This window comes from Myotis davidii, unplaced genomic scaffold (genome assembly GCF_000327345.1).
Source record: "Myotis davidii unplaced genomic scaffold, ASM32734v1 scaffold496, whole genome shotgun sequence".
Lineage (NCBI taxonomy): Eukaryota > Metazoa > Chordata > Mammalia > Chiroptera > Vespertilionidae > Myotis > Myotis davidii.
The window spans coordinates 2,390,170-2,446,415 of NW_006289398.1; the positions used below are offsets into that span (position 1 = coordinate 2,390,170).

Below are 56,246 nucleotides of genomic sequence, written 5' to 3' on the forward strand. Positions count from 1 at the left end.
CCGATGGGAGGCGGGGGCCAGCTCGCCCGCCAGGTGGGAGGCTGCGGGCATTGGCGTCACACCTGCTCTGCCCCCGCCGGGCAGCTGCGGCCCTTTGGGGACCGGGTCTGTGGCCAGATCCCGTCCTCGCTGGGGAAACAGGCGCTACGGCCGCCTGCCAGGCTCCGAGTGAGGGGCCGACCGGATAGAGCGCAGCTGGAAGGACGGGCGGTGGTTCAGGTGGAGGGGGGCGGGAGGCCACTGCCGGGTTCCCTCCCCGTGCAGCCGTGACCAGGCTCATGCGCGCAGCCCGGGACGGGTAAGGTGGCTGTGCTGGCTGTGCTGGCCGAGGGCTCCGTGGTGTGCCACGCCAGGGCCCCCAGCAGAGCCATTCGGTGGCGGTGGCTCTCCCCGCTGCCTCTGTTTGCATCGCCGCCCGGAAGGGAGCTGCTCTCAGCCGCGGTCCCCGAGAAGAGCGTGGAGGCGCTGGGAGCAGGGAGCGTGCCCTGCCCCCGGCTGCATGACCGGGCGAAATCCGCTGTGCGAGCGCCTCTGCCACAGTGACCCGGGAGACGTGCGGGGAGAGGGGGCGTGCGTTGCGGCCCTGATGGACACGGAGGGCATCCATTCAGTTGGCAAGCCAGCAGGCCGGCGTCATCGCCGAAATCACATGTGTGAGCCGCACGACACAGTGATTAACCTGATGCTGGCGCTCAGCCTCCCGGCCAGGTAGGCGTTTGGCTCAGGCTGGTCGCCCAGCTTGACAGAGACATGCATTCCCGAGCCTTTAGTTTGTTCCTGAAAGTAGGAGCCATCGGTGCAAACAGGGGATCTGTTCACACAATGATTTGGATGGAAAACTAGGCTAAGAATAGCCAGGCCGCATGTTCAGCATTCATTAAATTATGGTTTATATGGAAAATATTTTTTAAATGAAATATTCTGGATTGTTTTTTACACAAACTTACCTTTATGCTACTTTGGCTAAGGGGAAAGCAGTTGGCTTAGCTTGAAGTCTACATCCTTTCCCTTAAAAATTGCAAGTCATTAGAGAAAACATTTTTTTAAAAAACAAAAAATGATAGAAGCTAAAGGTGAACAAGACGGAACTTATAAGCTAAAGGTGGAGAAAGGATAAGCAAGAAAACACTTTAAAACGCCATGATGGGAATTAAGCAATGTTTTGACATATAAAGTAATTGGGAGAGGCCATTTTAGATATCGCCCTTATAGCTAGAGAGGTGTAGCAGATGGGATGATCCTAAATTGGAAGACGAGAAAGAGAAATAGGCTTGTGCTGTAAGTGCCTGAGAGCGAGGGAGCATTTCCAGTTCTCAGAGAACTTGTAAGGTCTGAATTGGTGGACATGAGATCCCACATAGGACTTCAGAGAGAGGCCGTCAACTCTGAAAATCAGTCTTCAAATTCTAGAGTAGATATTTCACTAGTATTTTGCCCCGGTAACAGAAATACTTCAGCTTGCTAAAAATGGGAATACTTTTTTTCCCCTCTGCATTCCTTCTAATCATGGCTATTCTCTATATATGTTAAATAAAAGCTTAAATTGGTACAGGTGATTCTATTTCGTAGAAGGAATTGTATCCATTGAAGACTTGAGATTACTACCTAGGCACAGATTGATGTCTGCTGGTTTCAAGATCTGCATTGTGATTGCAACTGCTGTAGGTTATTTTATTTTCCTGATTAATTTAATTTTATTTCTCTAATTTTATTTTTTTATTGATTTCCGAGAGGAAGGGAGAGGCAGAAAGAGATAGGAACATCAATGATAAGAGAATCATCAATTGGCTGCCTCCTGCATACCCCGCACTGGGGATGGAGCCCACAACCCGGGCATGTGCTCCTGACCAGAGTCGACCCCGGGACCCTTCAGTCCGCAGGCCGACGCTCCATCCACTGAGCCAAACCAGCCAGGGCTATTCCTCTAATCTTTTTTTTTAAAATATATTTTTATTGATTTCAAAGAGGAAGGAAGAAGGAGAGAGAGATAGAAACATCCATGATGAGAGAGAATCATGGATTGGCTGCCTCCTGCAAGTCCCCTACTAGGGATCGAGCACACAATCCGGGCATGTGCCCTTGACCGGAATCAAACCTGGGACCCCTCAGTTCGCAGGCTGACACTCCACCCACTGAGCCAAACCGGCCAGAGCTATTCCTCTAATCTTATTCAACACACCCGTTGTCCCACTTCAGTGAGACAGCTATACTATCTTTCCACAAGTAGAATTACTAGATCGGTATCTAGGACAAATGAATTATAATTTTGTCTTATATCTAAAAATGACATTAGAGTGAGTAACTTCTGGCCCTCTGTGGAAGCTTCCGATAGAATACAAAGTTACTTTGTAAATTGGTAATGTGTTTATCAGAGAAAGAGGGAAGAACATAGTTACAAGATCAGTGCACAGGAGGGGCCAACAAGGACTGGAAATTACTCTTGACCCTAAGGCAGCGGTTCTCAACCTGTGGGTCGCGACCCTTTGGGGTTCGAACCACCCTTTCACAGGGGTTGCCTAAGACCATCGGAAAACACATATATAATTACATATTGTTTTTGTGATTAATCATTATGCTTTAGTTATGTTCAATTTGTAACAATGAAATTGGGGGTCACCACAACATGAGGAACTGTATTAAAGGGTGGTGGCATTAGGAAGGCTGAGAACCACTGCTCTAAGGTGTACCTGTATTTAGTATTTAGTAGTGTATCGGTGTTCTTGAACATCAAATATGAAAAAAGATTCTATTGAAATAGAAGCCCGGTGTGCTTTTTTCCTTAGCTCCATCACAGCATGAGGTAAATCTTAAGATTCTTTTAGTTTTTTTTTTTAATGTTCTTTAGCTTAGAGGAAACAAAAGATTAAGAAGGGTTCTTTTCTGATTTAATTTGTTCTATGTTTTCTTTTCTACTTTTCCCATGTAGATTAGAGTCATGTCATCCTTAAGTAATGGCTCTATTACCTGTGAGGTGAAAAGGCTTAGTTGAATTCTATATTAAACATGGCTTTCTTAGCATCTACTTTGATATATCTAAGGGAATAACTCATAGGGAATGTCTGTAATTGATTCACTGTGAAAACTGTGCAAAATGAATTATTTAAACAGTTTAAGTTGCATTCAGAAGATATGTCTGGACTGGAGAAGAGAATGTGTAGTATCCTAATTGTGAGCGAGGCTCTGTAGTCAGGATGCCTGGGTTTGAATCCCGGCTCTGACCTCTCTGCCATTTTTTCTTCTTTATTAGACAAGGCTACTGACAATCCTTTCTTACTCAGCTATGAGGGTTCATTCAATTGTCTAAACACACTGAATGTTAACTCCTCCTTTTTTTAAAAAAATATATTTTGTTATTAGGGAGGATTCTAAGGCTCATTCTTTAATTATCAGAGTAAGTCCTCCGATCTCTTTACTTGAAGTCTTTAAGAATCCATTACAGTTCCTTTGTTTGCTTCTTACCTGCTCACAATGTTGCTGCTTCTCTCTCAGGCCTTGCGAAGGTGAAACAGTTGTTATGTGTCCATCTACCTTCAGATGGCTTGCATACTTTGGAATTCAATTCACCCGGTTGGTTTGCCAACTCAGTTACGACTCTTTCACATTTTAAAGTGGGGGTGACATTCTCTTATATTCTATCTGTATTCTAAGCTGAATTCTCCCCATACCTGGGATCTTTAAACATGAAAATAATGTTTACCTTTGGAAATGAAAACTTTGATTGGGGGTAGAGAATTGTTGACTTGCATTACTTGCACTTCTGGTTCTAGTTCCTTTTCATTATTAGGATCTTGAGGTGGCTCCTACTTAGTTCACATAGCTGAGTAGAGATACATATTTAAGGCTACGCAGTCCGATTTCTGATGAATCCTTGGTTCTAGTTGGAAAGTTTTCATTCAGTTTTAGGATCTTAGCTTTTGATAAAAGTTTTGTGTTCAATTGCTACCAATCCTCCCTTCCTCAGTCTCTCCTTCCTTCCTTCCCTCCCTCCTTCCTCCCTTCCTCCCTCCATTTCTCCCTTCCTCCCTCCCTCCCTCCCACCTCTTTCCCATCCTCCCTCCTTTCTTCCTTCCCTCGCTCCCTCCCTTCCTTCCTTCGCTCCCTCCCTTCCTTCCTTTCCTTCCTTATCTCTCTTTTTAAAAAATATTTGGAATGCTTCAAATTTTAAAATTGTCTTAACCTCTAAATGTTTCACTTAAAGTGTCTTTAGCCTGGAAAATCATCACCAACCATAAAGTACTTAGGGAACAGTACTCCAAGTCAGTAACATTAACATGCTAATTATGAAAGGCATTTGAAAGAAATATTGTACAGTATCTTGGTTGGTGAAAGACCTGTTTGGATTAAATGTTGAAGAATTTCAGAACTGGTATTTTGAAAGGTAGACTATGCATATATATCAGGAACTTAAATTTGATTGAATGAATGAAATAGCATTTTGAGTTTGAGTAAAATCTACTTTTGCTGCTGTGGTGTTAATGCCATCCAATGACGGCTTTAAGTCTCTCTCTCTTTTTTATTTCTAATCACATGGGACTGAATTTGGATTTGCCTTCAAATTTGAGCATTTTCTTTTCTTTTTGTCATTTTTATTATATTCATTAATATTAGAAGGACCAATTTGTGGTCAGAGACATATTTCGTCTTTTGCCTTTGAGTTTATTTTTGCACCTGCGTACAGTTCAGCAAATGATCCGTTGTGATCTACTCTATTTTGAGCATATTCCTAGAAGAATGGCATTGTCTTCCTATGTGACATTGGTATACAGTGCACCTGCTTGTCATGGCTCTGAGAGGCGTTCTGTCAGAGTCCACAGGGTCCCACCAAGGGGTGTTTGGGCTACCTTGCAGACCTACTGACATACTCCCAGTTTGTCACGTGAGGCAAGGGGAGCAATTTCTTGAGTGAAGATCAGTTTTCATTTGAGAGGAATGAGGATGGGCCCAGGCCGTGATGACCACAGCGAATGTGAAGCCAAAAAGCATAGTTTTTTGTGTGAGAGAAAGCACGTGGGGTCAAGCTTATGCTTTGAGACCTTTGAGGCAGCTAGGTAGGTTCTAGAAGCACTTGATATGAAGGAGGTGGAGATTAGTAACACGAATATATTGAAGACCTACCCTGTGTCTGGAACTCCTACTTGGTGTTTTATATCTCATTTGATCTTCATAGCAACTCTTATGAGATGATTATCCTCATTTGACAGTTTCTTTTTTCCTTTTAATTGTCACCTGGGAATATGTTTTTATTGATTTGAGAGAGAGAGAGAGAGAGAGAGAGAGAGAGAGAGAGAGAGAGAGAGAGAGAAACATCGGTCAGTTGCCTCCCATTCGCACCCGACCGGGGATTGAACCGGCAACCTAGGTATGTGTCTGACCGGAAATCGAACCTGAAACCTTTTGGTGTAAAGCACGATGCTCCAACCAACTGAGCCACCTGATCACAGCTTACAGTTTCATTTGCATAAAGTTACACAGTTATTAATTAGAGTTGGTTTACCATGGTATAATAAAACATTTGTATTTTAAAGTAGTTGTAATTTTAGGCACCTAATAGTGCTGCAGCAAAATTTTTTATTTTCTAGTTGCCATATGTTTTATCTTCATGTTACTATATCGATTTTTAAATGATTTTGAAATGTTAAAATAATACATATTCATGATGTAAAATTAAAAACCCCTAAGAAAGCACAAAGAATACAGTAGAAGTCATCTCTTTACTACTTTGTGACAACTACTGTTAGCATTTCGATGTATATTTGTCCATGCATATATGTGTGTTTCTGGTATATATTCTCCCTCAGATCCCACCCAGGTCCCTTTTGGCATCTCTGCAGTGTCTCTCTGAGTCTCCTTTTCTTCTAGTCTGTGGAATCTGGTGGGCTCCTTTAGTCACTGTCTGCAGTGGAGTGGTTCTGTTAGGCAGTCCTTGATTCAGGCACAGACCTCTGCTCCAATCAATCATGCCAAGTTAGCAGGGTTAATGATTTATGAAACCCTTCCTGTTTTTCTCAAAAAGGCAATGGACCACGATGAGGCTAATGGATATTTTTAAGACTTCCTGGACTATTTAGTACAAACACTTAAATTGTTTCTATGTTTTAATTTTTATTAATTAAAAAACATTTTTATTGATGTAGAGAGGAAGGGAGAGGGGATCAAGCCAGACATGTGCCTTGACTGGGAATTGAACCCTGACCTCCTGGTTCACAGGTCGATGCTCAACCATTGAGCCACACTGGCAGGGCTATGTTTTCACTGCTGTAGAAAGTAACATTGTATATACGTTTTTGTTCCCATTTGGTTTTTCTTTAAGTTATTCGAAGAGGAATTGCTAGAATGAAGGGTATGTTCCTTTTTTAAGGTCTTTGATACATATTGCCAAATTGCTGCCCTTCCTGGCAATGAGGGTTTTTTTTTTAATAAGCCAAACTGGAGTTGACCAATCTGTTTATTAGATTTTAATGAAGTTATTTTATGAGATTAATATGCAAATAACTATATCAGGTGGAGAATAAGGAGGTATCCCTAGCTTTGAGCCGGAAGTTAGTCAGCTGAAATAAAGACAGGCTACAGGAATTCATAAGGAACCTTAGAAAGTGCTATAATTCTGGACTGCAAAAAATGATTCCTCACTTGAATTTAGGCACAAGGTCAAGATATAGACTTTAAAACTAGTATTTTCCTCATCACAGGTTAGGGAAAACCCAGTTCCTACCTCCAATTTTATGGGTCCAGGCCGAACCTTGTGTCATAACAAGGCAACAGGAGTTCACCCTGAACAGGAAGATGCTGTGGTAAACAGTAATAGACCCCGAAGGATAGCGCTACCGAAGTCCCTGGAAGTAGGCGAGCCCAGTGAGGTCAGAGGAGCCTTTAAAAGCAGAACTTTCTCCCAGCTGAGGGCGGAAGAGGAAGTCAGATTCCTAGAGTGAGAAGGACTTGAGGAGTGTTTTTTGCTGGCTCTCAGATACGGGCCACATGCAAAGGCTGGAATGAGATCTCGAGAGCTCAAGGCAGATGCCAGCTGACAGCCCGAAAGAATCTCAGTTCTGTAACCATAAATGGAATTTGCCAGCAGCCTGAATGAACTGAGGAATGGATTCTTCCCTAGTCTCCCGAGAGGAACACAAACCTGCTGACACCTTCATTTCAAGTTGGAGAACTCAGTTGAGCCACATTGTGCCTAGATATCTGACCCACATAAACTGTGAGGCAGGTGTGTTGTGCAAGCCACCAAGTCACAGCGATTGTTTACAGCAGCAGTAGGAGACTCAGATAATGACTATGGGAAGAGATGAAACAGATCCTTTCTTTATTACTAGAATAAAAGACTCGTAATTCTGTGTATTCCTCCATAACATAAAGTGCTGGTGATGAAACAGACTAAAAAAGCAGTCATCGTAAAAAAATATTAGCAAGCTCTGTGTTTATAACTGTGGTTTTGTTGTTTGTTTATGCCCTTAATCTTACCACCTATTATTGAAATCTGCATATATTTCATTGCCTTATTTTTATGCATGTTATGTAAAAATGTGTGGATCTAGTTTCTCAGTTAATGTTATGGTAATTTTCTAAGGTTATTAGATAATCTTAACAAGCATTTCTTATACTTCAGTAATATTCTATTTGATTCTGCCATACTTTAGTTAGCATTTCCTTGATAATCTCTGATAGTGAGTCTTTTTTACTATGATTGTTATATTCCTTGCACTGGACAATTTCAGGCAAATAAATATCTATGTCAAACCCTAAGGAAATTTTCAGGTAATAATTATGTTAAATTAACATTGAATTACAATTTTTTGAAAGCTGGATCTTGAAGATGGTTATGGTTTCATCAGCACAGCCTACGTTGAGATATTGCCTAACCAACAATTTAATCTATTCTTGGCTTAAAAATAAGATCTGACTTATTTTTATTGTACTGGTGTACATTTTTTGATTTTGAAATTTTGAATAGTAGTAATGAATAGATTTTTAAGCCTTTTGAGTTGTAATAAGTATTTATAAAATCAATTTTGGAGACCAAAACAAGTTTTACATTGCCTTTGAAGTCAGCAGTAATAAAAAGTGTATATACTAAAGTAAATAGTGATGTGTGATTTTTTGAAAATATATTTTATTGATTTTTTACAGAGAGGAAAGGAGAGTGACAGAGAGTTGGAAACATCGATGAGAGAGAAACATCGATCAGCTGCCTCCTGCACACCTCCCACTGGGGATGTGTCCGCAACCAAGGTACATGCCCTTGACCGGAATCGAACCCGGGACCCTTCAATCCGCAGGCCGATGCTCTATCCACTGAGCCAAACCGGTCAGGCCTAGTGATGTTTTTTATTCATTTATTCATTCAACAAATATTTTTTAATATTTACTGCATGCCAGACACTATATTAGAGACTTGGGATATAGTACTGAATAAAATTGTCAAAGTCTGTGCTCTCATAGAATCTGTGTATGAGTGGGGAGGGGAAGAAGGAGGGCTTTTAAGGAGACAATAAATTAAAGAATATATGTTCCATCAGGTGGATAAGTGCTTAGTATAAAAATATAGCAGGATATGATGATAGTGACAAAAGAGTTACAATTTGCCGAAACCGGTTTGGCTCAGTGGATAGAGCGTCAGCCTGCGGCCTGAAGGGTTCCAGGTTCGATACCGGTCAAGGGCATGTACCTGGGTTGCGGGCACATCCTCAGTGGGAGATGTGCAGGAGGCAGCTGGTCGATGTTTCTCCCTCATCGAGGTTTCTAACTCTCTATCTCCCTTCCTCTCTGTAAAAAATCAATAAAATATATTTAAAAAAAAAAAAAAGAGTTACAATTTTAGATACTTAAGAAAAATGAAAATTTGGTTGAAATGCACAGAGGAATAGAAAGAAACTACTTCAACAATATAAAGAAATAAGAAAATAGTTTATTAAATATCACTTTTATGTTTTTATGATTTTTTCACATAGATTTAAGTTTAGCTTGTAAAGTAACCAAACGTTCTTTGTTCTTTTTATAACTAGTTTTGGTTGGAGATGTTTGTTGATTAGAAGTATTTTATTAATTCTGCCTTATTTTCTTTTGGTGGGTGACATCACAATCTTTTTTCTATGTTAATTAATGAATTAATCAATTCCTTGGAATATTTAGTTAATCCATAGACAAACAAAAATTCCTAGCATTGATTTTACAAAGGTGAAAAGTACATATTGCCTTCAGTTAGTAAAGGTAAATTATTTTATTATTTTTAAAAAATATTTTTTTATTGATTTCAGAAAGGAAGGGAGAGGGAGAGATAGAAACATTAATGATGAGAGAGAATCATTGATTGGCTGCTTCCTGCACACCCCCTACTGGGGATCCAGCCCAGAACCCTGGCACGTGCCCTGACCAGGAATGTGACCTCTTGTTTGATGGGTTGATGCTCAACCATTGAGCAACACTGGCCGGGCAAGGTAAATTATTTTATAAGAGTAAATAGATAGCAGATAAACTATTTGCTTATCTCTATTAACTAAACTATTTGCTTATTATCATCAGCATTTATAATAAAAATAATTTTAATATATGACTGTTCAATAGTCATTGATAAGTTTTTAAGCATATAAAATAGGTAAACTAACTTTTAAAAAGAAAATAAGATTTATATAGATATGGAAAGTGGTAAGTATATTTTGTGAAGCAGTAAAGGAATTAAGAATTTCAAGTTCTGAAAGTTTTTAGATAAGATTAGCAATAAAGAAAAATACTGTTTCAAATAAAAGAAATGTTACTTTCAAATAGTCTCTCTTCATCTCTCTTTCTGTCTCTCCCTCTTTTAGGAAATGGGTTTGGATGACTTGGAAAACTTTATTTTATAAAATATCTAACTCCCTAGGATCTATCTAGTGCTAGTCAGTAGTAAATTCGTATAAGATTTTCTTTTAGGACTTACAACATTAAGCAGTAAGCTCCAAATGACACTGAATTGAAACTTCACAGCTAGTATTCTTAGTTTGTAATGTTTTTAGAACTAATGCAAATTTTGTTAAAATATCTTTTTTTCTTGAAGATATAACTTATGTGAAATTTCAAGATATGCTTTAAAAGTAAGATATAAGAACTTGAGAGTAGGAATTATCCTTTCTACCTTATTCGTAGTCCATTGTAAAGCCTGGCAGTTTTCCAGAGAATTTACTCATGCATTAATAAACAATATTTAGGAAATTCCCAAGTGGTTGTGCCCTATGTTAATACTGCATTTTTTTTTTCAGTTTACAGATATGATCCAGCCCTGTACTGAGTTACTTCGGTCAGTCCGAGTGAGCGTTCAATAATGAGTGGTGCGGCTCTGGGACTCGAGATTGTTTTTGTTTTTTTTCTGGCATTATTTCTACTTCATCGATACGGAGACTTTAAGAAGCAGCACAGACTTGTAATTGTCGGGACACTGCTAGCTTGGTATCTCTGCTTCCTTATCGTCTTCATTCTGCCTCTGGACGTCAGTACGGTAAGGGGTGAAACTGATTTTCACAATTTAAAAGACAATTGTAACCATACAGCCTGTTGGAGAGATGTTAGAGCCAAGACTACTAAATTATGTAAGGTTATACTTATTTTCAATTTAAATGTTATATGAATTTGATCACTAAAAAGCCTAGCCAGGAAGATCATTTGGGTCGATAGGTTAGTACACTCCAATATCCCGAAAGTTCTTGGTAACCTTTTGATTTTCATTTTTAAACCATGTATTTGTTGCTTTAGACAATATACAACCGATGCAAGCATGCTGCTGCCAACTCAAGCCCTCCTGAGAACAGCAACATCACAGGCTTGTACGCGACGGCCACCCCAGCTCCAAGGTATTCTTCCCTCCTTTCCTCCCTCCTTCGGTTCCTCCCTCCCTCCCTCCCTCCCTTCTTTCCTTCCTTTCTTCCTTACATATTGTAGAAGGCAAATTGTTCAAAAATTGTCAGTTTACCATCTGGATTTTATATTTATAAAAGTTTATTCTCATTCTTTACTCACCCCCTCCTCCCACCTCCATCCTTTGCTGGTAGACTTTTATTTACGTCGTATTTTGCTTAAAATTAAATGTCACATCAATTTTAAATATTTATTGTTGTGCACAAGGCCTTTCCGTAGATGCTGATGAGACACTTAGAGAAGGCCTGACTTTTTAATCCTGCTTCAACCCCTTTTACAATGTGATTTCCAAAAGCTATTTTTCATCTCAGCTGCTCTCGGATCTAAAAAATGGGGCATGCATTTTCTCTTTTGCCTAATATGCAAGGTCGAGTATTAAAGGACAAGAAGGTAATTCTATATGTGGGATATTTCTTTCATACAGCACATCATTTGAAATCATTGGAGTTTTAGACTGAAAATGAATAAAGTTCAAATTATCAAAAGGTTTTATTGAATTCATATTAATTTTCCAAGCAAAAAAACTAGTGTTTTTTTGTGTATGTGTATGTTTGTTTACCTTCAACTCTAAGATGAATTTTTTATTTCAAAAAATGTTAAACATGTTTTTACAAATGGGTCTTATTGAGAAAATGATGTGGAAGGTAGGAGAGAAGTATATGTTTATGTCTCTATTGCATACTTTTTGCAGCCCACAAGATCCACTATTGAAGAGAATCTAAAACCATGTGGCCAGTAGTAAAGTAGATGGTGGCTCACAGGACAAAAGCACATTTAATTGTAAAAGAGAAAATCCAGCAGAGAAATCGCATAATACAAAAGACAATGAATGGCAGGTTTTCTTAAGAAAACATTTTAGCGTAAATTAGTTTCTCATCATTGATTTCAATGCTGCCTTCTAATTTTTGCACTGAAAATTGTCAGCTCTCTTCTGCTCGTAGCAGTTACCTTCCCGAAAGAATTACACAACTGGCTAAACATGGCTAACTCCCAGCAGCATGGGTAGTTTACTGTTCCAGTGCACGCTGGCTCAGAGTGAAAGCTAATAAACGTTGACTGTGTTTTTTGTCAATGCTTTAAGGAGTGTTTGCATGCTTCTTTGTGTGACTTTTATCTTATTTTTTAAATCTAACTCGAATAAGGGTAAATTTAAAATGTAGGCACTTGCCTTTGAAGCATCATGAAAAATTGGACATAGAGAAGCAGCAGTTGTGCATGTGGAAAGCCCTGGCACTAAAGGGTACCCTTACAGTCTACTCTAGAAAGGCTGTTAATGGAAGGATCTATGGCAGTGATGGCGAACCTTTTGAGCTCGGCGTGCCAGCATTTTGAAAAACCCTAACTTAACTCTGGTGCCGTGTCACATATAGAAATTTTTTGATATTTGCAACCATAGTAAAACAAAGACTTATATTTTTGATATTTATTTTATATATTTAAATGCCATTTAACAAAGAAAAATCAACCAAAAAAATGAGTTCGCGTGTCACCTCTGACACGTGTGTCATAGGTTCGCCATCACTGATCTATGGTCAGATACACGTATCGTCAGAAAATTCTAATTGAATTGTGTATAGATGCTGGCATATGTCTCCATAGGAGTTATGCCAGAGTAACTGATTAGTTAGCATTTCAGTTTCCAGGAATTAAACACCCAATGTCTTTCTCTTCCCCGCTCCCCTTCCCCAAAATAACCAACCCCACAAATGGAGTGAGTGTGTATTTTAAAGGTAATCATCAGTATTTAAAGGAATCATACCAGAGATTTAATTTCACAATGCATTTGTTTTGAAATACAGTTGCATTATTAGCCTATTGGGTGAACATTGTGTCCCAAACTGTTTTGTTCCTGTTGTGTGTGTCTGTTTAGTTTGACAATTAGCTTTGAATTTTATATAAAAATCTACAAGTTAGTGTCAATAATTTAAAATCTGAATGCAAATAAACTTTCCCATATACAAATTAATTGTATAATTCATTTAATGAGTCATCATTTATGATTAATTTGCTTTAAATTGTTATCAAACAGTCCACATCCGTGTTTCAAGCCATGGAGTTACATTCCTGATGGAATCATGCCAATTTTCTGGAGGGTAGTGTACTGGACATCGCAGTTTTTAACATGGTAAGTGGTAGTGAAGGATAAAATTTTAAGATATTGGCTAGAGTAAAATGAAAAGTGATTATTTTTCATTGAACCTTCATATTTTAGGATTTACTCATGTTACTTATTTTTCCTTAATTTTTTTCCTTTCCCTTTCTGCTTGTTTAAGTCTTTCCCATCTGAAAAGAAAAGAAATGAAAAGAAAAACACAAACAATAAATAGGAACTAGAAAGAATAATTTCCCTTGTCACTCTTCCCTTCTAGTTACTGCTTTCTGTCTTGGCCTTCTCTGTCCACGTCGGTCTGTTTCTAGCCCCATTGTTGTGTGAACCTGCTCTTGCGGAGGCCGTCACCACCCTCTGCTTAGCCCAGCCTTCTGCACTTCCTTCCTGGGCTCCACTTCTGTGTCCGTTTCCTACTGTCCCCTAGGGTCCGCATGTGGTCATCATGTTACCTGACTTTGCATAGCTCTAATTATAGCCGTGGTCTCATTGACCTGTGATGCGTTCCAAATCTTTCTTTTCTACCTGCTAGAGCTTTGTCCTTCGGCTCTGCTGCAGACTCACACTTCACTGCCTACTGAACATTTAAAAAAGTCGGCAGGCAACTGAGCTCTAAAACGAGAGGTCTTAACGTAGCAAGAGCAAACCCACGCGGCAGGGGAGAGTCGTGCCCCTGTAAACTGATGCTCAGTGAACTCCGCCGGCCCTCCGTGTTGCCAGGCTTTGTTCCTTTTTTCTCCAGTCTGCTTGCTCTTCTCACAACAGAGCTTTCCAGTCATTTCCAGCCTCTGCTGTTCCCCTGTGACTCTCTCATATCCTAGAAACATTGCCTTCTCTCCTTGACCATCTTTACTGTCAACCTCACAGTAAAGATAAAAGCCATCAGATGGCAGCTCTTTTAGCTTCTCACCCACAAATGTACCCACCCCTCTCCCCATCCTTCCTTCCCCACTCTTAACATTAATCCCTCTTCCTGAAATATGGACCCATTCCCTCCAGCTCCTGTTACCTGTACTCACCTGTGCTTGGCAAAGCATGCACAATTCTCTCACCTTTAACAAATAAAAAATAAACAAAAAAAGTTTGTCAAACCCTCTCCAACTTTCTAACTTCCACCTTAATGATTTATTCCTTACAACAGTTACATTTTTCTTGGAGACTGTGTAATTGAAGTATAAATTAGTGTAGAAAACTGCACAGGTTTTGTTTAGTTTGACTTTTTTTCAAAGTGAACACTCCCGTGTAGCCAGCACTCAGATGACAATGAAGAACATTGACCAAGTCCCCAGAAGCTTCCCGCATACCTGCCCCTCCCCAGGCTCACCCTCCCGAAGAGAACCATGATTCTGACGTCCCTCACCAGGGATGAGTTCTGCCTGGTTTTGAACTTAGAAACAGAAGTATACAGTATACATTTGCCTCTCATTTTGCTTATATATTTGGAAGATTCTTTTCTGTTGTGTGATGTGTACTAGTATTCTTCATTTCTATAAAATATTCCATTTTATGAATGTATCATAGTTTATCCTACCCAGACAAACTTCTTAAAGGAATTGTCTGATTGAGTGCCTCCATTTGCTCACTGCTTGCTCTTTCCTCAATTCACTGAGCTCCTTTCTGCCCCCATTTTTCTACTCACACACACATTTCTTAATTTTCCTGACCTCTCGGCAGCATTTGATTCTGTTGTTTTCTCTCCCCTTTAAAACGTGCTTCTCCTGGTTTCTGCCCATACATACTCCTTGGTTTTCTTTCATGCCTTTCTGCTGTTCTGGCTGAGTCTCCTTTGCTGGCCCCCCTCTTCTTGCCTTTCTACCTCTCCTTTAAAACTAGGTATTGCTCAGGGGTCAGCTTCAGTCCTTTGCTCCTCAGTCTCCATACTCGCCCTTCCAGAACTCATGTACTGATGTTACTTCGGTACCGTTGATATGGTGAGGACTCTGAGTCTATTTGTATTTCTAATCCTGGCTCCTGAATTAAGAAGCTGGATAGCCAACTACTTCCTGTGCAGCTCCTTGGGGATGTGTCCTAGGAACTTCAAAATCAGCGTATTGACAACGAGTCTTCTCCTCTCCTGTCTTTACCACAAAAATAGTTCCAATTTTGTTTCTCTCAAGTGCATTCTGCATGTTGAAGCCTTATCAGTCTTTAGGAAACTAAATTTGATCATGTCTGCTTTCGGTTCAAGAAAATGGTTACTCTTTACTCTTTGGATGTAGTCCAAGCTCTTCATAAAGGCTTTCAAGCCTTTGTATTAGACTCATCATAAATCACTCACTGTTATATCTTCTGCTGGTTACTGTGGCCTCTGTTGTTGCCAGGAATGTGCTCTGTTCTCCCCTGTATTTAATATTACAAAAATATTCAAGTTTGTTTGGTATTAATAATTACTCAAAATCATATTTGTGAAAAGAACTATACACTAAAATTAAGATTCACATATTTCTGGTATTTGAAATTACAAAGACATATCAAGTGTTTTTAATCATGTTTTTTCCAACTGTCTAGGATTCTCTTACCTTTTATGCAGTCATATGCACGATCAGGAGGGTTCTCCATCACTGGGAAGATCAAAACCGCACTGATTGAGAATGCGATCTATTATGGCACCTACTTGCTGATTTTTGGAGCATTTCTAATTTATGTAGCTGTAAACCCACACTTGCACTTAGAATGGTAAGAAACATTGTTTCTGTGTGTACTTCCATTTTATAAAATTTTTATCTCATATTTGTAGCTGTAAACACATTCCATCAAGAAACATAACAAATTATGTGCTTTATAGATTCCTCAAAAAGAATATCTGAATAATCCATTGTTACTAAGAAGAAAAATATGGAATAACATCCACTATTAGTTGAGGATTTGAAGGTCTTAATTTTTTCATATGAAATGTTAGCCATCCTTTAGGGTAATGGTTCCCTGAAAAACTATTTAACACCAGTTAGTTTAATTCTACTGTTTTGTTGGAAAATTGATCACAGCTCTCTGCTTCTGTCCTCTTAGGAACCAGCTTCAGACGATTGGGATCGCTGCTGCAAACACATGGGGTCTCTTTCTTCTTGTGTTACTGTTGGGGTATGGCTTGGTGGAAATCCCTCGGTCATACTGGAATGGAGCAAAAAGAGGTTATCTACTGATGAAAACGTATTTTAAGGCAGCCAAATTGATGACAGAGAAAGCAGATGCAGAAGAGACTTTAGAAGATGTCATGGAGGTAAGAAGTTGAAACCTTGCAATCCACAGCACGCTGCATCTCCTTTTGGATACACCGTTAGTTTGTTGTTCTTGTTGTTAGCACACAGATGGATGTTAGACTTAAATTTTGCTCTTTATTTTTTAGAATATATTTTTATTGATTTCAGAGAGTAAAGGAGAGGGAGAGATAGAAACATCAATGATGAGAGAGAATCATTGACTGGCTGCCTCCTGCACGTCCCTTACCGGAGATTGAGCCCACAACCTGGGCATGTGCCCTGACAGGGAATCAAACCATGACCTCCTGGTTCATAGGTTGACACTCAACCACTGAGGTATGCCAGCCAGGCCTCTGACCCCTACTCTTAACCACTGCATTCATTGCCTCTTTTCTCTTTGAGCACATTATTCCCAAACTCTTGCAATGCTCTTTTCTTCACTCTCTTTAGCTAATTCCTACTTCATTCTCCATTAGAATACTAACTATCTAGCGTTGGAGAACTGTACAGTCTTTTATATTATACTAGAGGCCCAATGCACGAAATTCGTGCAAGAGTAGGCCTTCCTTCCCCCGGCTGCTAGCACCAGCTTCCGTCCGTCCATGGGCAGGCACCCAGGACCCGGGCTTCCCTCACAGCCCTGGCTTTATCGGAAGGTCATCTGGAAGGATGTGCGGTCTAATTAGTGTATTATGCTTTTATTATTATAGATGGTGAATGTGATGTGAATTATACAAAGGAAATGCTCAAGTATAGAGAGGTCTTACTTCTGAATAGTGATCAGAGGAGGCATGAAATATGAGCTGGGCCAGGAAGGATGGGTATAATATTCTATAACTGGCAGCATCCTGGTTAGATATCAGGAGGTTTTAAAACCACATTAATTGAGCGTAAGGTTTGTGTTGGAAAGATCAAGCTTGTAAGGTTTGAAAAACACGTTGTTGCCAGGTAGCGGGGCCTTGACTGTCACGCTGAAAAGTCCAGACCATATTTTGAAAGCAGTGAGGAATCGTTGCACCTTGCAAGCAGGGAGGAGACATGATCCTGCGGTGTAGGGTGGTCAGTCTGGCGGAGGTGTGCAGAGTAGAGCATGGAAAAGCATGTGAATATGTGTAGTGTACTTGGAGGGAAAGCACACTGGTTTCAATACATGTTATAACAGACCACAAAGTTCAGTCACCTATGTTTTTTATAATTAGTGATTGTGTTTTTCAGCTACCTATAAAATCTTCCAAATGCAGTTTTATAAAGACCAGTTTAGTGTTTTTATGTTTCTCTCTGAAGTGAATGTATACTACATCCGTGTGTGTATTATTCTCTTTGAAGCATTAATAAAATTTATAAGCCATGTCAAACTCTTCAAAGGGTATTTGCTACCTGGCCAAAGAAGTCACTTCTACCTTTTGTCATTTTTCAAGGAAGCGGATTTGGGAGAGGGAACAATAGCTGCTTATTTCTGCTGAAAATTGCCTGTTAGCCTGACTTCATGCATGTTGTCTGGCCTGTGTAGTAAAGAATCGATTAGGCACAGTAATGACAGAGCTCAAAGTTATGTTATTTTATGTGAAGAAAATAAGCTAATATTTCAAATACCTTCCACACTTTGTAAAAACTATAAACTTTTGAAGGAAACTTACTTCTGTAACAAATATAGGAAATATCCATAGTTAACTGTTTCAGTACTTACTTTGGTTTAATATGATGAAAGAATGTAAAGGAAATATGTAATATTTCAGATGTAAATATATAACTAGTTCATATTCAAGTTTTACTAACAAGTCAAGAAAACTTTAAGGTAGTGTAGTAATGAATAATTGTAATATAATGATGCTTCCAGCACCTTTTAAAAACCCAAGTCTCACCTCATTACCCCCGTGTTTAGCCCTTACTCATTCATCTCAAAATAAAGTGTCATTGAGGACAGCAGAAGTGCTTTGCTGGAGTCGCTCTTCAGCTGGCCCAGTGCTTCTCAGGCCCTCACTCTTCCTGTCCTCGAGGCCACACTGGACTCCTGGTTCCTTGAAACTGTTCCTTTCTGCTTCAAGGCCTCCGTACATGCTGCCCCTCTGTGTGGAATATCCTTGCCCTTCCTTTGATGGGCTGACTCCTACTCATGCTTCTTATGTAATAATCAGTCCATCATAAATTATACAGCAGTCTCCTCCCCATTCCTGTTTGAATAATGTGTTTTCAAGCTCATTTAGCTTGACAGGAGCAGTGTCCTTCGATACGGATTATTCATAGGGTCTGCATGTGTAAAGTTTTGATGGGTGTTTCTAAATTACCTCCCACATTTTACTGTGTATAGGGAGGCTGGTTTCCCCACATTTTTTTATGATTTTGTGAGAAAATCATTCTCATTTTAAAATTCATAATTGTTTTTAGTGAGCTTGAATATCTTTTCCGGCATTTATCAGCCTATTGCATTTCTTCTGCATTCTTCCATTTTCCTGTTGATTTGCAAGAGCTCTCCCTATATTAATGATAGTACTTTTTGTCATATAAGTCACAGATATTTTTTCATAACTTTATATGCCAGATGGTTTTCCTGCTTCCGGTATTATATCCCTTAAGACCATTCTCTACCCAACAATCAGAATGTTCTTTTTAATTTTCTGCTTGGTTCCTCCTTGATTCCCAGCCTTTGTACATGCTGTTTATTCTATCTAGAACAGTGGTTCCAACTTTTACAAAATGTTATTAAAATTATAGAATATTATGATTCTCTTAGAACTATTGGCTCTAAAGATTCCTTTCCCCAACCCCTTTATGCCTTTCATACTCATAAAATTGCTTATTTAATTATTTTATCACTAGACTCTGATCTTAGTCAAACAGCTATGACGCCATGTCTTCCCACCCTACTCTCTGGTGTGGGATGTGATGACCTTACACATTGCACAGTGCTGGCCTGTAGTGTGCTCTTGATAGACAGACATGGGGTGAATAATGAGCTGTGTGCTCTCCCACTGGAAAGGAGTGGGTGCTCTGTGACATCGGGACCTGTTCTGCTGCCTCTGGTTTCTTCACTGTATTTTAGATAATGAGATAATTAAGTTGATAAGCAAGGTAAAGGAGCATAGTCCTGTTGTTTTGGGACTCAAAGTTTGTTTAATCCTTCGTGACTTTTTTATGATGTTTATCCATCTTTGTGTGCCAAGTAAGAAAATGATAAGAGAGTAAACCTAGAAGATAATAGGAAGTGTGAGGATATACAGAGAACTATTATACCAGGTGGAGCAAAAGTAGGTTTACAGTTGTGAGTATGTGAAACAGTTTTTGTATTATTATTAATTAATTATTGTATTAAACTCACAGCTGAAACCTACTTTTGCCCCACTTTGTGTAACTTCGTATGTATTTTTACTTGTGTTCTTAAGAACTTTTATTCAGTGCATGCAACTTCATGTAAATGCTAAATACTTTGAGTTGAAGTTAAACTTATGAGAATATATATATTTATATGGTACCTAGAGCATTCTGATTTGAAACAGCCAATGTATAAAAATGGAAATATTTTTATTTTTCTCACTATTTGTACAGGAGGTTCGTAAAGTGAGTGAAAGCATCAAGTATAACCACCCATTGAGAAAATGTGTTGACACAATACTTAAAAAGGTAATTAATCATATAGGCATCTATTTTCCTTTGAAATATAACTTTTTATAATAAAAACATCAGGAAAGTATGAAAACAGCGTATGACTGAAGTCTTTGCAACTGCTTTTCATTTTCATGGAAATACTGACCATAAATCAGTAGTAATGTGTACACAGAATTTGTTCCTTTGCATTACAACTTTAACATTAATTATTGGCAATGTTTTGCTTTGAAATGTGGATATAGAGGCTACATTTAGTAATGTATGAGAAACAACTGCCACAGCACAGTGATGAAGTGTCATTGAATGTGGCCACTAAAGGCATATCTCCTGTAAGAAAATAAGTGAGGGTCTTAATAATCTCTTTTGGTCAGCTTCCTAAAATAAATGACATTATGAGATATTTAACATGATATTTATATAAGAAGCCACACAATTAAGATTTTACTGTGTTGTTATTGCACTAAGAGTACTCATGTACTTTCAAAAATGATTATTCAACACATAAGTTCCCCAAATATCTTCTCTACAGCTACAGAACCACGGAACTATCTCTTTTCCTATAGGTTAAATTCATTATATTGAGTATTAGCTAGTGTTCTGTTGGCTAAGATAATAGTCTTGATAATCAATTCTCTAATCATTTCTCTCATATTTGATACTTTTTGGGACCTATTCAGAGAAGTTAACTAGCTTGTTCAAGTTCGTATAGATAATAGGTGACTAATAGCAGGGCAGATAACTCTAAGGCATGTATTTGTTTCTCTCTACCATTCTTTTAAAAAATTCAACATCTTGGATTATTTGTGATTTTTCTTCATTATTTAGCTGGGAAAATAACTGACAGTTTCATTAGGTGCTTACCTAGAAAGATCCTTTTAAATACTAGGTGCTTCATGTAGGCAATGTTCCTCTGTCTTACTCATCCCCAGCTAGTTTTTCTGAGCACAAAGATTAATATTAATAGAGGTAAGAATAAACTCAGTGCATCTTCTTTTTTTTTTTAAAGAGAGAGAGAAAAACAACAATGCGAGAGAGAAACATTGATCAGTTGCCTCCTGTATGCACCCCGACTGGAGATGGAACCTGCAATCCAGGCACATGCCCTGACTGGGAAGTGAACCCATAGCCTTTTGGTGTATGGGACAACACTCCAACCAGCTGAGCCACTGTCTAGGGCTCAATGCATCTTTTAAAGCATTTTCAAAAAAATGTTATCAACAAAACCTCCAACTATTTAGAGATGACGATTAAGGAAGATATTCTTGAGAAAATTAAAATTAGAAATGCTTCAGAATAAAAGATTTTTAACAAAATAAAATTTTTATCTTTTTGCAAATAAGGTTTTTAAAAATCTACTTTTTCCCTTTAGTGCCCTACAGAGTATCAGGAAAAAATGGGTAGGAACATGGATGATTATGAAGATTTTGATGAAAAGCATAATACCTATCCAAGTGAAAAAAGTCTGGTGAAATTACATAAACAGGTAACTTTATTAATTAAAGCTATATTACTTAATGATATTTCAGTCAATTTTATAATTACTGCCCACAGAAAATAAGGGAGAATTATTCACTGAACATAACTGTTACCTATACTACCGAATGTTAACTTCCTTGGCCCCATCCAGGAAATGCCACTAGCACTTCTCATTGTTGTAACAACCAAAACGTGCTCCTTAACGGGGAGTCGAACACCGTTGGATCAGAACACTGACAGATATACCCCTATTCTCTCTCTTAGGTTATTTACTCAGTTCAGAGGCACCGTCGAACTCAAGTACAATGGCAGATCCTTCTGGAACAAGCATTTTATCTAGAGGATGTAGCAAAGAATGAAACTAGTGCTACTCATCAGTTTGTTCACACCTTTCAGTCGCCAGAACCGGAAAATAGATTTGTCCAGTATTTTTATAGTCCTGCAGTTGGTATGTAATTGGATATAAATTTCAAAGTTTAATGATGATAATTTTTCTGAAGAAAAAAATATATATATTTTCACCAATGTGAAGTTGAATTATATTTGTATTATTTGACTTACGCCAAGTGGTAATATTATGTATCTGGTAAACTTTCCCCCCAAAGAAAACTATTTTACTTTTCATTTGACATATAATCTATCATTTTGCACTGTTACTTCACAGACAGCCAAAATTGTAGCGAAAATATGTGTGCTATATCAAGCATATTTTGAATATATAATATATACTTAAAGTAATTAGAATTCTAAGTAATTTCACATCACAAACTTGGGTCACTCCTTCAATCTTGACATACTACAAAAAATATTCCTGTAAGAAGTACTCTTTAATTATTTACATTTATTAATCTATTTTCAAAACCTATACTCAATTATTCTATCCTCCTTTATGATTATTTATGATACTTCCTTCAGTGTTATGGAATTTAATATGAAGAATTTAATGAAAATACCGGTGTCATGGTATTAAAACTTCTGTTTACCTTAGATATTCAAATAAATGCTTATGTTCACGTGATTCTCTTTTGTATGTTTGGTTTTCAGTATGAACACATAATGGTGGTCATAATGAATCTCTCAGACATCATCTTCAATGAGGATCTTTCCTAATTAAATGAGGGAATGATGTGACACTTGTTTTCATTCATTTGACAAATATTTGAACTCATATATGCTATGTATTGTTGGGTGCTTGATATATATCAAAGGAATAGAAAAGATAAAAATTTCTGCCCTTGTGGCAGGAGAAAAACAGTCAATACACACATAAAGATAGGAATACAATGCTGAATAGGTGGTTGGCTGTAGAAATCAGGGTTCAGAGCAGAAGTCTGGTCTGAAAATGTAAATGAGAGGGTCACTAATGGGTAGGTGGACCATGGGTGGGGATAAACCAGTGAAGAAGTGATGGGAGAGAAAAGAGATAGTCTGAGGCCCAAGCCTGAGGCATTCCAGACTTTAGGCATCAGGTTGATGAGGAGCCCACAGAACAGACTAGAAACGGAGGGGCCGATGAGATAGGAAAACTAGGACAGTGAAGTCTTGAGGAAAAGGGTATATAAAGCACCTCTTCAAATGCTGCAGGTAGGTCGAGTATCATGAATACTAAGACTTGCCCATTGTATTCAGAGAGGTGAGGTCGGATAAGGGTATAAAAAGCCAGATTGGAGTTTAAAAATAAAAATAAAAATAAAAAGGAGAGCAGGTAGGAGCAGTAAGAATAGAAAACTCTCAAAATGTTTTCCTCATAAAGGGAATAGAAACAAGAGGTAGTAGCCAGGGGAGGATGGCAGGGTCACGAGATACTATAGACGCCGTTTGTGAATGGCATCGAAGAGGGAATTGAGGAGACAGAAGAGAATGCTGGGGGCAGTGTTCATGTGCAGGGAGATGAAATGGAAACAGTGAGCAATGAAGAGAAGGGCCTTAGGAGGTAAGGCACAGATGTACCTGAGCAGATGAGAAGATGTAACGGTGGAAGCTGGGGAGGTCTTCTTTGGCCAGCTTCTATTTTTCCAGTGAAGTTCTGGGAGTAAGAGATTTTGGAGGAAAGAAGAGAAGGTGCAGAATATTTGCTTAGGAGACTGTGCATGGAGAAACTTGGTGGATTGCAGTAGGCTTGCCAGGCAGTGTTCAGAGTCCACTTGAAGCTGGTGATTAAGAATTTAAAGTGAGGCGAGCCAACAAAGTTGTGTGACTTCCTCCTTCAGTGACCTGCTCCACAGGTGCCGGCTCAGGGTAGCCACCGGATTGGTAGCCAGGGCATGACCTAGTTCAGCAAGTATAAGGAAGTAAGAGGAAGCAAAAGGATTGGGACATTGGGGAATGGTTTGCCTCAAAGACTGGAGTCTGAGCTGGTAAAGAAAGCAATAAAGGACATCAGGTGTTAGTGGCAATGAAAAGGTGGTAGAATAAATGGACTGTTGGTTCAGGCAGAGACAGTCAATAGAGTTGGAATACTAGATGAAGGTGTTGCTTGGACACAGGGATGCTGTAATGAGATTACAAGGGAGGGTTGGGGTTATTGGCAGTCAAAGGCTTGGAGAAAGAGCAGTTGTTATAGGGTGGAGGACAGAATCATTGGAGGAGAGGAGGTGAAGGAAGTGGAAGACCAGAGTTTTGAAGGGAGTATCACCAGTGTGGCTGTGGAAATCACCAGGAATTAATTATGCTGGAAACAGGGTTGAAAAGATCTAGAGTGAGCCAGGAATTCAATGTGCAATGAATGAAGTAAAATGCAGCCTTCTCAGTTTTGTGAGCTTTCTTCTTCTTCTTTTTTTAAACTTTTATTTTTACCTAAAGGCAGATTTAACAAAAAGTTGCCAGAATATTAACAAAGAATTTCCATATACCCTCCACCCAGATTCTCCACTTGTTAACATCTGACCATAATTATTTTCTTTTCTCTTTCTCTCTGTGTACATATTTTTCCTTAATCTTTTCAAGGTTGAATCCAGACATGATGCCTTTTAACCCAGAAATGTTTCTGTGTGTATTTTTTTTTATATATAAATAAAGACATTTTCTAACATAACCAAGTACAATGGTCAAAATCAGGGCGGGCATTGTAGTCAGTTGTCTTGTCCTCCATCTCCTTTCCTCAGGAGCAGGTTCTGTCTGTGTTTTGTGACATTGATGTTTTTGAGAACACAGGCCAGTTTTGTTTTTTCCAGCCCCTGGATTTGAGTTTGAAGTTTTCTCATGATTAGATGCGGTTCTGTAATGTTGGCAGGAACCCTGCAGCATTGATACTGTCTTCTCATCGTGCATTGTAGCAGGAGGCACCTGAGATGTTGGTCCCATTATTGGTGATCATTCGGTTGGGTGGTGTCTGCCTGCTCCCTCCACTGTAAAACTACTGTTTTCTCCTCTGCAATTGTGTATCTTATATGGAGATATTTTGAAGCAATGCAAATACCCCATTACTCCTTTATGGTTTCCATAATAATTTTCTTCTTTTCTCTTCCAGAGTGGTACTGGGAGTGTCTTTTGCGACCATGGTTTTACAGAATACTGGCTGTGGTTTTGTCTGTCTTCTCTGTGATTGTCGTGTGGTCAGAGTGCACGTTCTTTAGCACGACACCTGTCTTATCCCTCTTTGCAGTCTTCATACAGCTGGCTGAAAAAACATACAATTATATTTATATCGAGGTCAGTTTGTATCTGCTATTAATAATTGTCCATTCATAGTATAACCCTTAACTGTAGTATCTTTTCTCCATCTATTTCTTCTAGCAATAATGCAAATAGTGAAGTTATTAATTTACATTTCAAAAAAAAGCTTCATTAATTTACCCAGACTATAAAAACTAAGAACTGTATCTCAGGACAGATGACAAGATACAAACTAGTGCAAAATACCCTTTTGGGAATACTTGCATTCTTTTTATGCCAGCGAAGCCACATAGCGTATAGTCGTCATATGGGGGAGTTGCCCAGGGAATGGGAGAGCAGGCTCACTTCAGGAGATAGTTTTGAAATTTTGGGATAAAATGTGAAAATGGTTAAGATGTAGAATTTTTCGCATACTTTCGTTTTATTAAATAGCTAAAAAATAATCTGTTACAGTAGCCCTAGCTGGTTTGGCTCAAGTGGATAGAGCGTTGGCCTGCGGACTGAAAGGTCCCTAGTTCAACTTCCGGTCGGGGCGCGTGCCTGGGTTGCAGGCTAGATCCCCAGTAGCGGGTGTGTAGGAGGCAGCTGATGAGTGATTCTCTCTCATCATTGATATTTCTATCTCTCTCCCTCTCCCTTTCTGTAATCAATAAAAATATATTTTAAAAAATTTGTTACAGTATTTAAATTTTAGAATGTCAAATGTTAGCCAGAAATAAAGGATAAGGCTGTGAAAGGGTATAGAGTCCATTGTCTTAATCTGTTTTTGTTTTTTGTTTTCAGATTGCTTGCTTCCTTTCCATCTTCTTCCTAAGTATCTGTGTTTATTCTACTGTGTTCAGGATTCGTGTGTTTAACTATTACTACTTGGCTTCACATCACCAGACAGATGCGTACAGCCTTCTTTTCAGTGGCATGTAAGTAGATTGTATTTAGAAACAAGGGAAGTGTCTTCATGGCATACATCCTTATTGAGTTCTCTTTTATTTCTTGTTTATCGGTTTTCCACTAACATCTGTATTTCTCTGAGCTAATTGATTAAGTGTAAATATTAATTAGATATTTGTTGATTGCTAGCTAAATACTGCTTGAAGGTTCAGGTTAAAATGGGGATGTTAGATTAGGATGAAAAAGAAAGACATAGTGAACTTGGATTACCAATTAGAGATTGCATAAGTAGATTAGTAAAATATAGAACATGAGAGAGGTTAGAGACTAAATCAGACCTAGGGAGTATTCTGAGATTCAGTGGCCTCAAACTGAAGTGTAGAGGACTGAGAAAAACAACAGGAATAATTTTTGCCAAGAAATTTAGCAAGAGTTTTGAGAGAGAACTTTAGCTTGGGCTAGGCTGCACCATCTATTATTCGTCCATGTTGTTAAATTAGTTATATTGGATATTCATAAGGGCTGGACTAGGCAGGTTTGCAGAGGAATCAATAAGGAAAGTATCTCTAAGGCTTTTTTGTTAACCTTTTTACCCAAATAATTATAAATTCATAGGAACTTGCAAATGTAATACAAAGAGTTCTCCTATCAACCTTCCCCCAGTTTTCCCCAGTGGGGACACTTTCTCTAGCTGTTCTACAATATCAGAAACAGGAAATTTACATTTATACATTACTACTAACTAGACAACAGACCTTATTTAATTCTCACTATTTTTATCCTTTATTCGTGTGTGTTTGTGTAGATTCCTATAACCACAACTACAGGGTGACACCACCCCCCCCCCAAAAAAAAAGTATATACATTTTAACAGCTGATAGCTCAATTTTGAAAATAAAATGTATTTTAATAAACACTGCCTTTATAATTCTGAAAGTGTGTGTATACATTTTTGGGGAAACTATATTTTATCACCACATCCCTCATATTACCTCTCTTTTTTTCAATTACAGTTGACATTCAATATTATTCTGTATTCGTTTTAGATATATAGCATCCTGGTTAGATAATCGTGTACTCTACAGAGTAGTCCCCAAATACAACCTGGCCCACACATGTAGTCATTACAACATTGACCATATCCCCCATGCTGTACTTTACTTCGCTGTGACTGTTCTGTAATTATCAATCTGCACTTCTTTTTTTAAAAAATATATTTTATTGATTTTTACAGAGAGGATGGGAGAGAGAGATAGAGAGGTAGAAACATCAATGAGAGAGAAACACCGATCAGCTGCCTCCTGCACATCCCCTTCTGGGGATGTGTCCGCAACCCAGGTACATGCCCTTGACCGGAATCGAACCTGGGACCTTTCAGTCCGCAGGCCAACGCTCTATCCACTGAGCCAAACCGGTTTCGGCTCAATCTGCACTTCTTAATCCCTTCACTCTCTCTCTCTTCATGTTCCTCTCTCCTCTCTTCAACTCTGTAGTTCTGTAAGGTTCTCTTTTTATCTGGACAGCTTGAACTCTAACAGTTCTTTATGCCTAAGTTACCAGATTGCGTACTTTGATACAGCTTCAGATCTTTCATATATGAGCACGTTCACCTTGAGGATGTTACCGTCCTCGTCATGCTGCTGAGAGATGGCACAGATGGTAGACTTGGAAGAGGTGCATCCAAAGGCACTTCACCAGTTCTTGGGATAAAGCAGCAGCAAACATTACCAAAGTGGGCAGCCTGAGACTGGAGTTTTGCCTTGTAGGTGTTGATATTTTTAAGGAAGATGTGATTAATAGTATGTTCAGAATATCTTCCAAGTAAGTAAGGGAGTTTCACTTTAATAATTCAAAAGATATATAATACAGATAGATGAAAGTAATAGTTACAATGATCTGAAATGTTCTCAGTACATTTCAATATAATATAAAATGTATTTTGCTGCTTTCTTTTTACATATTCTGTTTATAAATTCTTATTGCAGGTTATTTTGCCGTTTGACTCCTCCTTTATGTCTTAATTTCTTGGGGTTGACCCATATGGATTCCTCCATCTCTCACCAAAATACGCAACCAACTGCTTATACTTCTGTAAGTATGGTCAGCAAGCAGAGTTCTTTAGATTCATAGTCTATATGGGATGTTATTACTGATAAAAATTTTTTTAAAATATGTTTTATTGATTTTTTACAGAGAGGAAGGGAGAGGGATAGAGAGTTGGAAACATCAATGAGACAGATCCATCAATCAGCTGCCTCCTGCACACCCCCTACCAGGGATGTGCCTGCAACCAAGGTACATGCCCTTGACCGGAATTGAACATGGGACCCCCCAGTCCGCAGGCCGACGCTCCATCCACCGAGCCAAGCTGGTCAGGGCACTGATAAAATTTTTAATTCAGAAAAGTTCTAAAGCATTATTTGGATCTTTTTAAAATAACTAAAACTGGCTTTTAAATGTTATATATATAATTGCTGATGACTGGATGAAAGTGATTTTGCTTTCTTTTATTACAAAAAAGTGTGTTTTCTGGTTTACATAGATCATCTGGTAGTATTAATAGACTTGACCTATAATAATAGGGACTTTTATATCTCTAGTCTTAATGTATATGATAATGTTCAGTAATGCTTATAAAATATTAACTTTCTTTAGGGGAAAACCTTTTAAAGTAAGCAAATTAAGATATAATCAGTACATGACATTGTATTAGCTTAAGTTGTACATCATCATGGTTTGAAATATACACATATTGAGAAATGATTACACAGTCAATTTAGTTAACATTCATCACCTCAGTAACAATTTCTTTTCTTGTGATAAGAATTTAAAAATCAGTTCATTTAGTGCTTTATTTATACTTTTTCAAAAGCCCGTATTTATTTATATAACTGGCTATGTGTGAATTCTCTAATGACGGAAAAAATAAAATATCAGGGGGACTACTCTGTACTAATTTAACTTATTTTTTTCTACTTTTGCCTTTCTTTTCAGATTATGGGTTCCATGAAAGTTTTATCCTTTATTGCAGATGGATTCTATATATATTATCCTATGCTGGTAGTAATTCTCTGCATTGCTACTTATTTTAGGTAAGAAAATTAGCATCGTTTATTTTCCCACATACTCTTAGCCTTATTTGGGTATCCTTCTTATAACTCTTTTAAATATTCATTGCTTGGGTTCTGGTTGTTTGTTTTATTGTGGCTTTGGGGATGTTGGGGATAGTTTAAAGGGATTGCTTGAGTGATGAAGTAAGGCTTTTTCTATGAAGATATTCTCAGGAAAAGAGAGGTAGAGTTATTCATTACAAATACTTAGTTACAGAGTGTTAACTTGAAGCCCTGGCCTTCAACACTGACAGCCAAGTATCCTATATTATAAAAGCCCAGCGACCATAATGGCAGAATGACCGCTGGACCAGTCACTATGAGGTGCACTCTCCACCGCTTGGTCCCTTTCCCCGGCTGGCAGGCTCCCATCGCCCAATGGTGAACGAGGACTCGGGGATGAATGGTGGGGATGTGGGTGGCACCAGGCCAAGGTCCCTGCCCCACCAGTCACCCCACACACAGAGGACGACCCACGGGGTGGGGGTGGGACTGGCGAGCGGGCGGAACAGCCAACCTCTTGGCCCCTCCACCCAGCCGGCAGGCTCCCATCGCTGATGGCGAACGGGGAACCAAAGTGGTTGGCAGCGGGGGCACAGGGCCGGCTGCCAGCAGCCGGGGAAGATGGCCCTGATTACAGGCTAGGCCTAGGGACCGTACTCGCACACAATTTTGTACACCAGGCCTCTAGTCTATATATATAAAAAGCTAATATGCTAAGGGCCCGTCCAGGTAATGACATCATGTAGTAACGCCCGGCTTCCTCTCCCTAGTGACTAGCCTCCTTGCAGTTTCTTCCGCCCAGGAACACAACTGGCTTTATAGCCAGGTGAAAACATTTCTCTATAAAAGGCTAAGTTGACTCATGCATGTGTGATACATATAAAGCTCTCGCTGGCACCAATCGCACACATGTGTTTCCATCTGTTATTGTCAATTGTGAATTTGGTTGACACTTCTATTATAGAGAAAGGGTGAATAGCAATATTAAAATATCTCTTCTAATTAATTTCCTTTCAGTGTGCACAAATTCGTGCACCGGGCCACTCGTAGCTTATAAAACACCCCATGCTCGGCTTCTGACCAGTAACGTAAATTGGGCTTAGGGCTTTCCCCACAATCATTCCTGGGTTTCTAGATGCTTCAGATCATAGCCAGCCCAGAAGGTCAGATGAAGAGTGATTGCAATCAGGCAGCACATGTAAGGCTGGGAAGTACACGGGCTCCTCTTTTCATAAGATTAGCAGAATTGATAGACTCTTAGAGGTAAGACCTAGACTCAAAGGACAGATGTGCTTGGCTTTTAGCACTGTCTGCCCTGCTTCCACATGTTAGGTGCTCTCCTCCTGTACTCTGTCTACCCTCTTCACTGCTTGAATGCTCCATGACATATCACGAGTGCTGCTTTTTAAAAAATGTTTGATTGATGTTAATCAGTTTGCTTTTCTAACAAAAATAAGTTGCATCCCATGATTTTTTACTTAAATCTTCTAATACCATTATAAGGTTATTACAGGTAATACGTATGTACTAACATTAGGATAATGAGTACATAGACAATATTGTGTGAAATAAATTGTCTATTGGATTTTAAAAATATCTATATTGTACCTTTCTATAATTTAAGATAACACTGTTAATATGAACTGACAATAAATCTATTGTTTTGAGTTTTTGCTGTTAGGTAGAAAAGACTTAGGTTTATACTGTGAAAAGCGTGTATTAAAGGAAGAAAACAGTCATCCTTTGGCTGTCCAGAACTAAGTTGATTATATGCTTAGTCACTTAAAAAGTTTCTAAAACTATTAATGGAACATTAGAGCTTGTGATGTACAAATTATTTCTTTTCATGTTAGTAGCTGTTTTGGTAAGAGTAGCCTCTCTTCTTACCTTATTAGGTTATGATATGTATCAAGTAATAGATGGGTGGCATAGTGCTTTTTCAACTATAAAATCTTAAATATAAGGAAGCAGTAGTATTAAAGTTGCTGTTTGAATATAAGAAAATAATAAATTGCTTTTATATTATAGTTATTATTTAGCATCCTTCTATAATACTTTTCTTAACATATGCTAATGGTCTAAGTGGCTTTGTTTTCTTAAGAAATCTGGGTATGTGGCATACCCTAGTCAGTGAACTACGTGACATATAAGCTCCTTAGAAAGGGATTAAGTACTTCTTAAAGACAAATGAAACTCTATGTAACTTGCTATGATGATTAATAATAAAACATAGGCTTCTTTGAGGGTGACAGCACTAAAAAATAGCTATCTAAACAGTTACACTGTGAAATAATGCTTTTTAAAAAATCTCCTTTTTTTGCTAGTTTGGGAACTCGTTGTTTGAATCTACTTGGTTTCCAGCAGTTCATGGGAGATAATGATATGACCTCAGACTTAGTTGATGAAGGAAAAGAATTAATCAGGCGAGGTAAGATTTGTCTTTTTAAATAAATGAAGGAAGAGTGTAAGACTCCAAATACAGAATTAGAATTAATGTTTGTTAATTTATAATATTTATTCTATCTTGGGAAATTACAAATTAATATTTTTAGCTAAAAACCTACATAAAGTCTTCATAGTAAAAATAACTAGAAAACAAATGATTTCTCATCTGTCTTCAGGAAATTTTGCAGTAGAAATTATGTAGTATGTCTGCAGCTAAAAAATGCCCTTGTACAGTGTTGGACTCATTTTCAGGTTTGCTTTGAGACAGATATGCAAGTTTAGTACATCTGTAAAGCTTATTAATTTAAAAAATCATCAGCTTAAGACTGAATAGGGATATTCAGTCCAAGGGTGGTTTTTAGAATATATGGCCCTCTCCTAGAAGCTAATCTCAAAACTGAATGCATCAAGTTCCCTGATGTTCAAGGGATGGTAGGATAGGAAAAAAGGAAAAGTAAAACTTAAGTTTTGGACAACGTTACTCTCCCTACTTGGGTCTGGGCTTCTATGTGATCACTAGTTGAATGTAAGCCAAAATTGGTTATGGCTCTAAAATAAGCTAGGGTAGCCTTCCATGCTCTTATAGGGAGGGGTGTCTAGTTAATGTAATAGCTCTGTTGCTTTTTGCATTAATTAGACCACATCTGGAGGATCATATCCAGTCTGGGTAAGACTTTCAAGAGTAAAAATGGTAAATCAGAAGGTATTTAGAGGACAGAATTAGTAGTCTGTAAAGCATGTCTTATGGGAAAAAGAAAAACAACAACAAGCAACCACTGAATATATAGCCATCTATATATATAAAAGCCATATATCTATGTAATAAAAGCCTAAGCGGCTATTACGGTGGAACAATTGGTTGCTATGATGTGCACTGACCACCAGGGGGGCAGATGCTTAATGCAGGAGCTGCTCCCTGGTGGTCAGTGCACTCCCACAGGGGGAGCACCACTCAGCCAGAAGCTGGGCTCATGGCTGGCAAGCACAGTGGAGGTGGCGGAAGCCTCTCCCACCTCTGCGACAGCGCTAAGGGGCAGCGAGCCAAGTGGTAAAGAGCAGTGAGCAGGCAAAAGGTAAGGAGTGAGGGGTCCTGGACTATGAGAGGCCTGCAGCCCCGCCCCCCTTGCTGGCCCGGCCCCAATTGGGCCTTGATTGAGGGTGGGGCCGGCACCACTCCCTGTGGCCCCTTCCCCTGGCTGGCCCAGTCCCAAACGGCCCTAATCGGGCAGGCCGGCCAGACCCCACCCATGCACAAATTCGTGCACCAGGCCTCTAGTGAGAAAGTAAGATTAAAGACTCTTATGCAGGAAGAAATATGAACTTAATTTAGAAGATAGGACATAAAGAAAAGAGAAGTTACAGAGGAGCAAATTTCCAGTCACCATGGAGAAGAACTTTAGGCTGTCACTGAAACTGGACAGCCTAAAGGGCCATCTCCAGCAAGAGTAGAGAAGGTGCTCTCTGTGGAGTTAGGTGATCTCTAAGGCCCTTTCCTTCATAACCTTTTACCTTTGACTTTGTAGTAATTTAAAGGAAATTGGTCATAACCTGATACCTTTACTTAGTTACTCTGCTTCTAATTAAGTCATGTTATACCAAATTTGAAATGACTTTTCTTCTCTAGAGAAGAGAAAAAGGCAAAGGCAAGAAGAAGGTGAAAATCGAAGAAGAGTGAGTACAGTACTTACTAAATTGCTGTATCCTAACCACTGATGTCAAATATCAAAAAAATCATACTGATTTAGAATAATTGGCTAGAGACCAGAAAATAGTTAGAAAAGACGTGAGATACATTTTTAAAGAAAGATAATTTTACTAGTTTCAGATATACATGCTAGGTGCCCTGTCAGACATGTTTTAACAAGTTATCAGTGATAATTTCATGTCCAACATCTAGCAGTGTCTTGAATAAGGTAGATGCTCAGTAAATAATTTTTTATTAAATGAATGAATACATTCATGCAGTCTTACTATGAAAGTAACTTTGATCGATTTAAAATTATACATTTCATAATATGACACTAATTTTATCCATCTCTAATTTTTCTTCAGTCTTCTGTTTGCTGAGGCTAATTAGCCTCCTAGAGAGTGAAAAGGCAAAAAATGAGAAAAGCTAGTCCCAGTCACGACAGATTTTCAGCACGTAGGTGTGCTGAGCTGGAGGGGTGAAGGCGCGGTGACATGCTGTTGTCTTCACGTGCCGAGTGTGTGTTGTGGGAAAGGAGACTTGGGCTTTATTTCGGAGTCATGCCTAGAACCAAGGAGTGGAAGCTACTGGAGATGGAGTTCACTTCTGAGAATGGTCATGTGTACCAGGAGTGATCGTGCACAGACATCTCATGTCACCTAGGAAGAGAGCCGAAAAGCATCTTCATGGCTACTTTAGAAGGAAACCCTGCACTGCATGGGAGGTGAATTAGGTGACCTCCCACGTCCCTTTCCAGTCTAAGAATTTAAAGGGTTGATTCCTAGTTACTATGGTTTTAGTGACGTTCAGACCACACACAATGCCATGTGAGTCATTATCTAATTATCTTTGCTTATAGCTTTAATTTTGCTATCAAACATGTGTTTAGAGGCTCTAAATTCATAGTTAATTCAGGGGGAAGAAAATTTTGTTAACATCTCATTAGTTATCAGGAGTTCTCATAACATCTACATTGTCAAGGTAAGTTTATTGTAGGTGTAATATTGTTTTGACATTTTAGATAGAAGAATTAAATAACACAATAATCATAACTAGCAAATCCATTTGTAAAAGTTAAGTTTGGAAACTTAAAGTCATGTAGCGATAAGAAAAATTATTGACCTATGATTTTTAAAGGCACTATGCTAGTTACACTGATTATGTGATGAATTTCTGATGAAAATAATTAAATTACATTTTCTGCCTGTGAGTTCTTTTGTTATATATTCATCTGTGTTTCTTTCCTAGGAATGGAAAGAACGATATGGACACAATAGAGAAGATTCCACTAGAAACAGAAATGTTCATGTTGACCCAAAAGAGTCAAATTTTTCAGAAATGAGTACGACCCGATGTGAGTAGTTTATTGTCTGTGTGTTTTTTCTTGTTCTTGCCTGTGTAGACTGAGGATGGTGACGTCTGTTCAGAAATGTGCTTCTCCAGTGACTTTCTGTTTCCATCCTCTAGTGCAGTGATTCTCAACCTTCCTAATGCTGCGACCCTTTAATACAGTTCCTCATGTTGTGGAGACCCCCAATTTCATTGTTACAAATTGAACATAATTAAAGCATAGTGATTAATCACAAAAACAATATGTAGTTATATATGTGTTTTCCGATGGTCTTAGGGGACCCCTGTGAAAGGGTCGTTCGACCCCCAAAGGGGTTGCGACCCACAGGTTGAGAACCGCTGCTCTGGTGTACTAGAGGGAGGGAATCTCAATGTGCATTCCGGCAGGAAAAGGGGACATCTGGAATACAGATGAGCAGTTGTAATTGTACTACCCTAAATAATAGTACTTATCCCAGGCATAGTGTAGGCAGGTATGGATTTCCATTATTTACCTAGATTATTTTGTTTGTTTTTATTTTCAAAATATTTTTTATTGATTTCAGAGAGGAAGGAAGAGGGAAGAGATAGAAACATCAATGATGAGAGAGAATCTTTGATTGGCTGCCTCCTGCACACCCCACACTAGGAATCAAGCCCACAACCCAGGCATGTGCCCTGACTGGGAATCAAACCATGACCTCCTGGTTCATAGGTTGATGCTCAACCACTGAGCCAGACAGCCAGGCTTGATGTTTTTCTTTTCTTTTCTATTAGTAGACTTAAGCCTCAATTCAATCATCTATAATAATAATAATAAAAGCATAATGTGCTAATTAGACTGAATGTCCTTTTGGACAAAGCCATGGTGGGCGGGGCTGAGGCCCTAGCACAAATTTTGTGCATCGGGCCTCTAGTGTTTATAGTAGTTGACTGGCCCCTGTATGTCGGGCACTTTCCCAGGTGCTCACAGCGTATTGAGGGACTGATGCCAGGCCAGAGACATTTGTCAGTAGGTTGAGTTAAGAAACCTCCCTACGTCCTTAATCCTACCATCTGCCCCTGGAAAGGTGGCGGGAAGCCTGTGTTTGTGCAGAACCAGCACCGTTTTTAAGGGAGATGCTGAGGGAACTCAGCTCAGGTGGTGGGAGAAATTCTCTATTGAGGAAGGATTTCTGTCATAAAGAAGTACTTAACTGAGTGTTCACAAATGAATAGTACTCTAGCCAGGTAAAGGTGCAGAAGGACTAATGAGGGACAGGAGAGAACCTTTGGGGAAATGCAAGTTTTTCTCTGATTAGAGCCTAAGTATGAGGAGCCTGACAAGAGGGAAGGCTACAGAGATTGGGACCCTAATGAGCAGAGACCCTGGAGATAAAGAGGAAAGGATGGATTTGAAGGACACTTAGGGCAGAAGGAAGAGGGAAGAGCTAAAGTTTAGTTAAAGCTAGGAATAGAGGGAGGATTTTACAAAAAGATTTGGAAGCTTGCCTACCATCGAATAGGAGTCAGCGGTGCAAGGATCTGAGAGTGTGGAAGAATGGTTAGAGGTTAAGGTGACGAGTTAGAGAGACCCTGGCATGTGGTAGGCAACCAGTATTTGCTGAATGAATGAGAGAAAAGATGACAGGTTGAGTCCAAGATGACAAAAATGAAAGATATGATCAAAAAGAACTCTATCGTAGCTCTTGGGCTGCTCAGAGCTACACTGTGACAGTTTATTGTTAGTGAAGAAAACCCCTTCAGTACGCAGGACAGAGAGTTAGTGCTCGAGGGTCCGTGCCGACCAGGATGGAGCCAGTAGTCACGTGTGACTGTCGAGCATTTGCAGTGTGGCTGGTGCTCCATGATGAATGATAATATTTTGGATATATTTGGTTAAATTAAATATATTAAACTTAATTTCCCCTGTTTCATTTTACTTCTTTAATGTAGCTACTAGAATAATTAAAAGCCAATATGGGGCTGGCATTTCATTTTGGTTGGACATTGCTGCCCTATTGGGGAAAAGATTCAGGCCTGCCTATTACTTCTTCTTTTTTTATTGAATTTACTGGGGTGACATTAGTTAATAAAATTACATAGTTCAGGCCTTTCTTAAAGAGCTGGAGTTGAGTGTGTTTTTACCACCCCAAGTCAAGTAACACATAATACAATATAAGATGATGTTTTATAGAATTGTATACCTGAAACCTGTATAATTTTAGTAACCAATGTTATCCCAGTAAATTCAATAAAAAAAAAAGCTGGAGTTGAGTATATCTTAAAGAAAATTTTAGCCAAGAAATGAGGTGTAGCAGCCCCTATAAAACCAACTGTAAAACCAACTGAAACTTGATTTGATTATGAGTAATTTTATTGTTATGATACTATTGTTAAATATTAACTCCTTCATAGTAATTAAGTCTTTGCACTGTAGCTGCTTCTGAGCTTAGACTAGCGATAAGGGTGGATTTTTCCTTGTTTCCTATCATATTATTTATCATTTTAATCTGATTATAAGGAACCATGTAGTTATCATTTTCTAATACTGTTGTCACAATCAAAATCAAGATCTTTTATAATTTTGACTTTTCTTTCTGTGAGTTCATAGACTGTGACCCATAAAGACAATAGAAAAATAAACATATTATTTTTTCTTCTTTTGCAGCAGCATCTAAATATACGAGAGCCAATAATAGGACTGAAAGGGATCGAATAGAACTCTTACAAGATGTAGAACCTTTGGATTTTAATGCAGAAGCATTTACTGATGATCCTCTTGAATCTGAATCAGGAAGGTAAGTTCTAGCTGTGTCATGTTGGCTCCAGCATGCCACTGAAATCTTAGTAACATACTGGCCTGATGAGATAAATAAACATAAGGAAAATGTTCATCTTTACTACTAAAAAAAGCATATTCATTCCATCCAGTGTTGCTCAGTGGTTGAGAGTTGACCTATGAAGCAGGAGGTCATGGTTTGATTCCCGGTCAACATGCCCAGGGTTGTGAGCTTGATCCCCAGTATAGGGCATGCAGGAAACAGCTGATGAATGATCAACATCATTTTTACCTCTCTCCCTCTTCTTTCCTCTCTGAAACCAATAAAGATATATACTTTTAAAATATATCTTTATTGGTTTTTTACAGAGAGGAAGGGAGAGGGATAGAGAGAGAAACATCGATGAGAGAGAAACATCGATCAGCTGCCTCCTGCACACCCCCTACTGGGGATGTGCCCACAACCAAGGTACATGACTCTCACTGGAATCGAACCTGGACCCTTCAGTCCGCAGGCCGACGCTCTGTCCACTGAGCCAAACAGGTTAGGGCAATAAAAATATTTTTAAAAGCATATTAAGCAAACTTTGATGCCTTTTTATACTTTCTAATGTTTTCCTATTTTTAAAATTATAGCATTCAGTGATGGTAACTGAAATCTTAGTAAACTGCTAATGACATTACACATTGATAGTAAGAGTCTTAACAATGTCTATTTCTGACAATCTCATTTATGAAATTTATCATATTTAACAACAGCCTCCTCGCTATGACTGGGTCTTAGACAGTATTCTAAGCACTTTTACAATTATATTGTATTTTATGGTTGTAAATCCAATTGGATTTGTACCTAGAGAGGCTCAGTAACTTACCCAGCATCACACAGTTTGTAAATGGCAAAGTCAGGTATTCAAACCCGAGGACTCTGGCTACAGACTCTGTGCTTTTAGCCGTGATACTATGTGGGGAATAGATAAAAACAAAATATCATATACATGAAGATATTCTATTTACATTTAACACTCAAGAGTGGTTATTAAATGCTTTAAGTTCCACAATGTGTTTTACATCTCTCCACCCCTTTCCTTTTACATCTCTCAGCCTGTGATTCATGCATTCTAGGCTCTAAACAGATAGTTGTTAATTGATGTTAATTGGGATAATATCCTTGGAAAATAGGTTTCTACTTTCAGCTACTGAGTAGATATTACGGTGCTTACAGATTATTTAGTCACTTCCTTTGAATGTGTCCTCGTTTTTCTCTCCTCTATTATTTTGATCTTAGATCATATTTTTATCCACCTTTCAGGTATCAACCCGGTGGACGATACCTCTCGATGTCTCGCAGCAGAATATTTGATGATGTTTAAAGTCTGAAAGAATTCATGGAATAACTAACCCAAGCCAGTCAGTTCAGTCTTTATGAATATCTGTATACCCTAAAATGTACACTGTACTCTCAGTGATAAACAAAAGGCACTGAAAATCAGTCACATCTTAGTAATAGTTCATGCTCCATTGAATAGAGGATCATCTTTTCTAATAGAATTTATCACATACCATTCCTGAAGTGTCTGCCTTAGTTTGGAGTACAGTTAATTCATGGAGGGATTTCATTCATGATAAAGATCAGTGTGTGTTGAGAACATGTAGTTCAATTTGTTTCATATTATTTTTTTCAGGAAAGTTGATTTAAAGCTCCAAGGAAGCCCTAAGTCAAACTATAATATTATACCGCTTTATTTTGATTAACATTTTTGCTATTTCTAAAGAATGTGTTAATCTTGTATTTCCCAAGGAATTGAAGACCACGATAACCATATTTACAAAACCCATGTTGTAAAACAAGGCTTTTTTACCAGACATACGTAGGTGTAAAAAGTTCTTTTCCAGCTCTGTATGCGTGTTGGTGGGGTCTTTGCATGTACAGTTCAGACTATACTTCAGTGACAGTGCTGGTGTCTGCAGCACGTGTGTGGTAACTGGGCGAAGTGTAACTCTTAGTCTTTGGTAGTAACTGGAAGCTGCCAGTGCTTTGTTATACCTTGTAAAAGATGTTCATTTCAGAGAGAAGTGTCCACCTTTCTCATTGAGCATGTTGATTTAAGTCTTTATTATTCCATTTAAGGAGAATCATACACATAATGGTAAATAGTGTTGTTGTTTTTTGATAACCAAAGAGTCCCACAAAATTCTCTAATATTTAAAGGTGCATATTTATGCTTTTTGAAAAAGAATATCTGGCTCTTCATAGGCAAAAAGTTAATCCATTTTCTGTTATTACTACTAATAACACTTAAATTGTGGTTTATAGCAAACAGAAAACTACAGGCATACCTTGGAGATATAGTGGATTCGGTTCCAGACCACAGCAATAAAGTGAGTCTAATGTTTTTGCTGGTGGAGGGTATTGCCTTTAATTTGTAAAAAAAAAAATAAAATAAAACAACAACAAAAAAACCCCCAAACCGTAACATCTCTAGGATGCAATAAGGCATAGCGCAATAAAATGAGTTATGTTTATATATTAGAATGGAAATCCTATCTAATAAAGAGGGAATATGCTAATTGACCCTCATGCTGTTGCAAAGATGGTGGTGCCCACAGCCAATAAGGAGGGAATATGCTAATTGACTGCCCAACCCTCAAAGGTGGTGGCACCACAGCCACAAGTTGTCGGTGCCCAGTCCCCTCAGCCCCCCAGCCGCCCAGGGCCAACCCAAGGAATAAGCAAGCCTTGGATGGCGGCTGCCCAGCCACCCAGGGCCGCCCGAGGCTCAGGTAACCAGGACCGGCCGAGGCTTGCGCTGCCAGCAGTGGCAGCTGCAGAGGTGTGATGGGGTATCGCCTTCCCCCAATCACCAGGTGGCCTCCCGCCCCTGAGGGCTCCTGGACCGTGAGAGGGGGCAGGCCGGACTGAGGAACCCCCACTCCAGTACATGAATTTTCATGCACTGGACCTCTAGTATGTAATAACTTGTTGGTTTAAACATGCTAATTATTTTTAATTGATTTTTTTAACTTTTGTGGTTAAGTTAGAGTTAGGTGTTATATTTTAAATCATCACATTACTCACTGAATATAAAGGAGCAAAACATGTTTACAGAGAGGTTTTTATGTCCCTGAAATGTTCGCACATCTTCGAGGACCCATGCTCAGGTTCACCCAGTGGTGACTGTACTTGAACTTGCCCACGCAGTCTCAGTTACAAACCTCTTTTCCAGGAGAACTTGTCCTGTGCTCACATTCACTCTTAAGCATTCCAGTTTGAGGATGAATTATATAGTCACTCTAACAATATGATTATATGTTCCTTGAAAGTAATCCTTCCTGAATCATAATTTTTTATTTTAATTTTCCTCTTTACTTAGTGTTATCATGTGAATTTGTAAAGACACAGTTCTATGCAGATACTGAAAGTATATCATCCTATTTATCTAATTTTCTTAAATTTTTATGATTTTTTTGAGATTAGCTGCCCTTTAACATAATTATCAATGGATAGATTTTACTCTCAGTCGAAGGTCATATAGAGTGTCCATTTGAGATCACACATACACAGCCTTTTATTGTGAAGTGTGGTTAGAGCAAAATTGGCCAGGAGCAGAGATAATTTAATACTGCTTGTAATTTCATGATTGACCATGGAATACCTTGGGAAGTCATGTAACCTTTTGCTGCCTCAGTTTCTTCATTTGCAAAATGAGGATGATACTTGTATTTATTGACTAATCTACCTCACAAAGCTATTGTGAGGGTGTTGAGTTGATGTTGATATGGTGGAGTTTAAAAAGAAAACAAAATCAGTCGTTCGCTGTCCTGTCTTTCCTAGTCTATTTGAAGGTGTTGGATGGGAAATGATCATCCCACAAAGGGATCCAGTTTCTTATTATTACAAAGAACCCCACAAGTTCCCTAAGTGGAAACTTTTGGGAAATTCACCAAAAGTCCTCTGAAAATAGTACTGTTTTATTATTTAGTTTTAGGGTTTCTTTGGAATATTTCTCTTAAGTATAACGTTGTTTCTTGTCAGGTTTTGTCATAAAACTCAGATGTGATTGTAGAAGCTGAAGCAGAAAACGAGAACAAATTATCCAGTTACTTTTATAACTTATAGTTACCTAAGATAAATTGATAGGAAAATGTAAGGGAATGTACTACTTTCCTTTATTATTAATTTTTTAATTATTTGAATAATCAAAGTATTATACTTCATGAACAGTAGATCCCTTTATGACTTCTGAGTTATTTTCCCAATAATTTTGGTTACATGATCCAGAGTACTCAATTTTTGAAGCAGAATTTATCTTACAGGATTTTATATATGATCAGATAGGAAGGTTACCTGGTAAATTTGAGTTCAGAAAGTAATGATTTAATCTCTGAAGACAGTTTATTGCTGGGGGACTAAGTAAGCCACCTTGTATAAAAATCTGTAGTAAGTACAAGAGAGTTCTTTTTTGAGAACCTTATTAAAATGTAATGGCATCTACTGTAAAACATTACTACTAAGTTAATATACTTTACACGCAAAGTACTTTTCTTGAGTTACTTCTGGCAATTACCTCTTGAAGTCAGATGTCTTTCTTACATAATAATAGATAATCTGATTAAATTTTCTATATTATTTTTCTAAATAATTGTTAGGTAAGCATATTCAGTAAGCTGGTAATTCCAAGTAATCATTGCAGAAAATAATTAATAATCTACTAATTTCGTGAAACACTTGTAAGTTGCTACTTAAGTTTTGTTACTCCATCAATAATGTATTATTATCCATAGAGCATTTTTGTAAAAGTCATCACTAAAATAAGAAATAAGATATAAGCCTAATTATTAGAATTTGTTCTTTCACCAAATGAATACAAGGGCTTTGGGATAATGTCATCACGCAAGAGCCCCCTCGTTTTACAAGAGCTAAATGAAAAGAGTCGATAGTTCTTTAGTTATAAAAACAGATCCGAGAATCTGGCAGTCCCAACCTCTGGGAAGAAATGCCACCAGTTAATTTGTTTTGGGAGTCTGCTGTTTGATTAGATTATTGGTCCTTATATTTATGCCTTTTTGTACCCAAATGAAAGTAAATGTGGATGGGAAAGGCAATGTATGTTTTCGTAAGTGTATTTCAGCATATTAATGAAGGAATTTCATTTATGTACAATAGCAAACCTCACTTTTTATACCTTTAATAGGTTTAGGGAATGTTCTAGGATAGTATTTTAAAGGAAAAATTAGCTCTGTGATTATAATCCACACTGCTCAGTTTTGTGAGTTTTATACTTGTGATTTGAATGGACCATGTCTGAAAATCACAAGGATGAATATATTTACACCTGCATTTCCTTTCATGCTCAGCCTGATTTCCCTAAATTTTATTCTCATTTTCAAAAGATTAGTCCATTAAGGTTGATGGAAGCCTTGTTATAATTTCAAGTTTATAATAAAGCAAAGATAATGGCACGTTCCTCTTTTCATATTGATATTCTAATCATTTGTTTTTGATACACTCCCTGGGGAGCATTAACGTTTTCTCCTGAAAATATTTTCTTTTGTGGTTGGTTATCTTGATCTCAAATTATTTTTGCAAAAAGAGATTTTACTGTGTTTAGTGCAAAAAAAAAAAGAGAGAGTTCATGTAAAGTGGAATTTCAGATTAGAAACACAATATTATTTACTATGGCAGACATATGAAGGGTAAAATGTATTAATCTGACCATACAACACATTGAGAGTTGATGTAATTGACATAAATCTTATGAACCATGTCGCTTTGAACTGTCTTTCTCAAAAGAATGCTGGCTAGCATCTTCCCTACTTGCTACACCAAATTGTAGGGGAGAGACTGTGTATGTATTTTTTAAAAGCAATCCAATGGATTTGTTTTTTTCCATATTTTGAAAACATGCTTGAAGAATTTTTCTTATTTTAGAAGGTAGGGAACATGTGGAACTGTCTTTTAAATTACTGTAATCTAATATATATTTATAAATTATAGCGTTAAAAAGTTCTGATATTGATGTTGTTACTTCCTGGTATTTAATTTTTATAAAATGTTTTTGTAAGTAACTAATTGTAATATTTCTTTTAAGTAATTTAAAAAATCCTTCCCAGATAAATTCTGCCCAAAACCTATTTCCTTAGGGCAATATTCTAAAGTTCAGTAGTCCAGTGTGAATTTGAAATGTTCTTATATCTCTTCAGTCTCTTTTAATATATATTAGTACCCAAGCAAAGTACACCAAAGCCTAATTTCTGTGTTGCATTAATAAAGTATATGCTGATTATCTAATTCAGTGGATTAGGTGGAATAAAAGATAAGTCTTTCAAATATGTATCTGATCATAATTTTTCAAAATGTTCATTATGTTCATTTTTGGTGCATGATGCCAAATAATCCTTAATCAGCCATTACTACCTGATATGTAGTGACAAATGTTTTTCTATCTGATCAGTGGATTGTAGATTTCACTATTTTTCTCTGCAGGTAATCACTCCATTTTCAAATTGATTTGGAAAAAGTGGCAAAGTGCTACCTATAAGTAAATGAGCTATTTGGCCTTATCTATGTATAAGGTTTTCTCAGTTTGATTTTGACAAACTCATGGACTTGGAATTGCTCTGTAGTATTTTAATTTATTGTGATGTAATGATTTTTTGAAATGTATAATTGATTAGCTGTTAAAATATAGAAAATTATGTAGCTTTGCATGAAATAAAGTACATTTCTACAAGTTACTAAGAATTTTGCTAATTATTTATGCATTTTACACCATATCATTTTTGAGATTAAATTCTTGTAAGTAGACTGAAGCACTATTTGTTTCTTAGAAAATATTAACAGATATTATAAAAAAATGTTTTAAGATATACTTTAGATTCCATGTTACTTTATCCTGTGTTTATAATTAGAATAAGTAATTGTTATAAAAATTAGAGCAGAAATCACTGAAATTGAAAACAGGAAAAATCAACAAAACCAGAAGCTGAGTGTTTGAAAAGATAGATAAAAATGATGAACCCTGGTCAGGCTGAGCAAGAAAACAGAGTTGCTTTTCTGTATACCAAAAAGAACAATCGAAATTTGAAATAAAATACAATACCACTTACCTTAGTCTACCTAATACAACAAGGCAAGAAAATAAAATAAAAGATACACAGATTTGGAAGGAAGAAATAAAACTCTCTTTGTTTGCAAATGACATGATTGTCTATGTAGGAAATCCAAAAGAATTGACCCCCACAAAAAAATAAATACTCCTGGAACTAATAAGCGATTAACCAAGCAACCTAGGATGCAAGGTTACTATGCAAAAGTCAATCCTTTTCCCATATACCAGCAATGGACAAGTGGGATTTGAAATTTAGAAACACAATACCATTTACATGAACAACCCCTAAAATGAAAAACTTAGGTATACATTTCACAGAAAGGATGTAAGATATATAGAGGAAACCCACAAAACTCTAATGAAAGAAATCAACTAAATAATAGGGAGAGATTCCATGTTCATGGATAGCAAGACTCAAAATTGTCAGGTTGTCAGTTCTTAGATGCTGAATGTGCGTTTTCTCAACCACATCCACATTTTAAGTGATTTCTACTTTGGTTGGCAGTAAGTTGTTGCCCCAGGTAGTTCCCTTAGACACCTCCTGCTCACTCAGTCCTGGACATGTCCACGGGCTGCCTGAGGGGGACCAGCACCAGGAAGGGGGATACATGCTTGGCTTGGCCCCCCAGAGGAGGACATGAACCTGTTCCTAAGCCCAGGAGCCAATGGGACTGGACCCCAGGGTTTCAAGGAAACTCCATACATTCCCAAGTCAGAGCTAAGCTCAAGGCACGCCTGGACAAGTGTTGCTGCCCTGACATCCCAAATGCCTGTCACACATTGCATGCACGGTGCCCCACGCTTTGGATACTATTGTTCATAATCCTTCAATTTCCAAGAACATGTAACATAGTTCAAATGAATAAAACGGCTCTTTTTAAATTACACAAACATTTGACTATTGTATTTCTCACATCCCTTCTTGTGAGCACTAGACTTTTTTTCTGTTTTAGTCAGATTTCGTTTTGAAACTTTGCTTTCGTATGGACACTCTGCAGAAAAGTACTTATTTATTGCCAGTTATCTATTAACAACAAGCACACAAGACTTTTGACTTACAGTTTTAAAGATTAACCCTCAAAGTTATCTTAATAACTGTCTTGACATTTTGGGGTTCTGTTAATTTTCTTTTGCTTTTTAAAATTTATTCTACTTTTGCACTGTAGACCATTAAATTTTGGTCTACAAAATTTTGTTTTGCATGAAAAAAATATATGTCAGTTCTTCCTAACTTGATCTATAGATTCAATGTGCCGGGGTCCAACCCCAGCAGGTCCAGGGATCCCCAAAGGTGTGGACGGAGTCGGCGAAGACGGAATGACACGGAGACAGCGTTCAGTTGATCAGCAGCCCAGCCAGGATTTCCAGCCAAGTTCTGTCCAGAAGTGCCAAGAAGGTGAGCAAACATATTAAGAACAGTATGCCATATATGCCAGGCACCTTGAAACAGCAAGGATGGACCGGCTCCCGGCATCAGTGTAATTCCAAAAGCTAATTAATGGGTATTGACAGACTGATTATAAAGTTTACATGGAGAGGCAAAAACCCCAGAAGACCCAACACAGAAGGAAAAGAACAAAGTCAGAGGACTGCCACTGCCCAACCTCAAGACTTAGTATAAAGTTACAGTAATCAAGACAGTGTGGGATTGGTGAAAAAAACAAATCAAAGAACAGAATAGAGAGCCAAGAAATATACCCACATAATACGGTCAGTTCATTTTTGACAAAGGAATAAAGGCAATTCAATGAAGGAAGGAGTGTTTTGAACAAATGATGGTGGACAACGACATACAAAAAAAAAAAGAAAAGAGAGAGACTTAACGCTACAGTCTTTACCTTTGAGATCCAGAACAAGATCTAGACACTGACTGACCCTTTCACAAAAATTAACTCAAAATAGGTCGTAAATCTAAAACTTGAACACAAAAGAAGATAATGTGGGAGAAATCAAGGTGACCTTGGGCTTCTGGATTGCTGCCTGTGTTCCCTTTCTTGGTTTATAGGTGTTCACGTTGTAATCGATTGCTGAGCAGTGCATGCTTTTGTGTGTGCTTTGTTATATATACTTTTTTTATAATAAAGGTAAAGTATATAGAGAATCTATGTATATAAACGCCTAAGCAACCATCTGACCGTCTGACCTGTAGCTATGACATGCACTGACCACCAGGAGACAGAAGCTCAATCAATGCAGGAGATGCCAAGCTGCGGTGAGTTGGCAGCTGCTGTTCTGGGGTGATGCACCCAGAACGAAACTGGAGAGGAGGAAGCCAAGAACCGCCCTCTCACAATCCGGGACCCTTCGGGATGTCAGAGAGCCGGTTTTGGCCAGATCCCCACAGGCCAGGCTTCTAGTTACTATATAAGATGGGAGTGGAGGAAACTGCATTAGTGTTTTAAGGTCTGGTACTATCCAGGAGTAAGGATATTGCTTAAGCTAGACTTTGTTAAGAATGCATGCTATCATTTGGTGATCATTAAAAGAATAGAAATGGGATAGAGCTTCAAAGAGAGGAAAGATGGAAAGATGTTTTAAAATCCAATCAATTCAAAACAGCAAAAGAACAGAAACAGCCCCAGCCTAGAATGTATTGTGTAGAAATGCATGCATCATTGTCAGACTACGGAAGTCCTGTGAAGTGATTTGCAGCACTATAAGTCAGGGTGTCGCTGCAAGACTTAGAGTTAGTAAAGGCAATGTTTTGTTTTTTCCCTTGGGTGTTTTTATAAGCTTGTTTCTTTTTATACTTATTAACTATACATTTATATTTTATGTACTTTTCTGAATGTGTTTCTATTTCAAAATGTAAAAGGTTTCAAAAAAGAAAAATCAATTTCTATAACTCTAATAGTTGAGTCAAATCACATGATCATCTCAGAGATGCAGAAAATATTTTGATAAAATTTATATTTTTAAAAGTCCTATTTTTTAATATATTTTATTGATTTTCTTACAGAGAGGAAGGGAGAGAGATAGAGAGTTAGAAACATCGATGAGAGAGAGACATCGATGAGCTGCCTCCTGCACACCTCCCACTGGGGATGTGCCTGCAACCCAGGTACATGCCCTTGACCGGAATCGAACCTGGGACCATTCAGTCTGCAGGCCAACGCTCTATCCACTGAGCCAAACCGGTTTCGGCAAAAGTCCTATTTTTAAAAAGCAAGCATTTTTATGATAAAGGATGTGTGTCTATATATGTATATGTATAAATAAGGACCCCAAACTAATGCGAACATCACCCTTACTGCTACAGTCTTTACCTTTGAGATCCAGAACAAGACAAGGATGCCAACCATCACCACTTCTGTTCAACATTGTATGTTCCATAATCATAAGACAAGAAAAAAGGCCAAAAGAAGAAACAGGTTTTTATTTATTATGACATAGTTATGTATGTGGGTGATCCAAAAATACACAAATTATTAGCATTGATGATAAAGATAACATCAAATCTAGGGTGTTCCAGGAAAACATGGTCTAAGCATGAAGACAAGACTGATAAAACCCCTAAGACCTTAGAAACATTGACATGGTGCCTCCAATTCCCATAAGGATTTCAGAATGTAAGAATTTTAAAGGCACGGTCCTACAGCATCCCCAGGAAGCCCAAGGTGAAGAGCTTATCGGAAAACAATTTGTGAGGTGGCTTTTCTAATGCCATAAACCCCAATAAAATGAACTGGAAGCTCCAAGCTTCTAGGAGAAGGGTAGTAGCAGAAACCCTGCTCGCTGGCTTGGACTCCTTAAGGGAGGCCCAGACGGTACACAATGAAAAGAGGCCTGTGGTTCTTACATGTTCTACAGGGAAGACACAGGCTGAGAAGTAGCTGTGTGCACAGGCTGTTTCGTATGCAGAGGACTGGGCAGAGCTCAGACGGAGCAGCCGAGGGCCACGGAGAAGCATTCCAAGGTTAGGGCTATGTTTTCCTTTCCTCGGTGAGAAAACAGAACATGAGGAAATCAGTGCCAAAACAAATGATCGCCCCTGGGCACCATTTAAATACAAGTTCTCGTCTACCTTAAAAAAAAAGGAATTGATAATAAAGTGGCATCTCTTAATATGGTGTTTGGGAAACTTGGCCCCTGATTAAGTCAGAAACCCTGAACCTCAGACTCAGTTTTATTAAAAAGATAATGTGGGGAGGGGGAAGATGGCTTTTAATACAGTAGTCAGGGTGGCTGTGTGGTGGTGACCAAGTCATGGGCTTGGAAATGCCGGAAATAGTGCTGCCCACAGGAGCGCTCATTCACTGAGAAACACCTGGCATCCGCCTGCCTCAGCGCGGGCTCCTCCTCCAGGTCCCTACCTGGAGGTCGCCTTGGACGTAGCAGGACCTAACTTCTAACTCACCCAGTGCTCATCTCCCCACGCAGACAGGAGCTCCGGGAGGAGTGTGCGCAGAGCCACCTGCCTGCCCCCAGCGGGTGCTCAGTGAGTCTGTGTTGCATCAGAAGGTAAGTGGTGAATGGCTGTCACCATCCCGCAGTGACCCGCTCCTGGATCAGCTGTCATAACACCACCTCCAGGTCCCTTCCCGGGAGGTGGAGCGGGCGGGGGATGAGGTGTGTGTCACTCCAAGGATTAGTAAGAAGGGCTCTCGGTGGGGCACCCCACGGGCGGGAGAAAGAGCCAGAAAAGAGGACGGGAATACGGCAGGCAGGCTGGGCGTCCTAACTTGGCATTGCTGACCCGCAGGGCTGTCACCCGCCCACTTCGAGGCGGGGCGTGTCATGGATGTGACTCTCAGGGACACTCCCCAGCCCGGGTCCCCAGGCGGGATCCAGGGGACAGGCCGGCAGAGCAGGGGTCACTGGCTGAGAAGGGGCGGGGTAGCCTGGCCGACCGCTGGCTCTGAGCTCTGAGCCCTGATCCTGGAGCAGCAGGCACCGCGCTGGGCCACCAGCTAGGAGTTTGCAGAGCTCGCTGTGCGGACGAGGGAGCAGGAGGTCAGCCTGTTTGTGGGCGCGCCGCCTGCGCCTGCAGCTCGGCTGCGTGGGGCACGGCCAAGTCAGCATGCCTGGGCAGCGGGCCCTGCTGCTGGCCTTCCTGGGGTCCTGGCTCCCGCTCCTGGAAGGCGCCAGAATCCTGACCGTGGTCTTGTATGGTGAGTGTCTGAGCGCGCTCCTGGGTGCAGGCCACAGAGGACCCCTCCTCCCCAGGGCTGTCAGGTCTGGTGCAGAAAGCGGCCCCTAGGAAAGCACGGGGTCTCCCTGAAGCTGAGAGCAAGCTGGGAAGACAGGAGCGCGCCTACCTGAGCCGCAGTCCTAGGATCAACTTTCTGGGGATCCCTCCTTGTTCCTTAACGCAAATCAGGGCCCGCAGATTTCTCCAGGGGCCTGGTGGGCGGGCTGCAGGCATCCCAAGATGCCGGACTTCAGTATCTCCGGCCAAACATATTTACACTTCAAGGACCTTCTAGTTCAATGTCCCTCTCCGCATGATTGCCCCCTGGAGTCACCTTCTAGCCATTTTCAGCTTTTCTCTGTGGCAAACGCCCAGGGAGGAGGGTCTCAACAGTAGCCCTGATGTGTCTGCTATGAGAAGCCACAGACTTACCACCCTGTGCACACAGGGCATGGATAAGGGACATGGCCCTTCATAAAATGGAGGCTATTTCCTAGGAGGAGGGATGCTCTGAGCTAGTCCCATGGGCAGGTCGTCACAGGACAGGGGAACTAGAGGAGAGTTGCTAGAGGTGGGGCTCAGAGAGTGGGAGTCACACTCCACGAGGACTTGAGGGTCCTGAGTCCTGGCCCACAGAGGAAGTGAGGAGAGGAAGGAAGTGTTCCTTGGCCCCACCCTCCAGCCAGGAAGCTCCCCTGGGCCCCTACCCCACCATCGTGGCTTTTCTCTCCATGCACCTCACAAAACAGAACCCTTGCTCCTAGGAGGAAGCCATTATCTACTGATGGACCGGGTATCTCAGATTCTTCAAGATCATGGGCACGATGTCAGCTTCCTTCAACAGAGTGACCTTCATTTCCCACCAGGTATCATCTTATTCTGTGGACTAGGATTGTCTAATTCAATTATAACGTGAGCCACAAATACAAGCTCCATAATGTAACTGCTAAAATTCCAGAAGCCACATGAACAATTAAAAAGAGACAGGTCAAACTAATTTTAATAATATATTTTATTTAACCCCATATATCCAAAATATAATCATTTCTACATGTAAACACTATAAAAATTATTCACGAGACATTTCACATTTGTTTATGTTAAGTCTTTGAAATCTGGTGTGTGTTTTTCAGTTCACACTAGCCACACTTCAAGTGCTCAAGGGGGACCACACTGGACAGTAGTGTTTGAACCCTCTTCCATAGATGATAAGCTGTGAGTGCCTTGTACATGCTAAATGTCCTGCAAAACTTCATGTTAGCCCTCTGAATTACTATAATGAAGAAAGATATGGGTACTGGTTTAGGTTCATCTTAGACCATGACCTTAGCAAAAGGAAGTCTGAAATGCTATTGGCTCTGCTCATGTCTATTCCTCTATCTCTCACCCCCTCACTGCATTCGCAGCCCCTTCAGGCAAACCCTTCACACACATTTCAGTAAATAAAATGTTGCTTTATTTATGTTGCTCAAAATCTTGCCTCTAGTTTGTGAGGATTGGATCAAAATGTTTTTCTGACTGGTAAGAATCCCAGGGGGAAAAAAGGCAGTGAAACTGCAAGATAAACTTATTAGAAAATCAATACAAGAAAAAATTTAGAACTAGAACACACAAGTCTTTATATTGAAGGGCCCCAACACAAAGACTAATAAAATAAAGACCTATGGCGAGGCAAATCATGGCAAAATTTCAGAATACCAATGATTAATAAAAATAACCTAAACGTTTTCATATATTTCAATAATGAATAAGACTCAGAATGACATCAAACTTTTTGGCATTGGTATTGCACACAGAAAACCAACAAGATTTAGCAATAAAACAATCTCAAAGGCTTTCCTTTTCATATCAATTTAAGTTTCTCAAAAAGTAGAAGTAACGACAGGATTTAGGCGGATCAGAACAACAGGCGAACCGTGAAAGAGGAAGACAAAGGGCTAGAGAATAGAATTGGCAAAACAGAAGAGTGGAAGATTTGCTGTTGGCATGGACAGCAGTCGTCTGGTTTTAATCAATGGGAGGATCTAGGAGAAACATCTCCTGGAAAAAATTTATTCAATAAGTTGACCAAATTGAAAATTGTATTGAGACTGACCAACAGGCATAAAAACAAAAGAAAACAAACTCAATGAAACAAATGAAAAAGGAAGGTGATTGTTAATTCTAGGGCCCAGAAAGGACACAAATGAAAAGAAATCACATGACGACATACTATTTGGCTTAAAAATGAATAATTTTTACACAGTCATCCTAATGTAAACTCAATGTTTAACCCAATATTGCGACATGACTGAGAAGATGCCTCTTTGAACAGCTCTGACTCATTCCTGGGGATCTAGATGGTCATGTGCTTTGCTCAGGAGAAGGTCCTAGCTGCTCACTAGTGGCTCTCTCACTGTGAGCCTCTGAGCAGGCAGGAAATGAAGGCTCTGGCAGCATCATAAACTTCCTCCCAGAGCAGTGAAAGTGTGCCCACCACACACACACAGAGCCCCTTGGCAAGGGTTAGGGCACTTATAGTTGCAGGTCATTTGAGGAAATCTCAGCCTAATTAGATTAGATGACCACTAACTGATCAGAGACTCCCATTGCTAAACGTGACAGGCAAAATAGGTTTTACAGAATTAGTGCAGGAAAGTCATTAAACAGCAGTAACAACAACATCAACGATGAACAGCAACAAGAATAAACTGGGAATGGGGGAAATCATAACAACAAAAAAATTTTATGAAACATACAAAGAAATAGGAAAATATGCCAACAGAAAGCAGTGAACAGAAACTGTCCATGAGGAAGCCCAGACTAATGGATTTACTAGACAAAGACTTTAGATCAATAAAGAACAAAATAAAAGTAAGAGAACAATGAGAGTGACTGATAATAAGTTTGAGATGTCTTTTGAGGATGAGAAATGTTCTAAAATTGGTTGTGTTTATGGTTGCACAACCCTGCAAACTTACTAAAAACCTGTAAAGTTTTTTAAAGGGGAATTTATGATATGTGAATTATATCTCAATAAGATGTTTTAGAGAAAAAATCCTGAGAAATAAGTGAAAGGACTAAAATTGGGTTTTCAGCATTCTTTTTAACATGCATGATTAAATTTTCTCTTCTCTCTCTTCTTAGGTTTTAAAAAAGAGAATACATACCAAACTGTCCATTGGTCTCCTCCTGAAGACTTTCAACAGGAATTCAAGAAAAATTTAGATTTCTTTACAAAGGAAGCTTTGCTGGGAAGGTAATAGTTAAAAAAAAAAAAAGTAAAGCAATTATTATTTGAGAAATATGAATGAATGAATGAATGAATGAATAGAAATATCTCAATCATCACCGAATCAATCACTCCAGGCAGTCTTGGGGATATGGCACTCTGGTTAATATTCCCAGCATGTCCAATTTTCAAGCCTGAATGAGTAGAAATATAAATTTTAAAAGATGCTTCCCTTTACCTTTAATCTCTCCAGTTCAGGGACAGTGATGGGCAACTCACCATTTCATCGCTGGATAAAGTCATAGAAACTCAATTTTACTTCCTTCTGTTCCTTTCTGTCCTCATAAATTTTGATGATGGGATCACTTACAAAGATTGATTTTTGCAGAACTTGAGCCTGGCTATTTACGGTTCATTCCATGCAGAACTCTGGGACTCATTCTCATCCTTACAGAGAGTAACTCATGAGGCCACTCATCTGAAACTCGAAATAACAAGAAACTGCTCATCTTAAGCATGAAATCACTGAAACAAAAGCTATGCCTCTCTGAGTTCATGAGAATGTTCTTGCTCCTCCTTCATTTCTGCTAAATGATGCTTCTCCCCAGTGAAGGCATTTTTGAATACTTCCTCCTCCACAAAATCTATTTCATTTACTCCAATTCTTCCTCCAAACTTCTCTATACCACTATCTTGCCACTTAATTTTGTGCTTTGTCTTTTTCATTACAAAGATTTTTTGGGGACTTAATATGTGCCAGGCAATGTAGGTGTTAGAGACAGAGCAGAGAATGAAAGAGGTTGAAAAGACAAACCAATCCACCCCAACTCTGCCCTCTGTTCCCTCCTCCGACTAGATTGTGCAGGGAACACACACTTTTAGAGCATGTCCCACAGGCCCTCGCTCTGTGTTTCTGCAAGTCTTTTCTCTCCCATGTTAGTGAATGTTGATATTGGCATGTGCTAATTTCCAAAAATTTATAACACATGCCCTCAGTTTCTCAAGACTACTCCATGTGTTACCTGAAGTGGTTGTTTTCTTAAAGCTTAATTTAAAAAATCCCCACTGGTTTATATTAAATTGACAGAACCACCATGCTAACTGTTAGATTAGTTAGCTTGTTTCTACACATCCACACTGCCTAGCTCTTTCCTTTGAAATACTTAGAAAACTTATTAATATTTAATTTATTATTTGTAATGATTTGCTGAACACCTGCTTTCCCTGTTAAACTGTAAACTCCGTGAGGCCAAAGGCCATATTTTCCTTGCTTGCTGCTGGACCACAGACGCTGCCATAGTGTGCGGCACGTGGAAGCATAGTAGCCACCAGGTAAACCTCCTGGCGCTATCTGAAGATCGAGATTTACTAAAAATACTAGACCAAAATTTGTCACATCTTTCTTGACTAACTTTTGACAGGCATTGAAACCTTTGATTTGTCCCATAAATAATTAGGAAAATTATCCCAAATTGAGCATTGAATTCAAGAAGCCTCCTTAGACGACTCTCTTTCTGGCTTAAACGAGCTGTCTGTTTTCATATATATACAGAACCGCCTTGTTAAATTTGCTGTGTCCTCAACTGCCTGTGCAGTTGCCCTGCCTGTCACTCTGCTCAGATGACAAAAAATAAAACCCTAAAACAAAAACAAAACTTCCTTCACTGCTCCCCAATAATGATCAGTAATTATCCTCAAGGGAAAGATTGTCTTTACTGAAACAAACATCTTAACAGCTTTCGTCCCAACATTAGTTCATTCCATCTTTTTCTTTCTTTCAGCTTTAAGAATAGCTGAGCCATTTAATTTAAAACGTGTGAGTGGTGGTATGCTGCCGGGAGCCGGTCCATCCTTGCTGTTTCAAGGGACCTGGCATATATGGCATACTGTTCTTAATATGTTTGGTCACCTTCTTGGCACTATGTGTTTTAACCAAGGTCACCTTTCCGAGAGAGGTTGTTTCCCCAGGTAGGGATTTTCCCCTGAAGTTAGGGAGGGAATAAAACCTCTTAACTGCCAGGTGGGTAATTAATCACTTTAACTGTGAACAATCATGCTTAAGTACATAATCTTTACTCCCTGGAATGGAGATAAGAAACGCCCTAACCTTTGGAATAGAGATTGATAGGATTAGAATCAACTGGTATAAATACAGATGCAACAAGACAACAAGAGACAGAACTTAGAAGACAGAACCTACACAGAACCTAGAGACAGAAGAACTTCGCTGGAGAGAACATGGCAAAAGATCCTGGACAGAACCTGGCTACAGAACCTGGCTGGAGAACCTAGACAGAACCTGGCTGAAGAACCTGGCTACAGAACCTGGCGACTGAAACAGGCTGGAGAACCTAGCGAGAGAACATGGCTACAGAACCTGGCTAGAGAACATGGACACAGAACGTGGCTGGAGATTGTGGTTAGAGATCCTGGCAAGGCTGCTGATCAACTGAACGCTGTCTCCGTGTCATTCCTTCTTCGCCGACTCCGTCCACACCTTTGGGGACCCCTGGACCTGCTGGGGCTGGACCCCAGCAGTATGCCCTGCACTCTTATGCGGGGGAAAATGCACATTCGCCTCCCTCTTCCTCCAGAACAGAAATCCTCGCTCTGCCTGCACATTGCAGTCGCCGGGGAGCTTTGAAAGGATGCTTAGGTCTGCGTCCCACCTTCGGAATGGCTTATGTAAAGCATTTATGGTGAAGTACAGCCATAGATGTGTTTGCAAGCTTCCCAGAAAGTATACAGTCAGGGCAGAGACCGCCCCTGCCCAAGCCATGTCTCTGCCTCCCCCTCCCCCAGGTCCCCTCCAGAGGACACAGGGCAGGGCTCTCCCCTGCGGGTTCTAGGTGGGGGCCTTCGCTTTAGCCAGAGGAGGTCACACGGCTGACTGCCCATCATTCAGTTCGCGAAGTGCCTGCCTAGCTCCTGGGCCTGGGAAGCGGGAATAGCACTTTCCAGCCAGTACTCCGGGCCATGAAATCATCAGTGTGGGGTCCCTTAGCCAGGGCATTTGTCAAGTGCTGTGTAATTGTAGCCCCTGATTATTAAAAGAAAAGTAAATAGATTCCCAATAAAGCAAAGCAAAACCTCTAGTCAAAACTGACATAGGACATGGATCCTCAGTGGGGTTTTAAGAATCTGTATCACAGGAGAGGCCCTTAGGGGTGGAGAAAAGTACTCATTCACTGGCCCTCAAGGGGAGCCAGGTCACAGTGACCTTTTGGCAGGGTTTTCTGCCAATGGAGTGCGAAGACATCTGTCGGCCGAAGTTTCGAAAGCCAGAGCCTGGAAGATGTCCCTGGCATGCAGCTTTCAGGGGTGGGCGATGCTGTCCCTCCACGTGTGTTCATGTCATTAAGATGCTCACATCCCCAGGAAAACAAGTCCCGTCTGTGGGCACATTGAGAGCAAGGTTACCTTAGAACTGAAGGTCATACAGAGCATCATCAATGAGCTTCAGCATTCAGCCAGGAGAGAGAGACCCGGGCCACAGGCCACCGTTGGTCACGTCTCCCAGTGCCGGGGTCCAACCCCAGCAGGTCCAGGGGTCCCCAAAGGTGTGGACGGAGTCGGCGAAGAAGGAAAGACTCGGAGACAGCGTTCAGTTGATCAGCAGCCTAGCCAGGATCTCTAGCCAAATTCTAGTCAGGATCTCCAACGAAGTTCTGGTTAGGATCTCAA

The 56,246-nt window shown here is 39.3% G+C and overlaps 2 protein-coding genes across 4 annotated transcripts in view; both read left to right on the plus strand.

Moving 5' to 3' along the window:
• The first annotated feature begins 10,219 nt into the window (after positions 1-10,219).
• On the plus strand, positions 10,220-39,544 carry LMBRD2 (LMBR1 domain containing 2). Of its 2 annotated transcripts, none has more exons than XM_006761760.2 (17): positions 10,220-10,474; positions 10,729-10,826; positions 12,920-13,015; positions 15,506-15,673; positions 16,004-16,214; positions 19,738-19,812; positions 21,167-21,280; positions 21,538-21,721; positions 24,743-24,924; positions 25,672-25,805; positions 27,762-27,867; positions 28,771-28,868; positions 31,214-31,317; positions 32,959-33,005; positions 34,270-34,375; positions 37,004-37,130; positions 38,421-39,544. In XM_006761760.2, the coding sequence occupies exons 1-17, from the start codon at positions 10,301-10,303 to the stop codon at positions 38,479-38,481; spliced, it is 2,085 nt and encodes a 694-aa protein (XP_006761823.1). In that variant the 5' UTR covers positions 10,220-10,300; the 3' UTR covers positions 38,482-39,544. The 2 variants fall into 2 exon arrangements, with proteins under 2 accessions (XP_006761823.1, XP_006761822.1); XM_006761759.2 differs by having other exon boundaries at positions 10,221-10,474; positions 37,001-37,130.
• A 9,433-nt stretch (positions 39,545-48,977) lies between these two features.
• Positions 48,978-56,246, plus strand: part of UGT3A1 (UDP glycosyltransferase 3 family, polypeptide A1) — a 15,670-nt gene continuing 8,401 nt past the window's right edge. The window contains exons 1-3 of one of the 2 annotated variants that reach the window (XM_006761758.2): positions 48,978-49,331; positions 50,116-50,217; positions 52,478-52,589. In XM_006761758.2, coding sequence (XP_006761821.1) covers positions 49,241-49,331; positions 50,116-50,217; positions 52,478-52,589 — 305 coding nt within the window. In that variant the 5' untranslated portion in view covers positions 48,978-49,240. The remainder of the gene's footprint in view (positions 49,332-50,115; positions 50,218-52,477; positions 52,590-56,246) is intronic. The other variant, XM_015562644.1, reaches the window with a different exon arrangement.

Coding starts and splice junctions, on each gene's coding strand:
- LMBRD2 (XM_006761759.2), top strand. CDS start 10,301: ATGAGTGGTGCGGCTCTGGGACTCGAGATTGTTTTTGTTTTTTTTCTG. Junction 13,016..15,505: donor ACATCGCAGTTTTTAACATG/GTAAGTGGTAGT, acceptor CCAACTGTCTAG/GATTCTCTTACCTTTTATGC. Junction 24,925..25,671: donor ACAATTATATTTATATCGAG/GTCAGTTTGTAT, acceptor TTTTGTTTTCAG/ATTGCTTGCTTCCTTTCCAT.